At 44.6% G+C, this 68526-nt stretch overlaps 3 protein-coding genes across 4 annotated transcripts; 1 reads left to right on the forward strand and 2 right to left on the reverse strand.

Annotated features, from left to right (window-relative positions):
- Positions 1-31136: 31136 nt before the first annotated feature.
- LOC124688184 (aspartyl protease family protein At5g10770-like) lies at positions 31137-32581 on the forward strand. The gene is made up of 2 exons (XM_047221899.1): positions 31137-31266; positions 31359-32581. Exons 1-2 carry the CDS (start codon positions 31137-31139, stop codon positions 32579-32581), a joined length of 1353 nt encoding a protein of 450 aa, XP_047077855.1.
- A 9532-nt stretch (positions 32582-42113) lies between these two features.
- LOC124688185 (aspartyl protease family protein At5g10770-like) lies at positions 42114-43866 on the reverse strand. The gene is made up of 2 exons (XM_047221900.1): positions 43605-43866; positions 42114-43496 (listed from the first exon to the last, which is right to left on the reverse strand). The coding sequence occupies exons 1-2, from the start codon at positions 43738-43740 to the stop codon at positions 42277-42279; spliced, it is 1356 nt and encodes a 451-aa protein (XP_047077856.1). The 5' UTR covers positions 43741-43866; the 3' UTR covers positions 42114-42276.
- Positions 43867-55139: 11273 nt separating this feature from the next.
- LOC124688186 (chloride channel protein CLC-f-like) lies at positions 55140-60407 on the reverse strand. Of its 2 annotated transcripts, XM_047221902.1 has the most exons (9): positions 59979-60407; positions 58827-59229; positions 58264-58458; positions 57418-57872; positions 57241-57345; positions 56865-57098; positions 56505-56720; positions 55784-56007; positions 55140-55643 (listed from the first exon to the last, which is right to left on the reverse strand). In XM_047221902.1, the coding sequence occupies exons 1-9, from the start codon at positions 60405-60407 to the stop codon at positions 55562-55564; spliced, it is 2343 nt and encodes a 780-aa protein (XP_047077858.1). In that variant the 3' UTR covers positions 55140-55561. The 2 variants fall into 2 exon arrangements, with proteins under 2 accessions (XP_047077858.1, XP_047077859.1); XM_047221903.1 differs by lacking the exon at positions 58827-59229 and having other exon boundaries at positions 59979-59985.
- Positions 60408-68526: the final 8119 nt, after the last annotated feature.

Raw genomic sequence — 68526 nt, forward strand, 5'->3', positions numbered from 1 at the left:
TGACAGCAAGATTATGCAGACAAGGACTTCGATACGATAACATCAAATTCTGAAATATCATCATCGTCCGGTAAGGACATTGTTTAAAGAACTGGCAAAGATGCTATAATGCATAGTATGGAATGCAATCACCCTAAGCGTAACCTAACCCCGATGATTTAGGATTAGTGAGTTATAATGACTTCTTTAGGGTGTATTGCACCTTTAGGATGGTTCCACAAACAAGGTTCTTATTAGGGTTTGGTTGTTTTGATATCATATGCAAGTAGTATAATGAATCATAACAATCATACTAACACACAAGGGAATAGTAGTTGGAAGAACCTTAATATAGATGAAGCAGTTGTCAGTTTTAAGTCTTATAGTGCATGGTTGATGATTACTTATTATATACTTCAAAAGAATAACTTTTTAAGAACATGTTATTTAAGAAATAATAAGTATTTCAAGTAAGAACTATTTGCTTCTATGGTTTGCTTGATATTTACTTCAAAATAATAACTTTTGAAGAACATGTTTAATAAAGAAAAAGATCTACTACAAATAGGAGCTATGTGCTTCTAGGGTTTTACTATTGGGTTCATTTTGGTCACTAATAGGGACTAGTCGGGTTTTAGGTAGAATGGGTCCATATGCAGCAAGTACTGGCATGTTTATTACTAGAGTTGATAATAGGATATTTTATCAAAAGATGGTTATCTAGGTGGTGCCATGAGTTAAACATTAGGGTTTACCATACCTTCTCATTGTTTCACAAAGTAATCAATAATGTTTCCTAAACTAGGTTGTTCTATAACCCTAAGTAGAGTTTAGTTGAGTAGGAGCATGTAAAATGAATTACTATACAAGGTTGGTATGGTGGTTGATCACTATGGTTCTACTAAGTTATGGGTTAAGGTTAAGGACATGCAATAAACAAGTTAATTAGGGTTCACCATTATGTTTAATTGAGTCTTCCAAATAAGTACTAGAGGTACTTTATATAGTTGAGTTCATAAGCAGGAAGACTTGTATGATTTGGTTACTGCTTTAGTTGATCATAGTGGTGTTATGCTAATGAATGATGATAAATGGTGTTCACATGAAAGTATCAAATTATTGTTTACCATGAGGTGATACTAGTTGGTCATATAAGGTTTATTAAAAAATAAAGACATGAAATAATAACATCATGTGTATCTGACTTGTTTTATTTTAGTAAATCATGAACATGCATTTATTTATTGCATAGTAAGGATCTATAGGTAAAGGTGAAGTTCATATGATCACATTTTCATAAACCCCTAGGGTTTTAGAGTTGAAAATAATTTTAGGGTTTTCACATAAAATAATGAGATCAAAGTTCTTACTCATATTAGAACTAGGTTTCTAAATGGTGATACAATTCTTAAAATAATAATTGGTAATGGAGTTAACGTTATTAATTACTTTTAAATAAAATTAATAATGGATTTAACATTTATTATTTTAAAAGATTTAATAATTAAGATAAATAGTATTTAGAATTTAATGCAGGAATTATGGTTTTATAGTTGTTATTAAATTTTAAAATAATACTTGTTAACTAAAAAGGTTTAAGTAAATAAATAAACTTTGACTACAAAAAATAATATTAGTTTTTATCATTTTCTTGCTTTATTATTATTTAAAGAAAATGATAAATGGTAATTTGCAAATTACGGTTTTTAAAATACCACTAATATTTAAGTTAGGGATTTCTATTTTTGTGCCCTCAGGTCCTTAGTTGTACTCAGTTTTCCCCAGCTCCTTAGTTTTTCCTCAATTTTCCCCAAGCCCTTGTTTGAAACCCGCAGAAGGAGCTCAGACGGGAGGATTCCTGTTTAGTTGACCGTTGCGTGCTGACGTGTGGGGCCACGTGGTGTGGGGCCACGTCGTGTGGGGCTGTGATACGTCTCAAACGTATCTATAACTTCTTATGTTCCATGCTACTTTTATTACAATACTTGAGTGTTTTACACATACTTTACAGCATTATTTTACATTTTCCGGCACTAACCTATTAACAAGATGCCGAAGTGCCGATTCTTCATTTTTCTGCTGTTTTTGGTTTCAGAAATCCTAGTAAGGAAATATTCTCGGAATTGGACGAAATCAACGCCCAGGGTCCTATTTTTGCACGAAGCTTCCAGAAGACCGAAGAGGAGACGAAGTGGGGCCACGAGGTGGCGACACACTAGGGCGGCGCGGCCCAAGCCCTGGCCGCGCCGGCCTGTAGTGTGGGCCACTCGTGACGCCCTTTGACCTACCCTTCCGCCTACTTAAAGCCTCCGTCGCGAAACCCCCTGTACCGAGAGCCACGATACGGAAAACATTACTGAGAGGCCGCCGCCGCGAATCCCATCTCGGGGGATTCAGGAGATCGCCTCCGCCACCCTGCCGGAGAGGGGAATCATCACCGGAGGGGCTCTACATCATCATGCTCGCCTCCGGATTGATGCGTGAGTAGTTCATCCTTGGACTATGGGTCCATAGAAGTAGCAAGATGGTTGTATTCTCCGCTTGTGCTTTCATTGTTTTAGATCTTGTGAGCTGCCTAACATGATCAAGATCATCTATCTGTAATGCTACATGTTGTGTTTGGTGAGATCCGATGAATATAGAATACTATGTTAAGTTGATTATCAATCTATCATATATGTGTTGTTTATGTTCTTGCATGCTCTCCGTTGCTAGTAGAGGCTCGGCCAAGTTGATACTTGTAACTCCAAGAGGGAGTAATTATGCTCGATAGTGGGTTCATGCCTCCATTAAATGCGGGACGAGTGACGAGAAAGTTCTAAGGTTGTGGATGTGCTATTGCTACTAGGGATAAAACATTGATGCTTTGTCTAAGGATATTTGTGTTGATTACATTACGCACCATACTTAATGCAATTATCTGTTGTTCGCAACTTAATACTGGAATGGGTTCGGATGATAACCTGAAGGTGGATTATTTAGGCATAGATGCATGCTGGATAGCGGTCTATGTACTTTGTCGTAATGCCTCGATTAAATCACATAGTAATCATCGTTGATATGTATTGAATCTTTATTTGTCAATTGCTCACCTGTAATTTGTTCACCCAGCATGTTAGTTATCTTATTGGAGAGACACCACTAGTGAACTGTGGACCCCGGTCCATTCTTTTACATCTGAATACATTCTACTCGCTTTTACTATTCTTTGCAAACAAACACCATCTTCCACTCGATACGTTTAATCCTTTGTTTTCAGCAAGCCGGTGAGATTGACAACCTCATCTGTTACGTTGGGGCAAAGTACTTTGATTGTGTTGTGCGGGTTCCACGTTGGCGCCGGTTTTACCTGGTGTTGCGCCGCACTACATTCCTCCACCAACAACCTTCACGTGCTTCTTGGCTCCCTACTGGTTCGATAACCTTGGTTTCTTACGAGGGAAAACTTACTCGCTGTGCGCATCACACCTTCCTCTTGGGGTTCCCAACGGACGTGTTGACTACACGCCGAGCAAGACTTTTTCTGGCGCCGTTGCCGGGGAGATCAAGACACGCTGCAAGGGGAGTCTCCACTTCCAATCTCTTTACTTTGTTTTTGTCTTGCTTTATTTTATTTACTACTTTGTTTCCTGCACTTAAACAAAACACAAAAAAATTAGTTGCTAGCTTTACTTTATTTACTGTCTTGTTCTCTATATCAAAAACACAAAAAAATTAGTTACTTGTCTTTACTTTATTTGCTTAGTTTACTTTATTACTGTTATAATGGGTACTCCTGAAAATACTAAGTTGTGTGATTTCACTAGCACAAATAATAATGATTTTATATGTACTCCTATTGCTCCACCTGCTACTACAGCAGAATTCTATGAAATTAAACCTGCTTTACTTGAACCTTGTTATGAGAGAGCAATTTTCTGGTGTTAGTACTCGATGATGCTGCTGCCCATCTTAATAATTTTGTTGAACTTTGTGAAATGCAAAAGTATAAGGATATACATGGTGATATTATAAAACTGAAATTGTTTCCTTTCTCATTAAGAGGAAGAGCTAAAGATTGGTTGCTTTCTTTGCCTAAGAATAGTATTGATTCATGGACTAAATACAAAGATGCTTTTATTAGTAAATATTATCCTCCTGCTAAGATTATATCTTTGAGAAGTAGCATAATGAATTTTAAACAATTTGATAATGAACATGTTGCTCAAGCATGGGAGAGAATGAAATCTTTGGTAAAGAATTGCCCAACCCATGGACTGACTACTTGGATGATCATCCAAACCTTTTATGCAGGATTGAATTTTTCCTCAAGGAACCTATTGGATTCAGCTGCTGGAGGTACTTTTATGTCCATCACTCTGGGCGCCGCAACTAAATTACTTGATGATATGATGATCAATTACTCTGAATGGCACACTGGAAAGAACTCCTCAAGGTAAGAAGGTAAATTCTATTGAAGAAACCTCTTCTTTGGGTGATAAGATTGATGCTATTATGTCTATGCTTGCAAATGGTAGATCTCATATTGATCCTAATAATGTTCCTTTAGCTTCATTGGTTGCTCAAGAAGAAAATGTTGATGTGAATTTCATTAAGAACAATAATTTCAACAACAATGCTTATAGGAATAATTATGGTAACAACAACTTTAGGCCATATCCTTCTAATAGTAATGGTTATGGTAATTCTTATGGTAATTCTTACAATAATAATAAGAGTGTACCTTCTGGTCTTGAAGTGATGCTTAAAGAATTTATTAGTACACAAACTGCTTTCAATAAAACTGTTGAAGAAAAGCTTAGTAAAATTGATATTCTTGCTTCTAAGGTTGATAGTCTTGCTCTTGATGTTGATCTTTTAAAATTGAAAGTTATGCCTGAGAAAGTTGAAGATGCTAGGTTTTCTAAAACAAATGCCATCCAAGTTCGAATTAATGATAATATTAGAATGTTGGCTGAATTGCATGCTAGGTGGGATAGAGAAGAAAAAGAAAAACTTGCTAAAGAAAATAATGTAGCTAAAGTATGGACTATTACCACCACTAGTAATGTTGATTCTTCATATGTTGCTGCACCTCCTACTATTAATGGTAAAATAAGTGGTGTTGGCAATGTTTCTACTCCTAGTGCAAAGCGTACAAAACTGCCCGAAACTGCTGAAACTGCTGTTTGTGATAAAACTGCTGAAATTTTTCAAAATATTGGTGACAATGATTCCATTGCTGTAGAACATAATGGTTTAGACTTTGATGATTGTCATATTACTGAAGTTATAAAGTTCTTACAAAAACTTGCTAGAAGTTCCAATGCTAGTGCTATAAATTTAGCCTTTACAAAACACATTACAAATGCTCTAATTAAAGCTAGGGAAGAGAAATTAAGACTTGAAGCTTCTATTCCTAGGAAGTTAGAAGATGGTTGGGAGCCCATCATTAAAATGAAATTCAATGACTTTGAATGTAATGCTTTATGTGATCTTGGTGCAAGTATTTCTGTTATGCCTAAGAAGATTTATGATATGCTTGACTTGCCACCATTGAAGAATTGTTATTTGGATGTTAATCTTGCCGATAATGTTAAAAAGAAACCTTTGGGGAGGATTGATAATGTGCGCATTACGGTTAACAATAACCTTGTCCCCGTTGATTTTGTTGTCTTGGATATCGAATGCAATGCATCTTGTCCTATTGTGTTGGGAAGACCTTTTCTTCGAACCGTTGGTGCTCGTTATTGATATGAGGGAAGGTAATATTAAATATCAATTTCCTCTCAAGAAAGGTATGGAACACTTCCCTAGAAAGAGAATGAAGTTGCCTTTTGATTCTATTATTAGAACAAGCTATGATGTTGATGCTTCTACTCTTGATGTTACTTGATTTGCACTTTCTGCGCCTAGCTGAAAGGCGTTAAAAAAAAGCACTTCTTGGGAGATAACCCATGTGTTTATTTTACTACAGCAATTTTTGTTTTGTTGAGTCTTGGAAGTTGTTTACTACTGTAGCAACCTAGCCTTATCATGTTTTTGTGCCAAGTAAAGTTTCTATGCTAAAGTTGATGTTATATTTGGGATCGCTGCGCAGAAACAGCATTGCTGTCTGTCACGAATTCTGGCATAAGTCTCTATAAAAAATTCGAAAAAATCTGAAAAATTACGAGCGTAATCCCCAGATATGTACGCAACTTTCATTAGTTTTGAGTTTTTCCATTTGAGCAAGTTAAGTGCCCAGTCCAGATGCATCTTTACGGACTGTTCTGTTTTTGACAGATTCTGTCTTTTATTTCGCATTGCCGCTTTTGCTATGTTGAATGAGTTTATTTGTTCCATTAACTTTCAGAAGCTTTGTGCAATGTCCAGAAGTGTTAAGAATGATTGTGTCACCTCTGAATATATGAATTTGTGGTTATGCACTAACCCTCTCATGAGTTTGCTTGAAGTTTGTGTGAAGGAAGTTTTCAAGGGTCAAGAGAAGAGGATGATATACTATGATCAAGAAGAGTGAAAGGTCTAAGCTTGGGGATGCCCCGGTGGTTCGTCCCTGCATATTTTAAGAAGACTCAAGCATCTAAGCTTGGGGATGCCCAAGGCATCCCCTTCTTCATCGACGACATTATCAGGTCACTTCTAGTGAAACTATATTTTTATTCCGTCACATCCTTATGTTCTTTACTTGGAGCGTCGGTTTGTTTTTGTTTTTGTTTGAATAAAGTTGGATCTCGCCATTCTTATATTGGAGATATTACGCTCCGCTTTTTCATATGGAACACGTGTGTTCTTAATTGTGTTTTAATGTTCATGGCGAAAGCTTATTGCTTCGTTAAATTGCTATATGGTTGGAATTGGAAAATGATGCATATGGTTTGACAATTTGGCAATTGTTTGAGCTCTCATAGATCATGTTTAAGCTCTTGCATCATGTAGTTTAATCTATTAATGAAGAACTACTGTAGAGCTTGTTTAATTTGGTTTGCATGATTGATCTCTCTAAGTCTAGATATTTTTGGGTAAAGTGTTTGAACAACAAGGAAGACAGTGTAGAGCCTTATAATACTTGCAATATGTTCTTGTGTGAGTTTTGATGTACCTGTTCATACTTGTGTTTGCTTCAAACAACCTTGCTAGCCCAAACCTTGTACTGAGAGGAAATGCTTCTCGTGCATCCAAACACCTTGAGCCAAACACCATGCTATTTGTGTCCACCATATCTACCTACTATGTGGTATTTCCTGCCATTCCAAAGTAAATTACTTGAGTGCTACCTTTAAATTTTATTCCTCTACCTTTACAATATATAGCTCATGGGACAAATAGCTTAAAAACTATTGTGGTGATGAATATGTAGTTATGTGTCTTAATTCTTATAAGTTGCTTGTTGAGCGGTAACCATGTTTTACGGGGACGCCATCAACTTTACCTTTGTTGGATATCATGTGAGATGCTATGCATGCTCGTCTTGTCTGAAGTAGTGGATTTCATGATCAAATGGTTTGAGTATGCATATGTTAGAGAAGAACATTGGGCCGCTAACTAAAGCCATATATCATGGTGGAAGTTTCAGTTTGGGCATACAACCTCAATCTCTTATGAGAATATTAACTATTGTTGAATGCTTAAGCATGTAAAAGAGGAGTCTATTATCTGTTGTCTATGTTGTCCCGGTATGGATGTCTAAGTTGAGAATAATCAAAAGCGAGAAATCCAATGCGTGCTTTCTCCTTAGACCTTTGTACAGGCGGCATAGAGGTACCCCTTTGTGACACTTGGTTGAAGCATATGTTATGCGATGAGAATCCGTGTTTTCCGAGATAGTAGGACAAGGTGCGAGCACTATTGGTACTCTATGCATGAGACATGCAACTTGTAGGAAGTATTATGCATAGCACATATGAATTATTACTACCGTTGACAAAATTGTTTCTATGTTTTCAAAACAAAAAGCTCTAGCACAAAAATAGTAATCAATGCTTCCCTCTGCGAAGGGCCAATCTTTTACTTTATTGTTGAGTCGGTTTACCCATTCCCTTCTATCTTAGAAGCAAACACTTGTGTTAACTGTGTGCATTGATTCTTACATGTTTACTTATTGCACTCGTTATATTACTCTATGTTGACAAATATCCATGAGATATACATGTTACAAGTTGAAAGCAATCGCTGAAACTTAATCATCCTTTGTGTTGCTTCAATTCATTCTACTTTGAATTTATTGCTTATGAGTTATCTCTTATTCAAGTCTTATTGATACTTGTCTTGAAAGTACTATTCATGAAAAGTTTTGCTATATGATTCATTTGTTTAGTCATTATCTTTGTTAGCAATCTTTTGTTCAGATCACTCCATTCATCTCATATGTTTTACAATAATGTTGATCAAGACTATGTTGGTAGCATGTCACTTCAGAAATTATTTGTGTTATCGTTTACCTACTCGAGGACGAGTAGGAACTAAGCTTGGGGATGCTTGACACGTCTCAAACGTATCTATAATTTCTTATGTTCCATGCTACTTTTATTACAATACTTGAGTGTTTTACACATACTTTACAGCATTATTTTATATTTTCCGGCACTAACCTATTAACAAGATGCCGAAGTGCCAGTTGCTTCGTTTTTCTACTGTTTTTGGTTTCAGAAATCCTAGTAAGGAAATATTCTCGGAATTGGACGAAATCAACGCCCAGGGTCCTATTTTTGCACGAAGCTTCCAGAAGACCGAAGAGGAGACGAAGTGGGGCCACGAGGTGGCGACACACTAGGGCGGCGCGGCCCAAGCCCTGGCCGCGCCGGCCTGTAGTGTGGGCCCCTCGTGACGCCCTTTGACCTACCCTTCCGCCTACTTAAAGCCTCCGTCGCGAAACCCCCTGTACCGAGAGCCACGATACGGAAAACATTACTGAGAGGCCGCCGCCGCGAATCCCATCTCGGGGGATTCAGGAGATCGCCTCCGGCACCCTGCCGGAGAGGGGAATCATCACCGGAGGGGCTCTACATCATCATGCTCGCCTCCGGATTGATGCGTGAGTAGTTCATCCTTGGACTATGGGTCCATAGCAGTAGCAAGATGGTTGTCTTCTCCGCTTGTGCTTTCATTGTTATAGATCTTGTGAGCTGCCTAACATGATCAAGATCATCTATCTGTAATGCTACATGTTGTATTTGGTGAGATCCGATGAATATAGAATACTATGTTAAGTTGATTATCAATCTATCATATATGTGTTGTTTATGTTCTTGCATGCTCTCCGTTGCTAGTAGAGGCTCTGGCCAAGTTGATACTTGTAACTCCAAGAGGGAGTAATTATGCTCGATAGTGGGTTCATACCTCCATTTAATGCGGGACGAGTGACGGAAAGTTCTAAGGTTGTGGATGTGCTTGTTGCTACTAGGGATAAAACATTGATGCTTTGTCTAAGGATATTTGTGTTGATTACATTACGCACCATACTTAATGCAATTATCTGTTGTTCGCAACTTAATACTGGAAGGGGTTCGGATGATAACCTCGAAGGTGGATTATCTAGGCATAGATGCATGCTTGGATAGCGGTCTATGTACTTTGTCGTAATGCCCTGATTAAATCACATAGTAATCATCGTTGATATGTATTGAATCTTTATTTGTCAATTGCTCACCTGTAATTTGTTCACCCAGCATGTTAGTTATCTTATTGGAGAGACACCACTAGTGAACTGTGGACCCCGGTCCATTCTTTTACATCTGAATACATTCTATTGCTTTTACTGTTCTTTGCAACCAAACACCATCTTCCACTCGATACGTTTAATCCTTTGTTTCCAGCAAGCCGGTGAGATTGACAACCTCACTGTTATGTTGGGGCAAAGTACTTTGATTGTGTTGTGCAGGTTCCACGTTGGCGCCGGTTTCATCGGTGTTGCGCCGCACTACATTCCTCCACCAACAACCTTCACGTGCTTCTTGGCTCCTACTGGTTCGATAACCTTGGTTTCTTACTGAGGGAAAACTTACTGCTGTGCGCATCACACCTTCCTCTTGGGGTTCCCAATGGACGTGTTGACTACACGCCAGCAGGCTGCGTCGCGTGGGGCTGGTAGAATGGGACCGCGTGGGACAGGACGAGACCGCGTTTGATTGTACGTGAGCAGGAGCTGGGTTTTGTCTCTCTCGGCCCAAATTGGCATTTTTAACAGCGCCTTTTCCCCTCTATCTCTCTCTGTCTTTTTCACCAAATTAGTATCAAATCTAGAGAAGCTTCTATTTCTGCCTTTCTTTAATTATTTGTTCCTTTTGGCCCTCGTTTTTTGCCCAATATGGCAGCAAATCTAGAAGGTAGTATATGATAAATTCACAGCAGCATAATAAATCTAGAAAACTAAGTATAATACATAAACTGCATACAGGCCAAAAGCAGCCAATAACGTTGTTAATGTTCACGACAAAGTAAGCTCAAAAAAATACAAGACGCACGCAGTGTATGTCCAACATGAAGATTAGAATACCCCAGGATGAATGAATCTATTCTTCATTCCTCATATATTTCTTCGTCGCTCCATTCGTGCATCATCCCAAGGATATATTCATTGAACTCATTCCGTCTGCAGTGTGCAGCCAATACATCGTCCAAACGGTAGGGCCTTTGTTCATTTCTCAGACCGTAGTTTCCTATTCTATCCACACGTAGTGGCCACTCATCCCAGTCCTTTGTATCATGAAAGTATTCTCTGATATAACCCAAATCCGCGTAGTAGATGCAGCCAGGTCGAAGTGTCGGGTGCACTCTGGTGTTGACGGAGATACACCGGATATAATGCACGAAGAAGGCACGACTGCCAATGTTACTGACCGCATGGAGAGAGTGGCTCTGAGTGTCCACACGGTACACCAATGGTTGGTCTTCCTCCAAAAGCATGTTGTCCAACAACACAAGCAGCAGACCACCATCCGACTTCACAAGGTAGAACTTATCATTTCCAAGTTCTGGAAATGAAATTAGTGTCTCCATCTTGACAGTGCTCGCGCGCTACTCCAATTGTACATTGGTGCACACTAATTGTCCGACCCCAGAATTCTCCAAAGCTATTTCATACAATTCACCATTGAACGGGGTAATGCAACGCATAGAATGGTGCTCGATCGAAATCTTCCTTCTCCCCAATCTTCATCTATATCCTTAGTTGGAGTGCTCTCATTGATCCAAGCAATTCCCTCCGGGTAATGTGCGGAAACGAAGACCATAGTCGGGGATTTCATTACAGCGACTGAATCCAGAAAATCAGATGGCATATGCGCCTCAAACATAGTGTTTGATGTCTTTGTGAGTGGGATCAGAAGTCGTATCTTGTGCGGCTGGTTCTTCTGGGCAAGCATGATGACACCACGGCAAAAGCCGACGAAGTAGTATCTAAAATATATTGATGAAGATAACATTCAGCACTAAGATGTTTACGATTGAAAATAAAATGGAATAGATTAACCCTATAGATATGGAAGAATTTGAACCTTGCATGAACTTCCGATAGATCTATGGTGACGTAGCAGGATGTGCCGAGTTGGAGGAAGGTGAACTCAGCGGCGCGTGGAAGGGCGTGGTCTACCATGATCCATTCGTGCAGGTGCACGTCGGGCTCAGGTAAATCCGAGCGCCAATTTCTACAGACTTGCTTCATAGCAGAGTTGGTGTCCACGTACTCCTCGTTCGCCAGTAAGCATTCGCCGATCTTGTGAAGTGGTCCATCAGCCATGAGAGAGGCCCAGTTCACGGAGGCGCCGCGCTTGGATGCGCCGCCCTCGGAGGCGACGGGCTCGGCGGCGACGGCCTCGGATGCGATGGGCTCGGAGGCGACGGCTCGGAGGCGACATGCTCGGAGGCGACGGGCTCGGGGGCGATGGCCGCCGGTGCATTCTTCTTCTCCATCACCGGCAGGGGAGCGCGCGTACGGCGGTTGGGGTTTTTTCCTTCGATTTGGATAAGTTGATGGGACGTGAGAATCGTGGTTTCGTGTGTGAGCGACAATGAGAAGTACAGTGTGCAGAGGGAGGGAGAGAGGGGCTTACGCGTCCTAAATGCGACCCGTGTCCTACGGGTCCACTATTGCACGTATGCACGTCTTCGACTTCTGCACCGCGACACGCGTCAACAATTGCACGTCTTCCACTTCTGCACCGCAACACGCGTCCTCGAGTCTAACCATGGAAATTTAGATATACTCAGGTATACCCTCGAGTCTCATACTAGCATTTTTTGTGTGCTCAGTTTTCTCTTTGAGTGCTAATACTGGCTAGTGCAATATACTCAGTTTTACCCTCAAGTGGCTGGTCAACAGAGAGCCAACAAATGATATTAACTAGTTAAATGAGTCATTTAGTGTGCAAAAATTTCTAAAAAAGAGTGACACTTACTCATGGAGTCTTCTTACGCGACCTGCCACGTTGGGAACCATAAGAATCATAGATAAATCAACTTTTACCACAAATTGCCACTTCTCAAATCACCTAGTAGCTATGAAGATGCATGGCTTTCCACAATAAGCCCTTCCCAAAACAGATTTCCCCAAAACATACTTTGTCTGAATGAGGCCACAATTCTCACACTCATGTATATTTCTATTGAAAATATTTTGAGGTAGGCCAAGATGGGTATCATTGTACAAAACACGCATTTTCCATTGTTTAAATCTCATATTTGAATCCCTTAGTCTGTTTACTACACAGGTGCCCTTGGTTTCTTGATACTACTCAGTTTTGCCCTCTCCCTTCACAAATTCTCACAGACGTCCAACATTGTCTTAATTGGTCTAGCCCATGTCACGTGGATCGTGCCCGCCCACCGTTGATCGGATGATCTAACGGGCAGGATAACCCCTCTCTCTCTGGTCGGGGCCACCACCCTCTCTCTCTCTGTCGGCGGTTAGCTTCCACCCTCTATATATGCTAAAGGGCGGTTACCCAGTATGCTAAAGTTTGGTTTTCTGCATTATTTTTCACGCGCTAAATTATAAACTCTTTTGGCCATTATTTTTCACGCAAAAAATGATAAACCATCACCGATTTGTTGTAGCCATTACTTTTCACGCAAAAAATGCTAAACCATCACCGATTTGTTGTAGCCATTACTTTTCACGCAAAAAAAATGATAAACCATCACCGATTTGTTGTAGCCATTACTTTTCACGCAAAAAATGATAAACCATCACCGATTTGTTGTAGCCATTAATTTTCACGCAAAAAATGATAAACCATCACCGATTTGTTGTAGCCATTACTTTTCACGCAAAAAATGATAAACCATCACCCATTTCTTGTAGCCATTACTTTTCACGCAAAAAATGTTAAACCATCACCGGTTTGTTGTAGCCATTACTTTTCACGCAAAAAATGATAAACCATCACCGATTTCTTGTAGTCATCCCTCCGGTCTTATTTAATTGACTCAACTTTAGTATAAAGTTGTACTGAATCCGAGTCAATTAAAAGAGACCGGAGGGAGTACTTTTCATGCTAAAAATGATAAACAATCACCGATTTCTTGTAGCCATTACGGTAAAATGATAAACTATCACGAATTACCATTTCTTTTAGGCATTACTTTTCACGGTAAAATGATAAACTATATCACGAAGTTCCATTTCCGTCAAGATAGTCCGCATTACTATTTTGTTGAGATATAAACCCCCACAACGGTCATCTCCTCCTTAATTTATTGTGTAAACCCCCACAACGGTCACCTCCTCCTTAATTTATTGTGTAAACCCCCACAACGGTCATCTCTCCCTTATAAACCCCCACAACGGCCATCCCTTGTGTCAATAGGTTCTGCCCCTCTCTTCTTCATTCACATACACTTGATCCATTGCCATGGCTTCCACGTCTCGGACGCCGACCGGAAGGGGAAGGGGAAGGGGCGGCCGGGGTGGTGGATCATCATCATTGCCACCACCACCGTCAACACTACCATTGATCATAGAGGAGTTCTTCATCGTCGTCTATGAAGACCCTTTGGTCAAGAAGGTACGTACGCGTTCCCACATATATGATGCATGTGATTAATTATGGGCACGTTCTAAAAAACCTTTAATTTCAAACGACCGCCGCTCGATCTCTTTACAGGCTCTCCCAAAAAAAATTGCGAACTATCTTGACAGCCAGGAGCCAGCTAAGGTGTATCTGCGAGCAGCTGACTGCGGTCCTCGTCTCTGGACCGTGGAGGTCCTATTTGACGGACTAGGCCGGATGTACCTCGACAAGGGCTGGGAGAATTTCGCCATCGCGCACGGTGTGGATTTCGGCTGCTTCATACACTTCAAATATGAAGGCGATGATGTGCTCACAGTGAAGGTGTTCGACGAAACAATGTGCAGGAAGTACTACTACTCGGATGACGAAGATATCGACGATGAAAGCGACGATGACGTGAAGCCATGCATCCATCCCCTTTAGATAAGGGGATTATTACCAAGAATATATATGTAGCTTCATATGCATCGATTTAGAGATCTAGCTATTTTCTATATATTATGCATGTAAAAATAATACCGCAATTTCCACCATGATTAGAGCACCATAGCCTCCAAACGATGTCGATGCCGATATCGGCATGGTCAAAACGGCTATGCTAGCGGCCACTGCTAGGTCACCATCGGGATGCACCATGTTTAGCATAAGATTCACTTTAGATTAAGCTGCGAAAATAGTCACCTGTCATTGGCTGAGGCGGCCCCACAGAGCGGCTCTATATGATATTCTCTAAATAAATAGACGACCCCAGCGGTCATTGGCTGCGGAGGCCCCACATAGCAGCAATATATGATTTTATCTAAATAAATAGACGACCCCACTGGTCATTGGCTGCGGCAGCCCCACAGAGTGGCAATATATGTCTTTTCCTGAAAATAGACGACCCCACTGGTCATTGGCTGCGGCAGCCCTATAGAGCGGCCCTATTTGTCATTGGCAGCACCGCGTATACAATTAGGAAATAAAACGGCCCACACGTCAGCGATAGATGGATGGCTACCCATCAGCACGAGACGGTCAGAGAGGACCTACCCTCTGTGCAGCCCCACCTGTCAGATTAACGGTAATGGTAAGGACTCTGACCTGACGTCAACTCTCCCGTCCGAGCGTCTGCGAGGGGTTTCAAACTAGAGGGAGGGAAAACTGAGCAAAAGTTAAGAGGCTGGGGAAAACTGAGCACAACCAGGGGCACGGAAATAGAAATCCCTTTAAGTTAATGAAAATATGATAAAGAAAATTAATCTTAATATTTTATTCACTTACTGAATAGCTATTATTTATTTTTGAAACTTAACCAATTATTGAATTCAGAGTTTATTTTGGATAAAAGAAAAGGCATAATTGATAAAGGTTAAATAATTTAATTTTTTGACAAATATTTTAATTTTATATTTGTATTGGATAGAGTTTATTTTTGTGAGCATTTTGATATCTTATTTGTATTTTTCTGAGTTGAAATGAATTGTATAAATTTTTGCAAAGTTTCAGTATTTTTCTAGATTTTGAATTAAGTGGAAATACCAAACATACTTGTTCATACTCTAGCCACTGCTACTGACGAGTGGGGTCGCTGACTAGGTCAATTGCCACGATGGCAGCGACCAGTCAACATGCACTTGGGACCCCACCGCCACATCAGCCTTGCTTCCGGCGACCAGGAGACGACATTGTCGCCGCTACAGAGCATCCCCAGACCTATCGTTGGTCTCATTTGAATGAGAAGAGGATGGCGAACACTATGGCAGCGTTGGAATGAGCTATAGGTCGCCGGAGCCTCATCAGAATTCATGTCCCGTGGCGGTGCACTGCGGCCAACTATCAATGCGAGCAACAGACGATTCTAGGATGCAAGAATAGGCTCTAAAGATGCACTTGCTCACCCTGAGGCTGTTGGTGTGGTCGGCGATGTCGATTGTCGACGGAGATGGCCTGGAAATCAACGATTCCAGCGAGGTACTAAGGAAGGGACCGCCAAAATGCACGTTGCACCGGGCTCCCCTTAATGATTGCTTGCGCCGAGATGCTTCTCTCGACGAGGCGTGTCTCCTCGACCACTCGCCGGAGGCTGGGGTGGCTCCTATCACCGGGTTCTTCCTCGACGCCAGCGACAAGTAGTGGATGATCATGAGAGATAGAGAGGGTTAGAGTGGGAATGGAGTGGTGGTGAAGATCAAGGAGATCACGGCGATTCTCCTCTCCTAATTATAGCTCACGGCGAGGTCTATATCGACAACGAGCGTTGGCGACTAGCGGCCAGGATGTGGCGGTCATGCGGGTTAGGGTTTGGGGCGCGAATCGTGACATTTTTGGATAAGCTCGTACGCGAGATGGATTGGGCGTGGTTCTGGAATGACTGACAACGTCCGGGACGAGCTTATCATCGACGAGGACATGGCCGGCGAACTCACGTCAGCGCTGTCCACCACGGAGAAGAAGACGACTTTGTTTTTCTTCTGTTTAATTGAAGAGGTACATGGGCTGGGCTGGGCTCGCATGTAGCAATGGTGTTGGGCTGCTTCGTGGGTTGCTGATGGGCTGCTGCGGTGGCAAGGTAAGCCCCTCCTCTCCTTTTCTATTTCTGTTTTATTTTCTGTTTTAAATTTCTGCTCTGAATTTGTTGTTTGAATTCAAACTTTGAATTCACTTTTGTTTTGTAGATTTTTGTACGGGGCTTAATTCTACTAAAAGGTCACAAGTAATAAATACTTGGTTGTTTTATTTAATATACTCTGTTTGATGTTTTTATATATATCCATAAACAATATTGGGAAAGAGATGAAATATCCTTCATAAGTAGGATTCAATATTTTAAATTTGGGGAGTGTTCAAATTACTTTTCAGGAAATACTCCATTAACCAAGTTTTAGTTGTATTTTGTATTTCCTTGTAAATAACACTTTCTAATTTTAATACTACATTGGTTTCTCAATTTGGTGATGACATCATGAGCATTATTTCATGTGCCCAAATGTTGCTAAGCGCATGGAAATTTATTTAGGTTTATTTTAAAATCCTAGCTATTGATTGATCAATTAATTATTTACTAGTACTTGAGTTTAGGGTATGGTCTTAGGGTTTACTTTTGATGCACAAGTTAGGGTTTAGGCATAGGTTCTATGTGGGTATGAACTAGGGTTTCTCTTATACTTATCAATTGAGGCAGTAAGGAAATAGGAAATGTAGGATAACGTAGCATAGAAAACAAAAAATTTCCTACGGCGAACACGCAATCTAAGCCAAGATGCAATCTAGAAGACGGTAGCAACGAGGGGATTATCGAGTCTCACCCTTGAAGAGATTCCAAAGCCTACAAGAGGAGGCTCTTGTTGCTGCGGTAGACGTTCACTTGCCGCTTGCAAAAGCGCGTAGAAGATCTTGATCACGATCGGTTCCGGCGCCACGAACGGGCAGCACCTCCGTACTCGGTCACACGTTCGGTTGTTGATGAAGACGACGTCCACCTCCCCGTTCCAGCGGGCAGCGGAAGTAGTAGCTCCTCTTGAATCCGACAGCACGACGGCGTGGTGTCGGTGGCGGTGGAGAAATCCGGCGGAGCTTCGCTAAGCGTGCGGGATATGGTGGAGGAGCGGGGCGCTAGGGTTTGGGGAGAGGGGTGGCCGGCCACTATAGGGGGCGGCCAAGCTTGTGGCTTTGGTGTGGCCGGCCCCCTCCCCTTGGCCCTCTATATATAGGTGGAAGCCCCAAGTGTTGGACTACAAGTCTTCGAATAAGACCCGAACCCAAAACCTTCCATATGGTGGGAAACCTTCCCAAGCTAGGATTCCCACTAGAGGTGGGAATTCCACCTACCATAAGGGGGTGGCCGGCCCCTTATGGGGGAGTCCACTTGGGACTCCACCCCACTAGGGTTGGCCGGCCATGGTGGTGGAGTCCCATGTGGACTCCACCTTCCTAGGTGGGTTCTTCCGGACTTTTCTAGAACCTTCTAGAACCTTCCATAGAACCTTCCGCATCATTTTAATTCACATAAAATGACATCCTATATATGAATCTTATTCTCCGGACCATTCCGGAACTCCTCGTGATGTCCGGGATCTCATCCGGGACTCCGAACAAATATTCGAACTCCATTCCATATTCAAGTTCTACCATTTCAACATCCAACTTTAAGTGTGTCACCCTACGGTTCGCGAACTATGCGGACATGGTTGAGTACTTACTCCGACCAATAACCAATAGCGAGATCTGGAGATCCATAATGGCTCCCACATATTCAACGATGACTTTAGTGATCGAATGAACCATTCACATACGATACCAATTCCCTTTGTCACGCGATATTTTACTTGTCCGAGGTTTGATCATCGGTATCACACTATACCTTGTTCAACCTCGTCTCCTGACAAGTACTCTTTACTCGTACCGTGGTATGTGGTCTCTTATGAACTTATTCATATGCTTGCAAGACATTAGACGACATTCCACCGAGAGGGCCCAGAGTATATCTATCCGTCATCGGGATGGACAAATCCCACTCGTTGATCCATATGCCTCAACTCATACTTTCCGGATACTTAATCCCACCTTTATAACCACCCATTTACGCGAGTGGCGTTTGATGTAATCAAAGTACCTTTCCGGTATAAGTGATTTACATGATCTCATGGTCATAAGGACTAGGTAACTATGTAACGAAAGCTTATAGCAAATAACTTAATGACGTGATCTTATGCTACGCTTAATTGGGTGTGTCCATTACATCATTCATATAATGATATAATCTTGTTATTAATAACATCCAATGTTCATGATTATGAAACTAATCATCTATTAATCAACAAGCTAGTTAAGAGGCTTACTAGGGACTCTTTGTTGTTTACATATCACACATGTATCAATGTTTCGGTTAATACAATTATAGCATGGTATATAAACATTTATCATAAACATAAAGATATTTAATAATCACTTTTATTATTGCCTCTTGGGCATATCTCCAACAGTCTCCCACTTGCACTAGAGTCAATAATCTAGATTACATTGTAAGGTACCTAACACCCATGGCATTCTGGTGTTGGTCATGCTTTGCCCTAGGGAGAGCTTTAGTCAACGGATCTGCTACATTCGGATCGGTGTGTACTTTGCAAATCTTTACTTCTCCATCTTCGATGTACTCGCGAATCGAATGATAACGCAGCTTGATATGCTTCAGCCTCTTGTGTGACCTTGGTTCATGTGCATTGGCGATGGCACCCATGTTGTCACAATATATGACTAGTGGGTCCAATGCACTAGGAACCACACCGAGCTCTACAATGAACCTCTTCATCCATACCGCTTCTGGTGAAGCCTCTGAAGCCGCTATGTACTCCGATTCTGTTGAGGATTTCGCCACCGTGCACTGCTTCGAGCTTGCCCGACTCATCGCAGCACCATTCAATATAAACACGTACCCGGACCGTGACTTAGAGTCATCGGGATCGGTGTTCCAACTTGCATCGGTGTAACTTGTTACAACGAGCTCTTGGTCACCTCCATAACAAAGAAACATATCCTTAGTTCTTTTCAAGTACTTCAGGATATTCTTGACCGCTGTCCAGATGTTCCATTCCTGGATCACTTTGATATCTCGCTAGTCAAACTAACAAGCATGTGCTATATCCGGTCTTGTACATAGCATGGCATACATGATAGAGCCTACTGCCGAGGCATAGGGGATCTTACTCATCCTTTCTCTTTCTTCTGCCGTAGCCGGTCCTTGAGTCTTACTCAAGACCTTGCCTGGTAACATAGGTAAGAATCCTTTCTTACTTTCGTCCATTCTAAATTTCTTTAGAATCTTGTCCAGGTATGTACTATGTGATAGCCCTATTAGACGTCTTGATCTATCTCTATAAATCTTGATGCCTAATATATATGATGCTTCACCAAGGTCTTTCATTGAAAAACTATTATTCAAATAACCCTTTACACTCGCTTAATAGTTCTATATCATTCCCAATCAACAATATGTCATCTACATATAATATCGGGAATGCTACGGAGCTCCCACTCACTTTCTTGTAAATACAGGCCTCTCCATGACACTCGTATAAACCCGAAGTCTTTGATCACCTTATCAAAGCGTCGGTTCCAACTTCTTGATGCTTGCTTCAGTCCATAGATTGAACGCTGAAGTTTGCATACTTTGTCAGCATTTTTAGGATCGACAAAACCTTTGGGTTGTACCATATACAACTCTTCCTCAATGTCTCCATTAAGGAACGCCGTTTTGACATCCATCTGCCAAATCTCATAATCGAAAAATGCAGCTATTGCTAACAAAATCCTCACAGATTTTAGCTTCGCCATAGGTGAGAAAGTCTCATCGTAGTCAACACCTTGAATTTGTCGGAAACCCTTTGCGACAAGTCGAGCTTTATAGACAGTAATATTACCATCAGCATCTGTTTTTCTCTTGAAGATCCATTTATTCTAGACAGCCTTACGGCTATCAGGTAAGTCTACCAAAGTCCATACTTTGTTATCATACATGGATCCCATTTCGGATTTCATGGCTTCTTGCCATTTGTTGGAATCTGGCTCATCATCGCTTCTTCATACGTCGCAGGGTCTTCATCATTGTTATCCACAATCATGACATTTAGACAAGGATCATACCAATCAGGAGTGACACGTTCCCTTGTCGATCTGCGAGGTTCAGTAGCTATCTCATTTGAAGTTTCATGATCATTATCATTAGCTTCCTCTGTTGCCGGTGTAGGCGGCGCAGGAACATCTTCCGGTACTGCGCTACTCTGATCAACGAGTAGAGATTCTTCAATCTCATCGATTTCTACTTTTCTTCCAGTCACTTCTTTAGTGAGAAATTCTTTCTCAAGAAAGGTTCCGTTCTTAGCAACAAAGATCTTGCCTTCGGATCTGTGATAGAAAGTGTACCCTATAGTTTCCTTAGGGTATCCTATGAAGATGCATTTCTCCGCTTTGGGTTCTAGCTTGTCCGGTTGTAACTTTTTTACATAGGCTTCGCAACCCCAAACTTTAAGGAACGACAGCTTAGGTTTCTTATTAAACCATAATTCATACGGTGTCGTTTCAACGGATTTTGATGGTGCTCTATTTAAAGTGAATGCGGCTGTCTCTAATGCATAACTCCAAAATGATAACGGTAAATCAGTAAGAGACATCATAGAACGAACCCAATCTAAGAGAGTTCGATTACGACGTTCGGACACACCGTTTCGTTGTGGTGTTCCCGGCGGTGTCAATTGTGAAAGTATTCCACATTTCTTTAAATGCATGCCAAACTCATAACTCAGATATTCACCTCCGCGATCAGATCGTAGAAATTTAATCTTCTTGTTACGTTGATTTTCTACTTCACTTTGGAACTCCTTAAACTTCTCGAAAGTTTCGGATTTATGTTTCATTAAATAGATATACCCATATCTACTTAAATCATCTGTGAAGGTTAGAACATAACGATAACCACCGCGCGATGCTACACTCATTGGTCCGCACACATCTGTATGTATGATTTCCAATAAGTCGAGTAGCTCGCTCCATCATACCCGAGAATGGAGTCTTAGTCATTTTTCCCATCGGACATGCTTCACATCTATCAAGTGACTCAAAGTCAAGTGATTCAAGTAATCCATCGGTATGGAGTTTCTTCATGCGTTTCACTCCAATATGACCAAGACGACAGTGCCACATATAAGTAGAATTATCATTCAATTTAATTCGCTGAGCATCAATGTTATGTATATGTGTATCACTACTATCGAGATCTAACAGAAATAAGCCATTCTTTTCTGGTGCTCGACCATAAAAGATATTATTCATAAAAATAGAACAACCATTATTCTCTGACTTGAATGAATAACCGTCTTGCATTAAACAAGATCCAGATATAATGTTCATGCTCAACGCGGGTACAAAATAGCAATTATTTAGGCTTAAAACTAATCCCGAAGGTAGATGTAGAGGAAGTGTGCCGACAGCGATCACATCGACTTTGGATCCATTTCCAACGCGCATCGTCACTTCATCCTTCGGTAGTCTTCGTTTATTCTTTAGTTCCTGTTTCGAGTTACAAATATGAGCAACCGAACCAGTATCAAATACCCGTGTACTAGTACGAGAACCAAGTGAGATAAACATCTATAACATGTATATCGGATATACCTTCTTTCTTCTTCTTGACAAGGCCGCTCTTCGGATCCGCCAAATACTTGGAGCAATTACGCTTCCAGGTGTCCCTTCTCCTTGCAGTAATAGCACTCAAGCATCGGGCTTAGGGCCAGCCTTAGGTTTCACAGGAGGCGTGGCAGCTTTCTTGCCACTCTTCTTGTTCTTGCCTTTAGACTTGCCCTGTTTCTTGAAGCCGGTGGTCTTGTTGACCATCAACACTTGGTGCTCTTTCTTAATTTCAATCTCAGCAGATTTTAGCATGGCGAAGAGTTCAGGTAACTCTTTGTTCATTTTCTCGCATATTGTAATTCATCACAAAGTTCTTATAACTAGGTGGCGATGATTGAAGGACACGATTAATCCCCGATCCGTTAGGAATCACTATTCCCAAGTCACCGAGTTTCTTCGCATGCCCGGTCATGGCGAGCATGTGCTCACTAACGGAGCTGCCTTCTTCCATCATGCAGTCGAAGAAGTGTTTCGATGCTTCATAGCATTCCATGGCCGCATGAGTCTCAAAGATAGTCTTTAACTCATTGATTAACTCATGTGGATCGTGGTGCTCAAAACGTTTTTGAAGATCGGCTTCCGGATCGCACAGGATGGCACACTGAACTTGAGAGTACCGAGTTTTCCGAGTCGCGTAAACATTCTTTACTTCATCGGTTTCAGTTTCTGCAGGAGGGTCACCTAGCGGTGCATCAAGCACATATTGCAGGTTTCCGCCATTGAGGAAGATCCTCACATGACGGAACCAGTCGGTGAAGTTGCTACCGTTGCTCTTAAGTTTTTCTTTCTCTAGGAACTGGTTAAAATTGATTGAGGACGCCATATCTACAACATATTTGCAATAGTTTAGACTAATGTTTATGACAAATTGAGTTCAAATTTTAATTTAACAAAATTAAAAACTAGGTGAACTCCCACTCAAAACAATATCCCTCGCATTGTTTTAGTGATCACACGAACCAAATCCATCACACCTATGCCCGATCATCACGAGACAAGATGTAATTTCAATGGCGAACACTCAAAGTGTTCATCATATCAATCATATGATTCATGCTCTACCTTTCGGTATCACGTGTTCCGAGACCATGTCTGTACATGCTAGGCTCGTCAAGGCCACCTTAGTATCCGCATGTGCAAAACTGTCTTGCACCCGTTGTATGCACTTGTTGATTCTATCACACCCGATCATCACGAGATGCTTCGAAACGACAAGTCTTGGCAAAGGTGCTACTAAGGATGAACACTTTATTATCTTGATATTTTAGTGAGAGGGATCATCTTATAATGCTACCGTCGCGATCTAAGCAAAATAAGATGCATAAAAGGATTAACATCACATGCAGTTCATATGTGATATGATATGGCCCTTTTGTCTTTGCGCCTTTGATCTTCATCTTCAAAGCACGAACATGATCTCCATCATCAACGGGCATGATCTTCATCATCGTCGGCGAAGCACCAAGGTCAATGGCACCGTCTTCATGATCGTCCTCCATGTAGCAACTATTACAACTACTTTGAAATACTACTCAACATGAAATTTAAAGACAACCATAAGGCTCTCGCCGGTTGCCACAATACAATAATGATCATCTCATACATAGTCATCATCACATTATGGCCATATCACATCACCAAACCCTGCAAAAACAAGTTAGACGTTCTCTAATTTGGTTTGCATATTTTACGTGGTTTAGGGTTTTCGAGTAAGATCCAATCTACCTACGAACATCAACCACAACGGTGATACTAGTGTTGTCAATAGAAGAGTAAATTGAATCTTCACTATAGTAGGAGAGACGAGACACCCGCAAAGCCACTTATGCAATACAAGTTGCATGTCAAGCGTGGAGCAAATCTCATGAACGCGGTCATGTAAAGTTAGCCCGAGCCGCTTCATCCCACTATGCCACAAAGATGCAAAGTACTCAACTAAAGATAACAAGAGCATCAACGCCCACAAACCATTGTGTTCTACTCGTGCAACCATCTATGCATAGACACGGCTCTGATACCACTGTAGGATAACGTAGCATAGAAAACAAAAAATTTCCTACGGCGAACACGCAATCCAAGCCAAGATGCAATCTAGAAGACGGTAGCAACGAGGGGATTATCGAGTCTCACCCTTGAAGAGATTCCAAAGCCTACAAGAGGAGGCTCTTGTTGCTGCGGTAGACGTTCACTTGCCGCTTGCAAAAGCGCGTAGAAGATCTTGATCACGATCGGTTCCGGCGCCACGAACGGGCAGCACCTCCGTACTCGGTCACACGTTCGGTTGTTGATGAAGACGACGTCCACCTCCCCGTTCCAGCGGGCAGCGGAAGTAGTAGCTCCTCTTGAATCCGACAGCACGACGGCGTGGTGTCGGTGGCGGTGGAGAAATCCGGCGGAGCTTCGCTAAGCGTGCGGGATATGGTGGAGGAGCGGGGCGCTAGGGTTTGGGGAGAGGGGTGGCCGGCCACTATAGGGGGCGGCCAAGCTTGTGGCTTTGGTGTGGCCGGCCCCCTCCCCTTGGCCCTCTATATATAGGTGGAAGCCCCAAGTGTTGGACTACAAGTCTTCGAATAAGACCCGAACCCAAAACCTTCCATATGGTGGGAAACCTTCCCAAGCTAGGATTCCCACTAGAGGTGGGAATTCCACCTACCATAAGGGGGTGGCCGGCCCCTTATGGGGGAGTCCACTTGGGACTCCACCCCACTAGGGTTGGCCGGCCATGGTGGTGGAGTCCCATGTGGACTCCACCTTCCTAGGTGGGTTCTTCCGGACTTTTCTAGAACCTTCTAGAACCTTCCATAGAACCTTCCGCATCATTTTAATTCACATAAAATGACATCCTATATATGAATCTTATTCTCCGGACCATTCCGGAACTCCTCGTGATGTCCGGGATCTCATCCAGGACTCCGAACAAATATTCGAACTCCATTCCATATTCAAGTTCTACCATTTCAACATCCAACTTTAAGTGTGTCACCCTACGGTTCGCGAACTATGCGGACATGGTTGAGTACTTACTCCGACCAATAACCAATAGCGGGATCTGGAGATCCATAATGGCTCCCACATATTCAACGATGACTTTAGTGATCGAATGAACCATTCACATACGATACCAATTCCCTTTGTCACGCGATATTTTACTTGTCCGAGGTTTGATCATCGGTATCACACTATACCTTGTTCAACCTCGTCTCCCGACAAGTACTCTTTACTCGTACCGTGGTATGTGGTCTCTTATGAACTTATTCATATGCTTGCAAGACATTAGACGACATTCCACCGAGAGGGCCCGGAGTATATCTATCCGTCATCGGGATGGACAAATCCCACTCGTTGATCCATATGCCTCAACTCATACTTTCCGGATACTTAATCCCACCTTTATAACCACCCATTTACGCGAGTGGCGTTTGATGTAATCAAAGTACCTTTCCGGTATAAGTGATTTACATGATCTCATGGTCATAAGGACTAGGTAACTATGTAACGAAAGCTTATAGCAAATAACTTAATGACGTGATCTTATGCTACGCTTAATTGGGTGTGTCCATTACATCATTCATATAATGATATAATCTTGTTATTAATAACATCCAATGTTCATGATTATGAAACTAATCATCTATTAATCAACAAGCTAGTTAAGAGGCTTACTAGGGACTCTTTGTTGTTTACATATCACACATGTATCAATGTTTCGGTTAATACAATTATAGCATGGTATATAAACATTTATCATAAACATAAAGATATTTAATAATCACTTTTATTATTGCCTCTTGGGCATATCTCCAACAGGAAAGTGGTCTAGGGTTTTGGTTATGTTTCACTAATTGAAGTATAAGTGGACATGAGGTGTGGTAGGGTTCTACTTATTATCCCAAGTTATACATGGATTGGGACTCAAATATGTTCTAGGTTTTAGTTGTGATCACCCAAGTGATGCACAAACTAAGATTGGGATATGGGCATTAGCTATGGTTATGTTTTATTGGGCTAGGGTTACTCTTCCTCACCTTGATAGGATTCTTGTATTAAGACAATACTAGGGTTGTCTCAAGTGTTTGGATAATCAAAGTTTAATAATAATGCCATTACTCCTCCACGCAAGATATGGGGAATGATCTAAGGTTGACTACTAATGACCTACCTATCATTTCATGTGATGGATGATATCTGATTATCACATAGGTTTATCTTATCATCTAAATCTACAAGTTATGGTCTTGCATTGGATATGATCAACTTATTCCTCACTAATCTCTCTTTATTATTCCTCTCATCACACTCATCTAGATTCCTAGGGTTAATGATCATTACCAAGGTGTGATGATCATAACATTGCTCTCCTAACTAATCACTAGTGAAATAGATTCTCACTTACCATCAAGTGTTGGCTAGGTTAAATAGTGTTAAGTTCTTAGCTTGTATTTCTCATAGCCTTAGTTAATCTCCATAACTTACCTCACTTGAATATGGCTTGAATGATAACCTAAGGTTCTACTCAAGAGATAATATAAATACATATGGATGGTCCTCTCCTTTCTCCGAGGTTTAGTAGCAATAGGTTTGAATATACAAGATTGGAATAGTCAAGGTTTGATAAAGAACTAATGTGAATGTCCTTGACGAGAGTTCAAGATTATAATTGAAAATATACCATGTGAATCATAGTAGAAATATTGATTTAGTGGAAAGGACATGGAAAAGATAAGTAAAGAATAGTTTCTTAATTATTTATGTTCTTTGGTTTATAGTGTAATAAACATTCATGTGTTGTTGTTGTAAGAAATACCATGTTGAGATCTTTTGTAAAATCTTATAGTTGATCCTCACTTAAGGTGTTGTTATAGTAAAGGTAATCCCATTTGATCTAGCCCAAAGATCAAATCATCTCTACCCAAAACAAGGTTTTAGCAAAGATCACAGTGAAGTTTATAGCGCTTGACTTGGTGATCTACTTCAATTCCACCAAGTCAAGTGAAACTTCAGTTACTGTGACAAGTTTCATTTGAAAGCGCAAAAATTTCACAGATTTTCTATGCATGAATGCAATACATACATCTCTATTCTCTCTTTTTGTAGACTCTAAACCTGGAATATTACAACCGCCCACATGTTTGTGGATTGTGATTGCGAGGTAAGGGAGGGACATGAAGGGCTCGTTTGGGTAGAATTAGAGTGCATCCAAACAAGCTCTAGGTGGACCAAAAGTTTGTCAACTACTACATGTTGACGTTGGGTTGTTTTGTGACAACAACATATGCTTATGTGTTGCTGGTCAGCTGTTCTAAACTTATACTGCCTCTCTTATAATATAAGATTAAGAAGTATATTAGTTGTAGTAACATCTTACATATGTGATGGAGGTAGTAGTCGTCGATAAGGCATGTTGCTTGCTTGTGTGGCTTGTAATAAGATGGTGTGTAAATGGTCAGGTTTCAAGGTTAAGAGGTGGTTCTCTCAACCTTGATTGTAGTAACAAATTCAACCCATCGCCCCTCTCTGGGCAGAGTGAGAGTGGAACACGCGCAAAAGATACCCATGAAATAGGCAGCAACTATTTGTTATGGCTCTTGCGTATGTTGTTCGAATTTTCGAAAAATAATTGTCTATAATTGTACAGTTTAGGCCTTGATTATACTTTGTTAGAAAAGGGGACACAAACACCAGGCTCTCTATCAAAGAGATGAATACAACCTTTATTTCTAGTAGATGGACAAACGACCTTCGTCCACTGCCTATATAGCGGTCTGACATGCCGTGACCTGTGTTGTAGAATTGCAGGCATTTTCAGCATTTTCCAGTGCAGGTAACAGATGATAAGAAGTAAATTTGGAAATACCGCATCACACATATCATAGCCAGGGATATTTTATGATTCCTTGGATTACCGAAGTTTCACCAACCTACATCAGGTACTATACAATCTCATCTTTCTGAATCTCAAAGTACCACATAATTTTTGGCCAATGAGAAATTGTTCCTCTCTAATTTGTGAGGAACACTAACCTCATAAAATAAGTACAACCAGGTTCGTAATTGGCTTTTGTACCGGTTGTGCAACCGGTGCAAAGCAATCAGCACTAAAGGCTCCCTCCTTTAGCACCGGTTGTACTGTGAACCAGTGCTAAAGGGGTACCACGTGGTGGCGACAGAGCGCCCAGACAAGATGACCTTTAGCACCAGCTGCTACGGCAGAAAAAATGCCACAAAATGTTGCCGCGGCAAAACCCGCTACTAGTGCCATTTTTATCCAATTTTGTTTCTAATTATTTTCCACTCCCTATTTTTTCTATTTTTGCAGAATTTCTAATATTTTAGTTATTTGACAAGTTTAGTCTCTAAATACACTTAATCTCTAGTTAAATTACTTACTCGTGGTAAAATTTTCCGCTCGGTCGCGATATCACACTTATTTATTTTTTGAATTCCAAATAATTCTTTTAATAAACAAAAGTAATCTTGAATAATTAAATAAATAAACAATAATTTTTTGTGTTTAAAATTTCAATTTATTTTTGCAAAAACCTGAAAATTTGTAAATCTAAAAATTGGCTAACCTTTATGGTTAAGTAATAGTAATGTTTATGCAGGAAGGAATTATTAATTTAGTTTTTTAAAAATAAAAATATATAAAATCCTGAATTTCTAGCAAAAACTAAAATCTTCCTTATTTCATATTTTCATTTGGAATTTTGAGAATCTAAAAATTGGCTCACCAGGTAATCCTGGGTGAATTCGGATGTAACTTACTCCCATGATCATTTTGATATATTATACATTTTTTCCCGACGTCGTATGCAAAAGTTAATGCCATTTTACCTTTTTCAAATTTTTTTTGCAAAAAAGTTGAAATTCAAATTTGTTAATTTCCCCTAATAGTAGGTTGCCTAACATACATGAATCTCTAAAGATTTTATTTTTTTAATTTTCTATCATTTTCTTTGTATTTTACAAAGCTAAAAAAGCGATCCACATGGGGATGCGTGGGGAGCAAAAAAACCTAGAAAGCTTTTTACACCGGTTCGTGGCACGAACCGGTGCTAAAGGTCCCGCACGAACCAGTGCTAAAGCCCTACGGGTTCCCGCGACGTCAAAGATCTCGCTCGAACCGGTGCTAATGCACCCTTTAGTCTGGATTCGTAGCCCAACCGGTGCTAAAGCTCCGGGCAGCTCCAAACATAAGCTTTTTTTCTACTAGTGTTGCGTGATAATTGAAAGTTCACTTAAAAGCAAAAAACTGGTTGTAGTAGCCTTACAAACCTAAAATGCATTAAGTTAACAAAACTCTAGTCATTAGTTTTCGCTCTTCAAAACCTACACAACCAAAACATGTCAAATGACCTGTCACCTACAGATTCTGCCCTGACACGGGTATTCATCCAGACAAATGTTGAGAATGCGGTTGCAGATGCTTTATGAACAATCTTATCAACCGGACATCTGAAAATCTTCCGGTGCTCTTCTCTAGCAATTGCCAAACAACATTGGAAATTTAAAGATCAAGCAATACTTTAAAACCTTGAACAGTTGGGAAGACCCCTATTGCTTTCTATAGTACTTATATAAAAGGGCTAATTACATAATGTGGAATAGGGGATGTACATGTAGCTTGGTTGTCCCTAGCAGCCGCACTCAGGAGCAGCTCGTGCTCTCTCTCTATTCCTCAATTAGGTCAGGCAGACCACATGCCTTATATACATGGATTGTATGGGCTTGGGTCACACATACAACACTCTCCCTCAAGAGGTGTGATAGATATCTATCATTTCTATCAATATGCATTTCTTAGTCCACAATCCTTTAGTCAAGCAGGCTGCAATTTGTTAGCCTAACTCACATACTTTATTTTGATAGTCCCATCATCTAGTTTTTCTTTGATGAAAAACCTCACTATCTTCACAATATTGGTTCTATCATGTTGCACATGTTGCACTGGATTGTTTGGTATGTTGATTATTGATTTGCTACCACACCACATATTTAGACAACTAGTTTTCAATATCTACAATTCTTCATGTAAATTTCTTGTCCAAAACATCTCACTTAGCCCTTGAGCCATAGCTCTATATTCTGCCTCAGCAGTCGACTTAGACACAACATCCTGCTTTTTGCTTCTCCACAATACCAAGTTCCCACCCACAAAGACACAAAACCTGAGGTGGATCTATGATTATCTAGGCAACCTTGCCCAATCTACATCATAGTACCCATCTATCATGAGATGCTTGTTACTCTCAAATAACAGTCCCCTTTCTGGAGTCCCTTCAAGTACCTCAAAATTATATACACTACTTCAAGATGTGTTGTTCGCGTAACTTCGCCAACATGGTTCTAGTTAAATCAAAATTCCAATGTGATGCCATGTGGACCATTTCAGTGTATACTCGTATGACATCACACTTATAAATGGATTTTACCTTTCTATGCATACGAAAGATGCATAGCATAATTGCTCGGAAGAATTCAAGAAATAAAACAGTAGGAATGTATAGAGCATACACATATGGAAAGACAGCGATATATATCTTGACAACGAAGATGCTACCTGCACGGGTACGCACGGAAAGAAATACTTACTAATTTGACTCTTAACTGTAAGTTTGGTTAAAGATCAGCTGATACATGAATATCCCCTCTCCATGGATACCGTGTCGACTTGGTTTCGGCCGCGACCTTCTAATTAAGTTATCGTAGCAGACAGTGACACCAAATTTTAAAATCTCGTGTAAACCAACCTATCAATACCATCACAGATCAGCATCGAAGAAAAATACTTGAACACTAAGCAGTGCGTTTGTCTGCAATCTGCATACGCTTTAGCAGGGTGTAAATTGCGAGGGGTTGCGTTCCTGCACTCTTATCCACTCCTCTAGTATCTACTGTATTTAAGTTGGGATTTCAGTTCAGGGCTGCAAACCAACATTGGCTTTGAGAAAGAAGCTAGCATAGCAAGGTTCAGTTTAAAAAGAAGCTAGCAAGGATCGAACAGTCATGGTGTCGGTTAAGAGGCTGCTGCTTCTCGTGCTTTGCGGCTACCATTCTCTCCCTGCTCGTGCAGGGGATTATAAGGTTCTCGCCACCGGCTCACAGAAGGCTGAGGCCATCTGCGGCGAGCCACTCGGTACGTACGTGCAGTCGTGCACACATGATTAACTGGCATGCCCATATTCAATTTTTGAAACTGCAATTGTAGTTAATCACTATCGTTTGCAGTGACTCCATCGTCGTCCAGTGGAGCCACGGTGCAGCTAAGCCACCGGTATGGCCCGTGCTCACCGGTGGCATCCACCGACGGGCCAAGCATCGGGGAGCTGCTCCGGCGAGACCAGCTCCGAGCTGAATACATCGAACGGAAGTTCAGCAGGGGCAACGATGAGCTGGAGCAATCGGCGGCGGTTACCGTGCCGATCAACCTTGGGGAAGCACTGGACACGCTGGAGTACGTGATCACCGTCGGCATCGGCTCCCCGGCCGTGAAGCAGACCATGATCATCGACACCGGCAGCGACGTGTCATGGGTGCAGTGCAAACCTTGCCCGGTCCCGCCGTGCCACGCCCCGAACGGCTCGCTGTTCGACCCCGCCAAGTCCACCACCTACGTGCCGTTCTCCTGCAGCTCCGCGCCGTGCGCGCAGCTTGGCGGGGATGGCAACGGCTGCTCGAGATCGCAGTGCCAGTACATCGTCAGGTACGGCGACGGCTCCAACACCACGGGGACGTACGGCTCCGACACGCTGGCGCTGGCCGCCACCAGCACGGTCAGCAAGTTCCAGTTCGGGTGCAGCCACAATGAGGACGGGTTCGATGACCAGACCGACGGGCTCATGGGGCTGGGCGGTGACGTGGAGTCTCTGGTGTCGCAGACGGCGGCGACCTACGGCAAGGCCTTCTCGTACTGCCTCCCGGCGACCACGAGCACGCCGGGGTTCCTCACACTGGGCGCGCCCAACAGCACGTCGGGCTTCGTGACGACGCCGATGCTCCGGAGCAAGACGGCGCCGACGTTCTACCGCTTTCTCCTCGAAGACATCCGCGTGGACGGGAGCCCGCTCGGGATCTCGCCCACCGTCTTCGCCGCCGGGTCGGTGATGGACTCGGGCACGGTCATCACGCGGCTGCCGACGAGGGCGTACTCGGCGCTCAGGTCGGCGTTCAGGGCGCGCATGACCAAGTACCCGAAGGCGCCGCCGCTCAGCCCCTTCGACACGTGCTACGACTTCACGGGGCTGGACAACGTCACCATACCCACCGTCGCTCTGGTGCTCGGAGGCGGCGCCGTCGTGGACCTCGACGCCAGCGGGATCATCCTCGAGGACTGCCTTGCCTTCGCTGGCACCAGCGGCCTCAGCCTCATCGGCAACGTGCAACAGCGGACGTTGGAGGTGCTGCACAACGTCGGCCAGAGCGTCTTCGGGTTCCGTTCGGCCGGGTGCTAAAATGGTCCTTGTCAGCAAACCACATCGTCTGATTGTGAAACGTGATTGCAATTGGCTTAAATCCTTTTGGGTTTACCCGCAAAAAAAAATCCTTTGGGATTGACGACATTAGTACAGAACAGGCTTTCGCACACCGTTGAAATAGTTGTCAGACACGGTAAACCTTACTGTCGCACAGTCGAAAGGTGAACGATACACGTTTACTAACGGCTAAAAAAAACCATGTGCTTAAATCACACACGGTCTGTTGATACAAAACATGTGGGATGTCCTATTACTATACAAATGGTTTTTGAGAGCCAAACCGTGTATGATGCCATTTTGTAGAATTTATTTAAAAAAAAGACGTGAGAGCTGGCGGTCGCCGACCGGAGAGAGCTGGCGGTCGCCGCAACAACATCTAGTAGCACGACGCCCATCGTGTTCGCTTGGAGCTAGTGCAACGCTTCTATTTTTTTTCGAGAACCCGCAACAACTCGTGCGCGTTATTGTATTTAGCTGATAAGAAACGTCAAGAATGGCTACAACACCACACATGCCTTTTGGCTTACAACACCGACGTCAGGCACACCTTGCCCAACCTCAACCCAAGAATGGCGAGGCGGCGGGGCACAGAGTCTCCAAACCGCGTCACATCCAACTCTCCAACAACACGACCAACTTCCCAAGCTGTCCAGACCAACGTACCACATCATGCGCCTAGAAGATGAAGCGCGCGATTGGCAGGGTGTGGCCAAATTTGGGAATGGATCGACAAGCATGTTGGCGATGGTGTACATTGCGCTCCAGAGACTCACACCTTGAGCAGTAGCAGACACCGGCGAGGCTACCATCACCGAGAGCCATCCCTCGCAGCCAAAACAACGCCTTCAAGAAGGGGACGACGTTGCTGCGCCGCCGCTGCCCGGTCCGGCAAGTCAGACCTAGGGTTCCCCAAAACCGGCCAGAAACGAGACCGAGATGGTCTGCTCCTGGTAGTTTGGTCGCTGCTGCCGCCGGAGCACTTTGGCCACAACCGCCGCCGGAGGGCCACCAAGGGGACAGCCCTCCGTAGACGCAGATACAGAGCTGAGCCAGCCCTGCCAAGGAGGGGGAGTCGCCCGCTCGAGCCCATCTGGGCCCGTGCAAGCCCATCTAGGCCCGCAAACCGCAACGCCGCCGGCACACCAGGCCTCCATGGGCGGACGAGCACAGCACGACGCGTCGGGTCAGCGGCGACCCCATCACCCTCCACCAGCCCGCCGACACAAGCCCACGCCGCCCGCCGCCACGACTGCACCTGGGGATGCCGCCGCCACGAGGAAGCCGCCTGGAACGCGGAGCCGTAGCGCCTTCGCCAAGACGACCGCGCCGTCGCGCCCTCCGTCAGCGGGACGCCCACAACAACCGCAGAGACATGCGCCTCCACCGCCGCGCGTGGGAGAAGAAAAGGCCCCGCCGCCGGCCCCGCACGGGCTTTGCCCGGCGACGTCCTCTGGCAGCAGCGAGGAGAAGGGGGGCTGGGGAGGGCCGAGGGGAGGCGCTGCCATAGATCTCCCGGTCGCTCGCGGGAGCTAGGGTTTTCACTCGTATACGCTTATCTAGATGCCACCTTATAGGAGGCCATCTGGGTTGTCACTGGAGCAGCTTCTTCTCTTCTTCTCCCTCTCATCCACAATGCACCAGAGCAACGATGACATGGTGTCCACTGTCCAGTAACGCTGCATTATTGTTGTTATCATAGAGGTGATGCTCTTGCGAGAGACCTGATAGTTGATCCGCAACCACCAGAGCTCTCCCCGCTACACTTGTTGACATCGTCGACGTTGTTCGCCACCGTGCATGCAATACTTGTATTCGATGTGATTACAACTGATCCAACAGTAAGGCTGTTGCACCTTTTATTTCGCCTTGAGTTAGTCACTACACTACAAGAAAACGGTACTATGTCGATGGCCTGGAGCTATGCTGATGGCCAAAGGTTGAGACCGTCGGTATTATCGTTGGATGCCTACGTCTGAAACCTGGTTGTTGGCACAAAATAATCGCCGGCATACATGCACCTAGACCGACGGTGGCCATCGGCATATCAACCTTCGTTTTTTATGTCCTGACACGTGGCAATATGGAGTACCGACTAATGTCAAATGACGGCGCTGACCTATGCTGATGGTATAACCTCGGGATAGCTGTCTTGCCATTAGAGCCGTTGTGCCCTAACAAGTCAGAAGTATGCCGCATAGATTTTTTTTTTTTGCTTCATTTCATGTGTAACTTAGTAATGTTTGCATCATATTTTTTTGTATTTAATAATACATCACATAGAAGGGGTAGACCGCGTGGTCAACGGGTTAGTGTTTCATTGAAAAACACCATAGGGAATCTTAAGATATGATATAGAAATAGGGCTATAACATCCGGAGTTCTATGACTTTTTGGGCTAATGACGTAGGAAATAGCCTCCAGCATGTCATAATTTGCCGGAACGAGGTCATATTGGGCATGTGTGTGGGCCCTGCGATAGGATGTAAGGCCCCGGGTAGGGATTTCCAATCTGACCCACGGACAAACCGTTTCCCATTTTTGGAGTGCCGAAACGGGGTTTATTTTGTGAAGCAGCTACTGGGGCGCATTTAAGGTTTGGGCGAAACCTCTGCGCCGCAATTATAGGAGACAGCCTACGCACCATCTATCACATGCCATGTGTGGTTATAAGGAAGCGGGGACGTGGGATGGGCCGCGTGAGGACACTAGGAACAGGGCACAGGTTCTCGGCAACAACCATTCCATTCAAGTGGCAACAGCCACGTTAATGATGTGGATTAACGTGGTATCTCTATTTTAAACCTATGTAATTTGCTTTTCGTATATAATAGATAGATAGATTTTTGTTGGTTCGTGGCTAGCTAGATATTCGACATCTTATTTTTTCTGTGCCCGCCTATCCCTTTGCTTTTTTACATGCCAAATCACGTTTTTTACTAACTCAACATACGTGACAGTTCCCTTAAAAAAACTTCCCATAGGTGACATCCTTGACCGCCGCTGTTAGTACCAACCACGGTTTTATGTAACCTTTGTTATCTTTAAATTTATACCGTAAATTATAGATCTAATAATCACAATAATTAGAGTGATGTGAATTAGCATGGTATCTATATTCTAATTTAAAACTCATGCAATGCAATGCGAAAAGAAAATTTTCCCCTAGCGAAAAACCTAGGGTTAGTCTCCTCTGGTGACGTCAAACCCGTCGTGAGTTTTTTCCGAGAATCCTCAAGGATCCGAAGCTATCTATCCGGCGATCGAGTCAGATCATCAAGACCAGGAGGGTTCCCCTGTTCACGGGACCGGAGTGGACTCCATGGCGGACAATGCGGAGTCGAGCAAAGGGAAGGAGAAGAAGGGCAAAAACATGGACGATCTGTTGGGCATATTGCATATAGAGGATGATGAGGTAGAAGACTTCGTCTGGGAGGATGAAGTGACTGAATCTGAGGTAAAATCGAAGTGGCTTGCTATTGCCCGTGTTCATACATTGAAGCTAGGGTTTAGTCACAGTGCACTTTTCTCGGATATGAGATCTGCCTGGAACCCAGCAAGGGATGTTACGTGGAGAAGAATTGAGGATAACCTATTTACTATACAATTCAACTGTCTGGCGGATTTGAACAAAGCAATGCACCAGGGGCCATGGCTTCCGTGATCAAGCTCTGATCATTGAGGAGTATGACGGGTTTACAAACCCGCTGTCTATTAAGTTGGATAGAATTACAGTGTGGGCTCAGATACACAAGCTACCTGATATCTATTTGAAGGAGCATGTGATAAGAGGAATTTCAAGGGGAGTATGAGAAGTTACGGAAGTACAGATTAAATTACCTGCAGGATTTATAGGTAGCTTGGTGAGATTGAAGGTGAAGCTTGATGTCCATAAGAAGCTGAGCAGATTTGTTTCAATGACAAGAGAGAAAAAGGAGTATTATCAAGTCAAGTATGAGAAAATGCCTGATTTCTGTGCTCATTGTGGTATGGTTGGACACTAGTATGAGGAGTGCGGTACCGGGGAGCATGATCCAGAGTCTTTTGAATGGGGAGACTTCATCATGGCTGATGGCGGACGTGGGCGTGGTAGAGGTCGAGGACAAGGAAGAGGGCGTGGGGGTAGAGGTGAAGACATACATTCTTGCGGACGTGGTAGAGGAAGAGGTGGTTTTGCAGCAGGAGCTGTTTCTGATCCAAGAACTACGGTGCTCTCAGATGATATGGATTATGAGGAATTCTCTTTACAAAATCCAAATGCTCGAAAGAGGTTGGCACTAAACTCGAATCTCTCTGAAGGTGCTATGGTAGAAGGTGCAGCAAGTGCGGGTGTTCTGAAGAAGGTGGCTGAATTTGAGGACCATAAACCTAGGTCTTCTAGGGAAAAGCTATTATTCTACATCCGTAAATCCGGATCGAAGGTATCAACGTTTTTTTTCTAGCGTCGTTGATGGGAAGCAATTCGCTATCCTCATGAGGTTATTAGAGACCTTGTCAGTTTTTTTTATTTTTTTATTTTTTTTATTCATTGTTATTAATTTACTTTTTGTTATCTATTGAAAACACAAAAAATAGTACTTTTTTATTATTCACCTTATTCCAAACAACCATAAAAATTGTCACTATGTCATAAAAGAAGCTTGGGAATATGATACCCCTAATGACGATTTTATGCGTGCACCTATCATTCAGCCCGCTGTCACAAGAAGAACTATGAAATTAAGCCTAACGTTTTAAGCTTGGTTCAACAAAATCAATTTAGAGGCTCAACTGCTGAGGATTCAGGTTTATACTTAAGTATATTTACTGAGATATTTGATCATGCATATAAAAGATGTTGACCCCAGTGCGATCAAGCTGTGTTTATTTTCTTTCACACTTAGAGGAAAGGTAAAATATTGGTTGCTAGCTTTTCCTAAGGTCACTAGTATTGCATGAGAGGAATGCACTAATATTTTTATGACTTCAGTTTTTCCCTACAGCTCATACTATGCAACATGCAACTTCGATTTAACATTACAGGCTTTACGATGGCGAGCCACTAGCGTTTGCATGGCAGAGGTTGAAGGAATCCATAATGAGCCCAGCCATGTGATGGAAGAATGATTACTTGTTCATCTATTTTATAATGGTCTTAATCTTACTTTAATTATATGCTTGATACTGTAGTTCGAGGCACATTCATCGGCTAGCCATAAGATGTGGCCAAACAGCTTCTTGGTGATATGCACAGCAACCATGCCTAATGTCATGTAGGAAGATCCTACTCATGAAGGTGAACTTAATCATCGAGACAAAGAATGAAAAGCTTACTGCAAAGGTAGATCAACTATTAAAAATTATTAAGGATAAGAAAGATACCCAAGTAAATGTCATCACCAATACTACAGTTGAAGAAGTAGATTTACCAAAGTTGAGGGACCGAAGTAACATTGAAGCTTCATATTGTTAAAAATAAAACTTGATGATAGATTACCATTAGAATTCATCAAGCTTGCCTGTAGCAACTACACTACGATCTCTGAATCTTTCTTGCTTGGAGTCCGCTTGCTCCTTTTTAATTTTCTTGATTCTGCATGACATCTTGTTTGCTTGCCTAGTGTTTGATGGAAGTCTGATTGAGAAGTACAGTGTCTTGACGCAGTGAAGTGTTCACATCGGACATTCATTATTGATTGATGTTCTTAGGTTCTGCACTGATCGCTGATCGGTTCTAACCATCTTGGGCTCAATTAATCATTTATAGTTTTACCTAGAAACTGCACTAAACAGCTGCCCCTGCTTTCCTTCTTCGAAATAGGCTTTCGCCCCGCTATATTAATATAGCAACCGACCGATACATCAAGCTCGCTGGGGCTGCAGCACAACCAAGCCCAAAAAGAAAAACAAGAGAAAACAAAGCCGACACCGGCAGCTTGACAAGAACAAGAACAACTCGCAACCGCTGCGCCCTCCGAAAAATGCCACCACACTCCTAGCACGCCGAAGCGCCGCGTATCAAGCAACACCTTCAACAAGGTAAGTGACGACGACGCCACTGCCGCCCGGACTAGTCCTAGGGTTTCCCCCGATACGCGGAAGGGATTGGGGAGGAGGGACTACCGCCGCCCTTCAGGAAGGCAAGGCGACACCCGCAGGCGTCACCGCGACAGTGTCGGGCCTGCCGACAAGATTTCTCCCGTCCACCAACCCACAAAACCGGACGATTCGACGTGCTCCACCAAACTTGCCGCCCACCAGCACGCGCCACCGCGATCTTGAAGCCATCCTTGCTGTCGCGCTGTGGTCGTCAGAGCAGGGCCTAGACGTAGAGACGAGAGACAGCCGGGTTGGGGGTAGCAGCACCTCAGCCGAGCGGGAGGGAACTACCTCCACCGCCTTCGCGGTAGCCGACCGGACATGGCAGCGAGGTCAAACCCGCCAGGCCGGGCCCAAACGGGCCCGCAAAGACCCCACTACCACGTTGCAGCAGGCCGGCCGGAGCGCCGCCGCCACCCAACCACCGCTGTCGCACCTACTCCACCTCCAGGGAGCACCACCGGCGTGCCATGCGCAGCCCGCCCGCCCAGCCCCTCCGGGCCCCGAACTGGGCCCAGATCTGGGCCGAGCAGGCCCTGCCATGGCCGTCCGCCTGCGCAGCTCCGCCGCCAACGGCCGCGCCGCCGCTCCTCCACACCACCTGACGCACGGGTTCCACCCCGCCGCGCCAAACCGCTGGCCGCCGAAGTTCACCGCCGCCCGCCAAGGTCCCCACACCCCCAGCGCCGCCACGGGTAAGGTCGACCCCGCCGCCGCCGGCACCGCCCAGGCAAGGCCCGGCGGCTCCCACCGACGGCGGCGGCAAGGGGGGAGCGCGAGGGGGAGGGGAGCGCCGGCCGGGAGAGGACGCGGCCCGGCCGCCGCGGGGGGGCGGCGCAGGTCGCGGGAGAGAGAGAGGAAAAGAGGGATCCCTCGCTGCCCCTGCTTTCCATGCTTCCTTTCAGTAAAGTTTCCGAAACATCTTAACTAACCTCACTGTAGTTTGTTCTCCTGTACTTCTGTTAATTACCAAATTAAGTAATCACGTTTCTGCACATTCAATTTAATGATCAGATGAGGGATAGAATACCATGGGGAGCAGCCTAGTCTAGTATGCTTTGCAATAAAAAGTTTATCATCAAAATTTGGTGCCATAGATTGTGCATCTACTACCATCACATAGGAACATGGAAGAGTGACCTTAAGTTTACACCCAGAGCCCTAACCAAAACCAATCCGGATTAAAAGAGCTCAGAGGACGTTACTGTTTTCTGTTGGTAGGAAGCTTTGATGCTCATCTATGATGTATTTTTGGTTGCTGCTCATCTATGCTGTTTTCTTTATTTTTGGTTGCTGCTCATCTATGCTGTTTTCTTTATTTTGGTTGCTCCTCATCTATGCTGTTTAACGACTGTTTTTTAAGGGAACAAAGCTGTCGATAGGTTCTGGCAGAAGAGGCAGGCTGAGGTCAAGCAGATGTACTCGTCTTGTTTTCAGTCTTACCTAAAAACTTGTTTCATGGCTGATACTCAAGACAACACCATGAAAGTGAAACTATGTTAGTTCAGTCATTTGGTCTGTGATTTCAGTTGGTACTATGATATGTAATAGGGTGTATCTATGTCTCAGTTGACTAAGATTTTCTTAAGTGTCAGCTACTTCAGAAAAGTGCAACTGCAATTTACAGAAAAGTGCAACTCGGTCTAGTTGCACATTTCTGACAGAAAAGTGTTGTTTACATTGCTGGATCGACTAGGTGCAGATATAATCGAGTAGAGACTATCTCTATGACGAATTGTGTTGATGTACTGTGAGAGGGAGACAGATACTGCGAATGCTGTGATGTTTATCTACTGCAAGAGACAAAGAAATTCTTGTCCTCAAATTTTGATATGAAAGATCTTGGTGAAGCGTCATATGTTTTGAGCATAGAAATTCATCGAGATAGAAATAATGGAGTGTTAGGACTATCGCAAAAGGCTTATTTAGAAAAGATTCTAAGTAAGTATAATATGCATAAGTGCAGTGCCACACCTGCCCCTATAGTCAAGGGCGACAGTTTTGGGAAACATCAAAGTCCCCAAAATCAATACGAGCTCGATCAAATGAAAGCGGTTCCATATGCTTCGGCTATTGGAAGCCTACAGTATGCACAAGTGTGCACTCGCCCTGACTTAGCATTTATCACCGGAGTACTCGGTAGATATCAAGAAAATCCAGGTTTTGAACACTGGAAAATGGTAAAGAAGGCATTGCGTTATGTGAAAGGCACAAAGAGTTACATGCTAACATACAGAAGATCTGATTCCCTAGAAATAAGAGGGTATTCAGATGCAGATTTTGTGGGGGATAAAGATGATAGAAAATCCACATCTGGATATGTATTCACCCTTGCAGGGGGAGCTATTTCGTGGAGAAGCTCCAAACGAGACGATAGTTGCATCATCCACGATGTATGCAGAATTTATAGCATGTTATGAAGCCACGGGGCAGGCATTATGGTTAAAGAAATTTATACCCGACTTGAAAGTGGTAGATTGTATTGACAAACCACTAAAAATGTACTGCGACAATGAGTCTGCAGTATTTTATGCTCACAAAAACAAGTCGAGTATAGCTACGAAACCAATTGAGGTTAAGTATTATGTTGTGAAACACAAGGTCCAGGATCAAACAATAAGTCTCGAGCATATAAGGACAAAAGATATGCTTGCGGATCCGCTAACGAAAGGCTTACCACCCAGCGTGTTCAAGGAACACGTAGACGGCATGGGTTTAAGGGAAAGTCTACCTATCCTGGATCATAAGAGGCCCAAAAGTAAAAGAATTTTTTTTCAAAACAGAGAAGTGTATTGTGGCTGTCTGATTCTATCGACAATAGAGCTGTGACGATGAAACATGCCCTATGGACTGATCCAAAATGAAACGAATAATGTGAAAGTATAAAGTTAAAAGAAAAGTTGAGATCAAGGGGGAGAATGTTAGTATTGATCTCCACCGCACCAGAGCCCAACGGCCTGGCACGACCCCTTGACCTCGTCCGCGCCCTGATCGGGGGCGCCCAACCGTTCACTGGTTGGTGGGCCCCTGTCGCCCTGTGCTATATATAGAGTGGTGGGGGCGGTGGCACAGATCACTAGGTTGACCAGAGTGCCACTCGCCCCACCGATAGACCCACCGATTAGGGTTCGCACAGTGCCGACGGGAAGCTCCGCCGCCACCTCTCGCTCGACCTCACGCCATCGACACCACAACAACTTCGACGGGTTCGTCCTCCTCGCAGGGACAAGGTAAACCTCACAGTATCAGTACATTCTTTACAGGGATTGAGGCCCCTAGCATCTCTCTCCCGGCTAAGATCTGCACCTAGTCGATCTAGCAATCTTCACAAGTGCAACTCAAGCCCTCTTTTGTAAGTGACTTAGACTTAAGAAAATCTCAATTGACTGAAACATAGCAAAACCTTATGTAATACTTGATGCCACTTGCTCGGTTCCTTGTGAACCTGCTTTGATTTCAATTCATGTTGACATTGCAACTACCAAGATAAACACCAACACACAGCACATGAGAGTAGCATAGCTAGCTAGACTTGGCCATTCATACAGTGTGCCGTGTGCCGTGTCATATATACCACGCGAGCGCTGCGCATCTGATCAGCACGCGTTGGCCCGGAAGCCCAAGACGCTCTTTCCAACGTCATACAGCACCTCCAGCGTCCTCTGCTGCACGTTGCCGATGATGCCGATGGTGCCGTCGTCGTCCGTGGCCGTGAACGCCAGGCAGCTGCCATATATGATCCCGTTCGCGTCCAGGTCCACCACCGCGCCGCCGTCGAACACCAGCGCCACGGACGGTATCGTGACGTTGTCCTGGCCGTCGAAGTCGAAGCACGTGTCCAGGAAGCCCCTGGCCGGCGCCGGCGGGTACTGCTTCATGCCTTCCTTGAACGCCGACGAGAACGCCTTGTACGCCGTCGGAGGCAACCGGGTGATGATCGTGCCGGAGTCCATCACCGACCCGGCGGAGAAGACCGAGGGCGACACGCCGACCAGCTTCCCGCCCACGCTGATGCCCTGGAGGAGCGCGCCGTAGAACGTCCGGGTCTGCTGGCTCCTGAGCATCCCCGTCGTCGCGAACCCCGACGTGCCGCCGCTGGGCGCGCCGAGCGTGAGGAACCCCGACGAGCTCGTGGTCGGCGGGAGGCAGTAGGAGAACGCCTTGCCGTAGGTCGCCGCCGTCTGCGACACCAGCGACGGCGTGTCGCCGCCCAGCCCCATCAGCCCGTCCGTCTTGTCCCTGAACCCCTCCTCCACCTGGCTGCTCCCGAACTGGAATCTGTCCACGGTTTCGGAGGCCGTGAGCGCCAGCTTGTCGGAGCCGTACCCTCCCGTGGTGTTGGACCCGTCGCCGTACATGACCATGTACTGGCACTGCCCGTTTTTGGCGCACCCGTTGCCTTCCCCTCCCAGCTGCGTGCACGCCGGGGCGCCACAAGAGAGGGGCACGTACGTGCTCGACTTGGCTGGATCGAAGGGCGATCCGGACGAGGAGTGCACCCACGACACATCGCTGCCGGTGTCGATGATCATCGTCTGCTTTACTGCCGGCGAGCCCAGCTCGACGGTGATGACATACTCCAGCGTATCCAGGGAAGACCCCAATGTTGTCGGCACGGTAACCTCCGATGATTGGAGCCCACTGTTGGCGCGGTGCTTGTCGTTGGAGAACTTCCGTTGGACATAGCCGGCTCGGAGCTGGTCACGGCGGAGCAGCTCCCCCAAGGTAGGCTTCTTTTCGGACGACACCACCGGCGAGCATGGGCCTTGCCGGTGGTTCAGTGCCACCGTGGCTCCGCTCGTCGAAGGTGGGCTCACTGCAGAATTGACGCGAGAGGATGATTACAATTTACAACACCGCAAAGCCAGGTTTCCCCAACTGCATACGACTAGTGGTGATAGTTAGATTAACTACATGCATGTACCTGTAGGCTCGGAGCAGACGGCTTGAGGCTTCTGGGAGCTGGTTGCGAGAATCTTGTGGCTCTGCACGTCTGCACTAGCAATCAGAGCATGGTAGCTGCACAGGAGGAGTAGCAACAGCTGTGGGACGGCCGCCATGGCTGTTCCTTGTTTCTCAGGGAATGTTGTGGTAGGCTATCATCTAAGGGTATCTTCATTTATAGATAAGAATCTAGGAGCGCAACCACGGAAACTTGGAATTAATTGGACTCGTAGTTGACTCAGTATATGCCAAGTTAACGTAGGATGACCAAATGGAAGGCTTGCAGTCTTCTCCAAATTAAACGAAATACTCCCACCTTGATCACGACGGGAAGTCTCCTCCAAAAGGAAAATGGAAAACATGGCACAAACTGCCAGTTCAGAATTCGGCCGTCCATGTGGACAGAGGCATGATTGGATGTTGTCTTTTTTTTTTTTACCTGGACTACGGCGGGCTTAAGCCAGCCTGAACCATAAGCTGCCCCCAAAGGGGATAACAAGAGCATTACAAAAGTTTTAGAGGGAGGGAGAGAAAACAGAAAAAAAGGAGTTCAGGGAGGGTTATAGTTATTACACCAAGAATTAAGAGCAGAGGAATAGGCGGGAGTAGAACAGCAAAAAGCCTAGAGTCTAACATCCTCTATACATCGCCTGATGGCAGAGGGAAGATCCTCAACAGTTCCATTGAAGGTAAGAGCATTCCTTCTTTTCCAGATAGTCCAAGTGATGGCAGTGTTGATTGTAGCTTCCACGTAGGCTTGGTCATGTGTGAGCCAGATATCAGCAAAACATCTTAGACTGCGGGAGCCAAAGTCTCGGTGGAAGAAGTTCCAGACCTCCTGAGCACGGGGACAGAGGAGGAGCATGTGATCGAGGTCTTCGTCTTCAGGGCAGGAGAGGCAGGTGGCCGAGGATGACAGGTTGTGTCTAAAACGCCGCTCATTGGTTGGGAGACGCCATCTTCGAGCAAGCCAGCAGAAAACTTTACACTTTAAGGGGGCAGCATTTCTCCATATCCCCGAAGCAAGATCATCAGTCTGCAGATGCATGAAAGAGTTGACATAGAAACTTTTGTTTGAAAGCTTTTTGTTAGTGAGGCGGCTGTTTCTAAAGTCCGTGGCATCGTTAAGGTCTACGGCACTTAACTCGGAGGTGAGGGTTCGAAGCTCAGCCGTAGCAGCAACTGAAAGACGAGGTCCGAGGGCGGTCGGAAGGCCATACTGCACGATGAAGGAGACGTTGACTTGAGGTCTAGAGGTATGAGAGAACAAGCAGGGGAAGCGAGTGTGAAGTGTGGAGTCCTCGAGCCACAGGTCGAACCAGAAGGAAGTGGAGGCTCCATTACCGACAACCACTTTGGAGGCAAGGCGAAAAGCATCAAGCCCAGCAATGATATCTTTCCAGACCGGGTTGTCGAGATGATGGCGGTCCCCAAGGTCTTTAGTTGGGCTCCAACCATAGAAACGTCGGAACCAGCAGGCCCACGGGGCGGAGGAGTCAGAGTGGAGTTTGGAAAGAAATTTAGCAAGAAGCGCGGAATTTTGTGCAGGGAGAGAGAGGACGCCCAACCCTCCCAGGTGCTTAGGGGTGCAAACGATAGGCCAGGCCACCTTGTATTGACCGCCGTGGCAAGTTTCTTCCCCTGTCCAAAGAAAATCTCGACGTCGCTTATCGATTGCCTCGACAACTCCAGCAGGAAGGATGCCAGCGCTCATGGCATGGGAGAGCATGGCGGTGAGGATGGAGATGTTGTCTTTTTTAAAGAGTTGTCCTTTCAAACAATGAATATTCATGGGAAAACGATATGATTTTGCAAACATTTTGTCTGGCAACCTCGCAGGAGAGATGAGTAGGAAACTCATACCATATTTAGAATCAAGGAAAAACACACAAAATATGGCAGATTGAATCAACAGTATCTTGAAAAAAAAACCTAGAAACACTTATCATAACATTTATTTTGAAATGGGGAGCTCCCGGCCTCTACATCATGATGCAGACGGGCTTGTTTATTATAAAGCTTACAGTAGTTATTACAACTCAAAGGCCGAAGTCAATACAAAAAATACCATCTGAAAAAAATAGCCAGACATGTCTCAATCTAGTAATAAGGCCACCAATGAGCCCAGCTCTATACTACCTCCATCCCAAAGCTTAAGGATTATATTTTTTTGAAAAGTCAAACCAAGTAAAGTTTGATCAAACCTTTAGAAGAATCTATCAGCAAATATAATATTTTGTAGATACCAAGCAAAAAAATTATTTCATTATCTATCTGATGATATTGATTTGTATTTTGCATGTTACCGACTTTTGGTAAAGCTTAGTCAAACTTGACATAGTTTAAATTTCTAAAAATAATATAAGCATTAAGCTTTGTGATGGATGCAATATATCCTAAGTGACCATCAGCACATAGTTGCAACCAGCAACCTAAGTTCCCACTAGTCCTCAGATGCCCTATTGATAACATGCACAACAAACTGAAAGTCCAAGCTTGTAAAAAATGATACTACTTCTACAGTTCCATATCGACCAACATAAAGCAAAAAAAACTATAATATATGAGAGAAACAATTTTGTTTTCTTATCTGCAGTTCTAGCTTTAGTTTTCTTATCATTTTTTCATTTAACCAATTCGATCCCAAACATATTTTTAAGAATGGTAGGTGGTGGTACATTATATGTAAAAACAACAATGCGTGAAACAATTTTGGCAAATGGGTATGAGAGAAGCAAATGCTCAATTGTCTCCACGGAGTCACGGATACCTTTCTATGTTCTCTTTACTTGACTATATGTCGTGAGTAAAAAATTTCTATTAAGGAACCACATTAAAAATCCTTTATGGGATCATTAGGTTCCATAAATGTCTTGTAGGAAAGATGATTATTCCCATTTAGTAAGTCTTCATACATTGATTTGACTGAAACAAAACTAATGTAGTTAGCCTTCCAAACAAAATTACCATGTTCATTAGATAAGTTTACCAACACTAGTCGTTAGCATAAATGAAGCCAAGCACCACAGTTTGCTTGCATTAGTTTCATACTAAAACCTATGTTTAGAGGTTAGTATGGTCGGACAGAAACATTTTTTTATTGTACAATATATTGTATAAAAAAGACACTGGAAAGAGACGTCTTCCCTAGCCAAACGTCTTTCTAAAATATAGTATTCTTGCAATTACCAGTTTTTAAAATCATATGCAAAAGAATTTCCTTAACTCTCATAAAGCTTTTACAAAATAGGTGAAAGGATAGAGATGGTAATCTAGAAGGAGGGTGAATAGGTTCTGCAAAATTCGTTGAAAAATTCTTGAAATTTTAGGATAATCTAGTTGAATCTCCCTTGGATTCTACTTCAAACTGATGATAATCATAACAAGTCGTGCAAAAGTTAGAGATACGAAACTATGATCTAAATTCCATGTCGTGATCTTAATTCTCACTCTGAATTATTATGCCCTATATTAAGTGTGTCAATTTATATTTCTAAAAACTCTCATGTGGAATCCATGCCACTGATTAGATTAGTTTTTTCTAGACAAAAATCTGTGCCTAACCAAAATTTTGAAGTAATAACCACTTGTTTAGTGGGCAAAACAAAAATAGAACAAATTTTCTCACTTATTTATACAAAAATTATTGTATTGTTTAATTATTTTTGTCGAAGACATAAATGTTTATTTCACATACAATTCATTTGTTAACAACATATTATGCCACCAAATACTTAGATGTAACGGTCAATGTTGCAAAAGTTATACGCGAAATAATATAAATACATTAGTGATTATTTAAAATTGTACAATATAACAATTGTGATTCAGTATTTTATTTTAGTTTGAAAAATTCATGAGAAACCCTATAATTTTATTGAATGTCCAATAGATTGATGTAAATATATAAAGATAAAATGATATTATCTTGTATATTGTTTACGGGTCATTAGTGCATTTGCCCCATATTAGTATTTTCCATAAAATGGATTGGTAGAGTACTCTAAAGCCATACATGCGTATAATTACCTTAATAAGTGTTTCTAGAGTTTGTTTTGTCTAAAAATTAAAACATTTTGAAAGCCACACTTATATTTTTACTACTAAAAGAGAGTTGGTATGTCCGAAAATTTGTTTGACACCAAACATCACAAGCATCTGAACGATCTGATTTGACCTCAACATCCCCCGCACCATGTGATTGCTTTTTTTTTTTTGCACGTAAGCAAACAATTAAGATTGGGGCAGAAGAAAATATGAGAATGGGACAACATAACGTGCACATACACTATTGGTGTACTGTGAATTTGTTCATTTGTCGCATCGGTCTGCAAAGAATTATTGTTTAGAGCAAATATTGTACTTATAGCACTTAATTTATAACCAGAATCGCCTTTAAATGATACCAAAAGGTGAAGAAATGGTGCCACAAATGATGCAAATATGATGCCTATCAATCATCTCATCATGGTTCTGAATAAGTAGCTTAACACGGTTAATAGGAGCTGGAACAGTATTTGAAACTGGAGCTGACACTCCTCCCATGAGAAAATCAATCGCGAAGTTCTTGGCGCCTTTCTTCTTAGCTGGTGCAATGGCAGAAAATTTATAAGACGCCATGTACCCACCATTGAAAGACATTGCTAGATCATGAAGGGTATGGACATATTCAGAGAAGTTTTTTTTTTGAACAGTTGAAGGATCCCGAAGGATCCCGAAGGACCCCGACACCACAATATATTACTATTACAACCTATCCGATTACATCCAGGGAGCAAAGAGTAACCAAAATTACAGGCTTGGATTTTGCAAAGAGGACCCTAACAGAAAATTTGAAAACACGATCAAGTCCTTCATACAGACACAACTCGAAGCTAGCAACCTCACCGCCGGGGACACAATCACTTGGGGCAACGCCACTGCCGCACCTCCTCCTCCAGCACCACGCGGATGAAGACGACAAGATGTCGAACCAGCACTACTATGCCTCTACCTCTCTTCTTGCCAGCAAAGGGCTGGGAGGAAATCTTCTATTGGCCACCCTTCGGTTCGAAAATACGACAGCATGCAGACCTCCGCCGTCGGAGCTTTCACCATTCATCCATGCCGTGGTGGAGCTCTGGATCTGTCGAAAGGATGAAGCCCTCCACCAATCCCTTATTCTTCTCCCATCTCACCAAGAAGGAAGCAAGAAAGACAGGGAAAGAAGAGGCCATTTCCCTCTGTGAGACTGACATTTAAGAATTAGGCCATCCTAGGAATGATTAGATGTTGTTTTACTTTAAGAGTTGTCCTTTCAAACAATGAATTTCCATGGGAAAAATGATGTGATTTTGCAATGGCCCGATGATGTTATAAGATATTATGAAGGTATATCTAGTTCTATTGTTAATACGGTTCAAGAAATCAATAGTTTTATGAAAATCTATTTGTTGTGGCCTCCTGGCTGAATTTATTCTTCACCACAATATTTTGTAGACCAATCCTCTACTTTTCATGATCATCATATTTGCTTTAATTTGATAACTAATGTTATATTATGAACACGTAGGAGGATGCATTCAAATGGAGAAAATGGAAAATACAACACTTAATATCATGTGATAGTTTATCGTGTGCTTGTATTACCATTAAAACATTTGGATAACTTTGTAATGGACTAACAAAAATATTTTGCTAGAAAAATAAAATAAATCCTATGGAGCAGAAGGTAAATTACATAATACAAATTATCATTTTACCTTGTCATAATATATTTATTTTTTGTTTTACCCCCTCGATTACTAAATACTTGTCGTTTGAAAGGACGAGATGTCGCCTAGAACGGGGGTGAATAGGCGTTTTTTAAACTATTACGGTTTAACTTGTAAGAATGTGGAATCAAACTAACATTTATTTTACAAGCACAAAACTTAAATATGCTAGGATCAACTAAGAGAAACAACAAAAATTCAAGCTAAGCAAGATAGACACAAGATATATGTAGCACAAGTGATAGCAAGATATATGTATGAAAACTGCAAATGTAGGCTGAGCTACATGTAGCCTTTTATTTTAAAAAAAATCGGAAATCATAGTTAAGTTTCAAATAAATCTGAAAAAAAATCACTAGATGTAGATAATGATGAAATCTACAAACGTGCAAAATTTCAATGTGAAATTCTTTGTCTTGTAGACTACACAAAAATGAAGAAATCCGGCAGGTTTTATAGTTTTGGTAATTAATGATAATTCCTATGGACTAATGTTTGCATTGAGTTATATTTATAGAAGTTGTCCATAGGCAATGCTTTAACCATATGTTGGCTTCAAGGTTGCAATAAGAAAAAATTGATGAAGAATATCAAGTGTTAAGTATGTCTTGAAGATGAAAATGAAGTGAGCCCTCAAGTTTAACTTTAAGACATCAACATGATGAAGAATGAAAAAACGAAGTGCAAGTTGAAGATGAGCCATCTCGAAGAGATCATTTGCTTGAATCTTACTATCCATATGGTGATCATGAATATGTGAAGATGCGCCGAAGAAAAAGCTCTCCCATGGTGGATTATGGGGGAGCAATCCACAAGACTTCGTCAAGCAATCACAATCAAGAAAGGTGTTTCATATTATTGCGGTCAAGATCGTCATCATCGAGCTCAAGAGGAACACGCAAGGTTAAGATTTGCTCTTGATAGGGTTTATTTCTTATCGGTCTCATGGTGTAGTTGGAGACCGGTTTATAGTTTAGTTGACGTACTATCAAGAGGTTACTCGGGCGAGTAACTCGATCATATCCTTTGGAGAGCTCATACCTTGCATCATCTATCTTGGTTGTTATTTTGATCTTATCCATGTGATGTTTTGAATCCTACGCTTATTCTCATAACAAGCTCTAGTTATTTGAAAACGGTTTTTGCATGGAAAACTTGTTGCGTTTTCAAGGTCGGAGGTTTTACCGGTTTGTATTTATAGATGGGTCAAAACTTTTATCATTTGTTTATATCCTCCCTTGTTGGACTATGATGGTTCCCCGCATGATCTTGTAGAGCTTGTTACTAGCTTCAAAACTAGCCCAAAATCATCAAAATCGGAATCTGAATGCTCAAGTTATGGTCATTCTCGTTTTGATGTTTTTTGCACTTTTTCGGGGGGGGGGGGGTGCGGAAATTCCGACCCGAATACAAAATTTCCGGCCAAATTTCCATGCCCCTTACTGCGAGCAGTTCTCTTAAGTCCTTAGCCCTTTTTCAAAGCCGGGGTCGGAAATTCCGGCCCGGGAGGTCCCAAACGGTCATATTCCATTGGGAGGGGGTATATAAGACCCCCTTCTTCCTCCTTGGGCTGGTTGTTTCTTCTACTCTCTCTCTACTACATTGTTGACCTTGATAAGCTTCCTCTCCCTCTAATCCCTCCATGATTCTTGCACCTATTTGAGGAAAAAGAGAGAGGAGATCTAAATCCACATCTTGACCAATCAAATCCCTTTCTTTGTGAGGGGAATCCACTAGATCTAGATCTTGGTGAAATTTGGTGTTACTCCTCTTATTTGTTATTCCTCTCTTATTTCTCTAATAGCTTTTGTAGCTTTGTTGGAATGTGAGAGAGAATGACTTGAGCATCTTAGTGGTGTTCTCGACATTGCATTTGGTGCATCAGTTTGTGCTTTCTACGGTGATTCGTGGAAGTGAAAGAAAGAAAGTTATTACTATTGGGTTCTTGGAACCCTAGACGGATTTGGCGATTTCTTGGGAGTCTCCAATTAAGTTGTGGATGAGTGCCCCAAGCTTTGTGTAAGGCTAGGTTCCAGCCTCGAAGGAAATCCCTTAGTGGAACCGTGACCTAGGCCTTTGTGGCAAGGGTCACCGGAGAATCAGGTGATGCCTTTCGTGGCACTCGGTGTGTGGTGTGACTACCGCATCTTGAGGTGAGGTCTTTGTGGCGTTGTTGTGCATCGAGAAACCACGCCTCAAGGTGAGGCTTCTTGTGGTGTTTGGAACCACTAATCCACCGCACCTCTCCAAGGGAGATTAGCACTCGCAAGAGTGTGAACTTCAGGATAAATCATCTTCTCCCGCATGCTTCGGTTATCTCTATACGCGAGCTCTTTACTTATACAGGTTACTTTGTGATAGCCATCGTGCTTAAAGCTATATATCTTGCTATCACATAGTTGCTTGTATTGTTAGCATAAGTTATTAGTGCACATAGGTGAACCATAGTGTATAGGCTTTGGGCTTGACAAAGTAAACGCTAGTTTTATTCCGCATTTGTTAAGCCCACCTCGTAATAGTTTTAAACCGCCTATTCACCCCCCCCTCTAGGCGACATCTGTGTCCTTTCAACCCCTCCAAGAGTAACAAGCTCACGGTCTCACTCGAACAAATCGTAATGGCGAGCTCAACACTTATGCAGGGATGTAAAAGTAAGAACACCAAATGTGCTCAAATCCCCCACACTCAAATCCCACCAAAGCAATAAGTGCTAGGGACGAATTAGAGATGAAGAAATGACGAGGAAATTAACAAATGACTCCAAGATCTAGATCTCAAGAGTTCCTCTCACTTAAAGGAGAAATTGATTGGTGCAAATTGTAGATCTAGATCTCCTCTTTCAAATCCCTCAAGAATATGCAAGAACCATGGGAGGAAAGAAAGAGGAAGAAAGCACAAGAGGTCCAAGAATGGTGGTAAAAAACGTGCTCAAGAACTCTAAGGAACAATGGGGAATAAGGTCCCTTTTATAGCCCTTCAAGAAAAATGACCGTTTGAGCTAAAATCGAGCCACCCGGCGCTAAGCTCGGCAGGACCGGCCAGGGTGCCGACCTACCTGGCATAGTAACTCGGCAGCAGCACCCGGCATGCCGACCCAGGTGCCGGCGGTCCAGCAGCAGCACTCGGCATGCCAACCTAGGCGCCGAAATATTGAGACTCCTCACAGAATGATTTATATGATTTTAGAGAGGGAGCCTCTCAAACGCCAAGAAACGGTAAAGACGTCCAAACTCGAAAATGCAATAGAAGATGCATACGGGTTCCGTTTTCGATGAACTTAGGCTTATTGAAAGGTTAGCAACAATCTCAAGAACTCCACATAGAGAAACACCAAGAAGCAACAAGAATATAGGGATGCAAAGTGTGCAAAGGATTGAGCTCCCTAATACGATGCGATCAAGTTACCCAACCGAAAGCCCCTCTTGATAGTGCGGCTATCTATCCTATAACCTGGTCTCCCAACGACCACCTTGAGATCGGTAAAAAGAAAACCTAGCAAGGCCATACCTTTGCCTTGCGCATTCCGTTTGATCTTGACGACAACGCTTCAAGTTCCACTCAAGTCAGAATGCCTTACTTGATCGTTGTTGCTTCATGAAGACTCACAATTGCTCCCCCATACACCATTATGGGATAGCTCCATTGGGGCACATCTTCACATTTCTATTATCACCAAATGGACGGTAAGCTTGAAGCATGATATCTTCGATATGCTCATCTTGAACTTACTCTTCTCAGCCTTGATGACATCCAAGCTTGATGCCCATGGCAAGATACCTAACCCACATACACAACAAAAATCACAACAAAAATGCACCCCATATATAGTGGGTTAGCTCATGAAGCATAATTGACAAGGCTTACCGCCCACAAGATCACATGATCCAAAGTGGTACAATCTTTATGCTTCATGTGTTGGCCAACTTGAATTCAATATTCACTCTTAGTTTTGGTCAACCTTGTATCTCTTCATGCTCTATCAAAAATATCTTGATCATTCATTGCTTAACACATAAGCTAGAGCATGGCTAACTTGAGTTCCATACAAGAAATCCATTTTCATTTTTTCTTCTTGATCGTATTATATTATTCTCTTCAAATTGATGATATTGATGCCAATACCAAAGGTATAACATTATGTTCATGGCATCCACACTTGAATCTAACATATGGACTTCAAGTAATACATATGAAATATTCCTTCGTATAAACACAATAAAACATTAGTCCATGGAAAATTGTCATTAATTACTAAAAACACACCTAGGAGCAATGTACCCTTACACCGTTAGCTCTTGGTTCTAAATATGTCGTAGTTTAGAACCGACACCAATGATAGTTCCATAATTTTCTATCTTTTAGGATTTCATCTGCAAAATTTTCAAGACAACTAACTTGTACTAGTTTGTTAGTTTTCACGTTTGTTTGTTTGTCTAGCTTGATTTTCAATTAACGAAATATGCTCAAAAGAAAAACTCGTGAGACGGTGGAGAGATTACAATCAGTACATGAAGCTACAACGACAAGGCATTCCAACTGAACCAGTTAACATTGGAGCCTACTCATGTTGGAGAAAGACCTACGCAGACAAGTCGTGACCACTATTTTCTTCCCTTGCTTATAGCTAGCTGGACCAGTGCACACTAGCGACGCGCACAGTTGCCTTCGCCTATGGTCGGCAATTTCCGCCACTAGTCCTTCTGCCAGTGTAGTGCGCTTGACGACGCGTCCCCAGCGTTACCCGCCAACGGAGTCGGCCGAACTCGTCCCGGGTACGTACAAGCCCGACATAACGACCTGATGTTCTCCTGCCTTTGGCTTCTTGCTGCGCCAGTGAACGCACCGAGCTTTCGCCTGAGCTGCCTCTTTTGTCTTGGCCGAGCTTTCCCACCAAGGGCTTGGCCGTGCTGTTGGGCGCCGCGGCGGCTTTGTCTCGCCCCACGCTGCTGCTGTGGCGCGTACATACCAGCAAAAGCGACGTCGCGTGGCGTGTCTCGTGGGGAAGAAGACGCTTCCACGATGCTTCCTGCCTCGTCGTTTCCCAGTTGTGATTTGTGTGGACGTGCAATTGACTTGGATAATCAGATTTGTGAGTCGCGGCTTGCTGCCTTGCTGGGGCATAGGTGGAATGGAACTGTACCGCACTCCGACACCCGGTATCACCAAGAATTCCACGGCCAATGCGTTGGGGTAGTGGCGTCCGGCCGAACCAACTCGAGCTTGCCGGGACACTGCGCCGGCGCAAACCGCGGACCTGCGAGATTGACACGGCGAGGTGACCGGGGTTTAAACACTCCACCCTACCTCTGTATAGTTAAGATGCGCATGACTACACAAGTCCAAGCAAACAAAGAGGTAAATTAAAAAGGCATGATACAACTAATCATCAGAAACTGGAAACACGGCAATGTGATGAATGGGTCAATCTAAACATCACGTTATCATCCATATTGGATGGGCGACTAGGATGGAACGAAGGCAACGTCACGTCAGGACCTCTTCTTTTCCATGCCCGGCTACAGAGGGCGCCGATGTGTGTCGACTTAAGCCCCGTGAGGCAGCAGAGTGCTGCCATCCTGATCATTCCTAGCACACACATCTTTGGGCAAATGAGATAATGATATGTAAAGCTTGAAATTTTGACAGATTTCTGTTCCAGACATGCTCCAGCTCCATAAAGTGGAGACAATGAAGGCGCCAATACATTTCTTTTCTTTTCAAAAAAGGAGGCTTAAACCCAGGCCTCACATAACCTCTTTATTATATTATTCAACAAAGCCTTACAAAGGACTACATCGATCAACCGGAAACCACCTTCGTAGAGACAAAAGTGTCGCTACACCTAATGTTACAAACCATGTGATGCTACAAAACCGCCTTCCCAAAAAATTTACACTTCACATTTTGCGCAAGTTCTCCGTGTGATCACCCCACCCAGTGCAACTGTGCACTCTAGTATCACCTTCCTACTCTACATGCATACTACACCCCTTTTTTCTGTGACGTAACAAGTTTCCCCGCAACAACAAGAAATGACTGGTTCGAACACATCCAGCGAATGCAAGGTTGTTGATAAACCACCAATTGCAAAATTTGTCAGGCTTCGCCTGCGTCGATCGCCTCAGATGACAATTCGTGTTCAAATAATGGAGGATAGCCTCCAAGCTGTACAGGTTCACTTAGGTCACTGTAATGTGTGCCCGTTCGCTAAAACATGAAAATCTTCTTTCCTTTGGTATATCGTTTTCCAATTCTCAATCTCCTCCCTAGACAAGCAAATGAACCAGCATATTAGCATGCATTAAAACCAATTACCTTGGATACAACAAATACCAAGAAAAATACAGCTGGTGAGACAAGACATGTAAGATTTGGCTAGAAGAGAATATTGTATGAGCTTACTAACCGTAAGCAGTGACCAATTGAGTCATAATAGAGAAGGGCAACAAGCTTGCGCTTTCCTTCAGTTCTATGCCCAACGCCACGCTTAACAACAGGCAGCTGCTTTATTCCTCTGGCCTCCATAAGGTTTTTTGCAGTGGTCAAATCAGTATCTGGAAAGCATGTAAGCAATCCACGCTCACTCCCCTGGTACTCGAATCCTCGAGTGAGACACGACGAACAGGCTTCCTGCAAAACTCCTTTTGATTAGCATATGTTTCATAGCAGATGAAAAATCGTTCTCTATCTTGAACTTCTATAAATCAAGTGCATGCACATTAAAATTGTACTTCCTCCGTCCCAAAATATAAGGCCACCATGCATTTTGAGGTAGAACTTTGACTAACAATTTGACCAACAAAATAAGAGCTATATGTCACCAAAAGTATATCATTGGATTCATATTTGAAAGATTTTTTCAACAATATATTTTTGGTGTCATATAACTTATATTTTATTGGGTAAATTGCTGATCAAAGTTTTTGGCTCGAAATACGAAGTGGTCTTACATATAAAAACGGAGGGAGTAAATAGATTTAAAATTTTAAGTTTCTTTTAAGCTAGCGCCCAAAACTGGAATTGTTTGGGTAGTATCCAACCTAAATCATGTAAAAATTGCATTCTAACTACTTGTTGCATGTATGCAATGTTATTGGAAAGATAGGTTCTTCAACATGTAGACGTACATCAGACTTGAGCTGGTCCCCACTTATGCAAGTTTCCCCGGGTAATTCAAGACCCATACGTCGAATATCCCCTAATGTAATAAGGCCCTCAAGAAAATCTTCATGGTCCACAACAAGGGCACACATTTGCTGCTTATCATTCAACAGGTTGAGAGCTTCCATCACTGTGGCAGAAGGTGGAACTTTAACGTATCCCTTTGACATGGCCTGGGAGACCTAGTAAAAAAGTGGCAAACAAAGATAAATAACAAGGAAAATACAATTAAAATGTGGTCCTATTGAATTAAGAGCTACATATGCTAAGTAGAATCAAAGAACCCTCGCGAAAAAAATAACTAGAATAAAAATAGGCCACCGAACCTTCAAATCATCTAGAAGCATTTCCTCTTTGTAGGTACCACAGTTACGAAGATCACTTTGTGAGACAGTGAGCTCAAGTTCATCCACACCATCACTTCGCGTCAAGGTACTACTTCTTTTATCTTGTGCTGAAACTAAAGAATAACCACGCATGGGTGTTCTAAACCCAGAAGATTCACCGTCATTTGGCTGGTTCACCACAGAAGGAACCCATATTGCCAGTCCAACTGCTCCCTGTTAGAGAGAACAATATATGTGCATTAGGTTAGAAAATACAATATAGCAAGAGAGAAAACAAACATGAACTCTGTGTAAAATGGAGAAATACGACTAGATCCAAACAAATAATAGGGAGAAGAATAACAATCATACTTACCATGAGGGGTAGCAAAATCCTGTAATCCTTTGTCAGTTCAAAGAGAAGCAACACTGAAGTCAACGGGACTGAACAGACTGAAGCCAATGTAGCAGCCATCCCAACCTACAGTCCAGACAGTTAGTTCCACGTGACACTTGCTTCAAGCTAATGAGCATAGATTCCAGAGCAACTTACTAGAGCATAAGCTTGTGGCTGCGCAACAGCAGCACTACCAGGTATAGCTGCATTTATTAAGTATGCAGCTGACCCTCCAAAAACAGCTCCAACAGCAGCACCGATCATCAGGCTTGGAGCATATAGCCCACCCACAAGACCAGACCCCTTGCAAAGGGCAGTAGCCACTACCTTGGCAGCTGCAAGTTGAGTTAACAACCAGATACCAGGAGCAGAAGCACTTTTCCCGGTATGCAAGATTTCTTCAACATTCGTAAAACCCCAATATAAAATCCCTGGATATTTCAGAGCTATGAGGCCAGCTCCAAGCCCACCCAAAGCAGGGTACACTACAATAGGAAAATCAAACCTTTCTTTCATGTATGCAAAAAATCTTGAAAACCATACTACCAACCGTCCAAATACCACACTGACGGCTCCACAAAGCATCCCTAAGATGAGATAAAGAGGTAGCTCTGCAAAACAAAAATGGGAGACAATAATAACCTTCAGAACCACTTGTGCTCAGAGATGGCAATACAAAAGAAGTGAAAACATTACCAAGTGAAGAACTCATGCAACATATTAAATATATGAGACTTCTGTGAGGAACTCGAAATCCATATAGAATAGGCCAAGCTAAAGTTTTTTCTTAAAGTTGGATCTCGACTTTGTAACCAAAATCTCGACATAAGGGCAAAATTCTGTATTTGGGTTTAACAGATTGCAATAAATGGCAGACTCAATTATTTGAGATGTGTCCCACAACATGATAAAGAGATGGTTATTGTAAATATATCCATACTGTAATCAATAGATGAATCTCTACTCTAACAGTTAAATGTAAAAAAGAATCAAGACATGTACCAGCAGCAGATTTTAGCTCATATGCTGGCACTATAAAAGCCGGTCTTTCTCCCAGCAAAACATGTGATACAGTAGATGATATAACTGATGCCAATATTATCATAGCAGTCGTGAAAGGAGGTGCATTTTCTGCTTTCAGGGGCCTCAATACAGTTTCAATGGCAAAGAAACACCCAGCAACTGCTGCATTAAATCCTGAAAATCGACACATACAAAGTGCTTTATTAGCAAAAGCAGCATCAAAAGGGTAACAACATAGCTTAGAAATTATAACTAGGGCCACAGAGGCAGCATCGAGATAGTCATTAATTAGGACATTTCAGGTTATTCTAGAAAGATATGGAGATTAATTCTTCAGATACTAAACAGTATACCCTGTTATATAAAGTAGTGATGTAGACATGTCAACAAAATCTGACTTAATCCCATATTGAACTAAAATGGTGTTGTCATTTTGTGAGTTCATACGGAATAAATATGTTCAGTGCTTTTTTCGAATAAATGAGATCATTGCCCGAACATCATTTGACAAACAGAAGGATATATAATGCTCAATATAAAACCTGAAGCAATTCCAGCAGCAGCCCCCGCAGCTACAAGAGCGATCCGCCTTTCTCGGTTATTCTCCATCATTTCTGAGCACCCAAGTGCACATGATTTACCAATATCCACACTAGGACCTTCAGGCCCCAATGAACAACCAGTCCCCAGAGTTACGGCAGCTTGCACAGCCTTTACGGTTGGAAAGATGGCTGCAACTAAACTGATTCCTTCGCTCTGTGGTGGCTTTGCAAGTTTTAGCTGCTCAACAATCTCGAGCAATCCATGCATCATTCCTACGATTACACCCCCTGTGACAGGGATCAGCAGTATCCTGTGCCAAGTATCAGATAGCCTCTGCAGGCGGAGCCAAGCTGCGCCTTCATTGGGTGTACCTGACCATGCCCAATCATGGATGACATGAACCTAGCAAATCAATAACATGAGCATCATATAGGATCAGTCATATGCAGGATGCAAGCACAGTATTTTTGCTTTTATTTCAAATTAGTGTTAGAGTTACCCGGTAACAAAGCAACCAATAAAACTCTACATTATGTCCATTTAAAAAACTGCATTGGTAATAATGTGGCACGTTTTAGCGAAATTTGTTGAGATTTGGCATCATCATTTCATCTCATATGATACGCCCATTTAATTTTAGAGCTACCTATGATTTTCATAAATAGTCACCCTAAATTGCACAGTACTAAGCCTAAAATTGCAGTCAAAGAAGCGCCCAATAGCAATTTTGGTAAGTCTTTACCACAATCGTTAGTCTAGGTTGTCATATGGAGTGGACTGTGGATGGTCGGATGATCATCCAAAGGCTTAGAAAGGTGACTGAGATTTAAGAAAACCTCAGGAAATTTAGGAATAGACTATTAACAGTTCCCGGATACTATGCAATAGCCAGTAACCCAATGTAGTGAGATGTCTGCGAGGTAATGCTGTGATGCAGAAAATGGAACCAAAAATCTGCAGCATATAGAGCATGAAATTCATCTGCCGTGTTCCGTTCTTTCCGTAGGATTCGTGTAGGCTTTTGAATTTACGTTTCCCAGAGAGGGGTTACACGTTCCAACACATGCTTGCATCGAATAGAAGGATTGCACGTCTTAACATCAATGCCAGTCAGCTCAGATAGAACACAATGCAGGAGCAAGCACACTCACCCCGCGGTTGAAGGCCGCGACGCAGATGCCTGTGGCGAGCCCGAGGAGGCATCCGATGAGCAGGAGCGCCCACTCGGGTGGCGCCCCGTCCGCGAGCTCCTCCCCCGCCCTCTCCCTCTGCGACGGCGCCGCGGACGGCTGCTCCGGAGCGCGATCAAGCTGCTGCGGCTGGTGGTGGAGGCGGCGCGCAGATCCGCGGGAGGAGATGCGGCGGTCGAGGTGGCGCAGGAAGCCGCGCACTCCCCCGGCGCGCCTCGGGGAGGCGGCGACGGGGGGCTCGTCCGGCGCCTCGACGTCGGCGTGGCGGTGGCTGGCGGACGCGCGCGGCGAGGGGCAGGACAGCGAGGGCGAGGCGCCCGCGACGGCGACGGCGACGACCGCGGGGTGGGATCTGGGGAGCGAGGCGCGGTCGTCGTCGGAGGAGGACATGGCGGCGCGGCGGCGGGCGTCAGGGAGGCGGCCGCATCGAGATCTGGAGGGGCGGAATGCGAGCGGGGGGACGGCAGAGCGGCGAGGTTGACGAGCGGGGACGGCAGGAGGTGACGCGGGAAGCAGAAAGGGAGACCGGGAGCACGACAACACACGAGACAGGACACGACAGTGGGAGGAGCGAGTCGGGGCGACAGGTTTGCGCGCTCGCGGAGCAGTGCGGATCTTGTGATGGCGAGTGGAGGCGATTTACACAAAAATAACCCAAAAGTGGAAGAAAAGCACAGACTGACCCTCCGGCGAAACTATTTCACCAATCTAACCCTTTTGTGTGGCGCCCCTCCCACGGGCGCCACACATGCCCATGTGGCTCCCCTCCTGCCGGCGCCACACACCCAGCCGACGTGGCGCCATCGACGCTGAGCTGGTGCGCCCATCCGACGTGGCAGCATGTGTGGCGCCGCTCCCAACGGCGCCACACATGCACTTGTAATCCCCCCAAAACATACTGTGAGACAATTCCTCTGGGACTTAGCCGTTTTGCGAGGCTCGATGTGTGGCGCCGATGCCACGGGCGCCACACATCCACTTAAGTGTGGCGCCCGCGCCCGCGCCCAGCCCGACCCTCTCTTTCTCTTCTTTCTCTCCTCTCTTTCTCTCCTCCAACCGCCGCCGCCGGCCGCCTCTCCGCCGCCCCCCACCAAATCCTCCACGGATTGGACAGATCCGGCCGGCCAAATCCATCCCCATACAATCCTCAAGGTATTCCCCTTCGTTCCCCTTCGATTCATCCAAGATTTGCTCCGGTTTAATTCGTTCCCCTTCGATTCATCCTAGATTGGAAATGTTGGTTGTGTTTGAACCATAGATTTGTATGCATGTGTGTTGAACCATAGATTTGAACCATAGATTTGTTGAAACCATAGATTGTATGCATGTGTTTGAACCATAGATGTTAAATTTTGTTAGATTGTATGCATTGTATCCAAAGATGTTTGGAATGGCTATGTATGTGTTGAAATGGGTATGTAAGTGTTGAATGTATGTATCCTAGATTTGTGGAGGAACCCTAGGCATCAAATTTCATGAATGTGTATTTGTAGGAATAACTCATATGGTGTTCTATCCCTAGATATGAATGTATGTGTGTATGGAACCTTATGTATGTATGTGGTGAAAGACAAAATTGGAGCTTAGCAAATGCATTCTATTGTCTTACATATGTCTATTATGTGCCTAGGAATGGTATGTCTTACGAAATTCATATGTGTGATGTATTTGGATATGAACTCTCGTGTATTTGGATATTCTCATGTATGTGTTGCTCATTTTTGTTAGTGGAATGACTCATAACATGGTTGTGTAAACATGTAGGATGGTGTGGCTTCTGGATGAAGAGTACGACAGGGAGCACCGGGCTGTTCATATGACGGAGAGGGAAACGGATCTTCACCCTTTGAAGATTCGTTACCATGGCACATCGGATATACCTTATGACGAGAGGTACACGGAGTTCATCCGGCCTACCGGTCTTATGCCGTTCATATCCCTTGTAAGCCGTGGGGGCCACACATGAACCCCTCGGCACTCACCGCCCTTGTCGACCGGTGGAGGCCGGAGACTCACACCTTCCACTTGAGGGCCGGCGAGATGGCCCCTACTCTCCAGGATGTTTCCATGATCCTTGCACTACCTATTCAAGGCGAGCCACTGTGTATAAACACAGCTTCTGATGGGTGGCGCCAGCAGATGGAGGGGCTTATTGGCAGGGCTCCTCCGGCGCCAGAAAATCCAAAGCAGAGAGTTCCCGCCGGCGCGTCTTTCGAATGGATCAGGACTAACTTTGGAGAATGCCCGATACATGCCGACGAGGACACTCGGAGGACGTACGCCCGCGTGTACTTATGGTACATGATTTCCAGGACTCTCTTTCCTGACAGTGGGGGTAAGCTGGCCCATTGGTGTTGGCTGAAGGCGCTTACGGTGTTGGACGACCGGTGGAGTTGGGGAACAGCGGCACTTGCCTACCTCTACCGGCAGGTGATGATTTGTTCTATGTACTATTTTCCTATAGTAGTGCGCTACACAAAGTAGTAACCAAATATCTTATGTACGCAGTTGGACGAAGCTTGTCGCAGGACTGGGAGCAAAACTGGGAGCGGCGGTATTGGTGGATGCATGCTCCTACTTTCCGTATGGAGCTGGGACCGCCTATCGCTTGGGCGTCCCGGGGTACTCAAGGAGACGCCATGGCCTCATTTCCCTCACTTTCCCGATCGGGAGCCCACTTGGGCATACCTTTGGGACAATGTCTCGGAGATGACGAGCGATCCAATGGTCATGTACGGGCAGTACACTCGCGGAGTTGGACACTCTTACCGCTGAGCAGGTAACCGATCACCGCGGAGTTGCAATCCTAGTTTTGATTGATTCTATCGGCATGTACTAAATAATTGTATGCTGCAGGTGGAATGGCAGCCATATGGTAGCTACTACCGTATTGGCGCGGGGATGGCTGACCTCAACCATAAGTGCACGGAGGAGGCGCGGTTCTGGCGTATGCGCTGCCCACTCATATGCATGTGGCTTGTTGAACACCACCAGCCGCAAAGAGTGATGAGACAGCTTTGGGCTGTATCGGAGTGCCCACCAATGTGGCAAGACACGGACAAGGCGCTTCACAGGTAAACTTCTGGAATCATGCGATGGAAGATTCTTGATAGAAGAGGTACAAACTAACTTGTTGATTCTTGCAGGCTTGATAGGCAGCGGCAGAGGAAGATCACAAATTGGCCAGTCCATCATAGCGGCCACATCGCAGCGTTCCAACACCGCTTGGAAGCGGCACGGAATGTCGGCCTCGAGCAGATTGTGCCTCATGACTTCACCGCTTTCAACAACTACCTCGAGTGGTTCCATCAGAACACGCGTATCGAGTTAGTGAAGCGCGCGTATCGTGAGGAGATCTTGGACGACCCCATCCAGTTCGATGAGGTTGGGCAAAGCCAGCACGACGCTTTTGCTCGCGAGAGGAAGATCGACTTCTATTGCTTCCGAGCTGAACTTCGTGGTAATGGATTCTCTCACTAACTAGTACATCATCTAGATTGCCATGTGCTCGCTTAAATTGTGTATGCTATGTTTGTCACAGCGGGAGGAGATCCGGAAAACAGTCGAGGAGTGCGAGGTTGTGTGGGAGCAGAGCCACGGAGATGAAAAGCTCTGTCGGACCGTTGCGGAATTTCATTAAGGTATGATCACCAACTTTGAATGTACGCAATTATGTTCGGTGGCTTTGTAACCGTGAGTTCCATGACGCAGAACACTGCACGAAAGATGCGGCGGTTAGCGAACTTGCTAGGTTGCCGCGAAGGCGAAATCCCTACATCCTCCTCTTCTGAAGAACATGTATGGACTATTTTGTTGCTGTGAAACATGTTCTAACTAATTTCAACTTTTGTAATCTCATGTGTTCATTTTTGTGAAGATTCCTCCTGAGGACGACCTAATTCTGAGTCAAGGCATACTTCCGAAGCGTACCTCCAAGCAACGGTCAGCTTACCAGTTGAAGCCAAGGGGCAAGGCTCCAAACCGGTACACTCCGGAAGATTATGTCAACCGAGGAAAGAAGGTTGTCACTGAGGAGGATGACGAGCGGCCGCGGAGATCAGCTATGTCGAGGATGAGGAACGACGAGCCGTTCTCTTCAGATGAGGAGGAGGAGGAGGAGGAGGAGCAGGAGCAGCAGCAGGAGCAGCAGCAACAACAGCCAAGGCAGCGGACGAAGAGGATGGCCGTCCGGAAGCAGCCCACGAGGACGGCACGTCGAGGACGCTACTAGGATGTGCTACGTGTTGTTCTGAACTCTATATTCATAAGTATCGATTTGTGAACCCTATGTCATTTCGAACCATGGTCTGTAATGCTACTTGTTGTTTGAATCTACGTGGTACAATGTGACCTATGAAGTGTTATATGTGTATGTCATGAAATTGCTACTTGTTGTGTCCAATGTTGTACTCGTAACTGTTGGACTTTGGTAGGATTTTTCATGTTTTCAACACAAGTCCATGTGTGGCGCCCTTCACACTGGCGCCACAAGTGCTAGTGTGGCGCCCGTGGCGTCGGCGCCACACATGCCAACTTATATTACCTATTGGGACCAAAACATCCAGGGGCTCCGGACGATAAGTCCTTAGCCGTTTTCGCGAGCCTCTATGTGTGGCGCCCGTGGCATCGGCGCCACAGGTGGTAGTGCGGCGCCCGTGGAATCGGCGCCACACATCGAGCCTCGCAAAACGGCTAAGTCCCAGAGGGGGGATTACAAGTGCATGTGTGGCGCCGTTGGGAGCGGCGCCACACATGCTGCCACGTCGGATGGGCGCACCAGCTCAGCGTCGATGGCGCCACGTCGGCTGGGTGTGTGGCGCCGGCAGGAGGGGAGCCACATGGGCATGTGTGGCGCCTGTGGGAGGGGCACCACACAAAAGGGTTAGATTGGTGAAATAGTTTCGCCGGAGGGTCAGTCTGTGCTTTTCTTCCACTTTTGGGTTATTTTTGTGTAAATCGCCGCGAGTGGACCGGATCTCCTGAGCTTCCGGACGAGTTGTACAGGTACGAGTGCGACGACCGACGGAACGAGGGGGTTTTCCAGGTACGACGACCGTGAAATGAGGGGTGTGTCACGCCATCTCCGACGCATTTCAGGTTCGAAAATGTCCGAGTGCGTTCGTTTCGTTTGCGTCGGCGAAATGATTGAAATCGAGGTGGGTTTGTTTGCGTCGGGCGACTTCAGCGGCACGACGCATTTTTTTCTCGAATTATTTTTTTTATAACATGAAAACATAATTTACATAGTTTAACACATGAAAATAAACCCTAAATGTCTGCGCCTACTGCTTCTTCTCGTCGTTGTCGAGCACAATGAGCTCCGGTACCGTCCACGGCCAGTTGAGAACCGGCGGAACGTACGCCGGGCGCGCCGACGGTGCTGGAGGTGGATGCGCCCAGGGTTGTGGCTGTGGCGGAGGTGGAGGCGCCCAGGGCTGTGGCTATGGCGGAGGTGGAGGCGCCCAGGGCTGTGGCTGTGGCGGAGGTGGAGGCGCCCAGGGCTGTGGCTGTGGCGGAGGTGGAGGCGCCCAGGGATGTGGCGGCGGTGGAGGAGCCCAAGGGTTGTACGGCGGCGGTTGTGGCGCGGCCGAGTCCTGTAGCGCCAGTCGTGGGGCTTCATCCTCCGATAGGCCCGGCGGCATGAAGCCGGTGTCTTACCGGAGCAGCGGCGGCTGCACAGCTCGGTCGTTCTCGGAGATGAGGACGCCGAGCTTCGTCATCTCGTCGTTCGTCATGTTGTCCGGGAACTCAAACTTGCGGCCCTCCGCCATGGCCAGCTGCCAATCCTGGAAGATGACCGCGACGTAGTCGTCGCTGTCGTCCTTGACCTCCTTGTTGTAGTACGCCAGCGCCTCGATGTAGTCGTCGGTGTCGTCGTATTCGTCGTCGTTGTCGCCGTACTGCGAAGGCATCGGGGCCTGCTGTGCACGCGTCGGTGCGTGCTGTCTTCGAGGACGAGGCGCCGGTGGACGGTCGAAGGAAAAGTCCCTGTCGCCCATGAAGCCCGCCCTCCTCCTCCGACCCCTCTCGAACACGAGATGCGTGTGTCAGCTATCGGAGTCGATGGCGTACGCCGGAACGGCGCGCAGGTCCGGCGGAAGGTACTGCCTCCTTCGCCGGATCTCGGCGGTCCTATCTGGCTCGCGCGCAGGCACCGGAGGGACGGGCACCCGGCGGTAGCTGAGCCACCAGGCATGTGCACGTCCCTCCACGAGTCGCACGGCGTCCAGTGCGCGTGCATCAGCCTCCCCACGCTGACGGGCAGCGCCACCCTGCCCGGCCGCTCCTCCTTCTTGGTGCCGCTGTCGGACGCCTCGAAGTCGTTTTTCTTCTTCCCCATGGTGATGCGGTGGTGGTGGGGCAAGTGGAGGTGTGGGCGATGGAGGAATGGTGCCGGTGGACTTTTAAGGCCGGCCGCGTGCGGGAAACGATGCCATTGAAGGCGGCGCAGAAGCCCAGCCGCCGCCCGCCAGTGCGCGCGCAGAAGAGGCAGCCGCAACATTGATGGCGAAGGCTGCGGCGCAGACGCGGAAGCGCTGACCGCGGAAGCGATGCCCTCGATACAGGCTCGCTGATAGGCGGGCCCGGTGGAGACGCGAGCAGACACTTTGCGCATCCGCGCAATGTCCGCCGCGACGCATTCCAGGCGCAAATATGCGCCGGGTTTCCATCGCAGCGGACGACCCGGTCAAGATGCGTCGCGCCGCTGGAGGTGGTTCCAGACGCATTTTTTGGCCCGGCGGACGCAAACGGTCGCTCGGCGTCCGTTTACGTCGCGCCGGATGCCCTTACTTTCTCGTTTTTTTGCCTCGTGGACACGTTTGATTTTAAGGGTCGAATTTCATGGTGATTCTGAAAGAACATCTCTCACAATGTGTTTTGTGTGTTTGATGTCAATGCATGTGATACACTAACGTTTGATGAAGTGGTGCAGGAATTATATAGATACATGTATATGAGTGACTTGTGTGGAAAAACGAGTCAAAAGAAAGCAGAAAAAGATTCACCAGGCCGAATATTTGCAAAATATCCGCCCCCTAAAATTTGGCTAAGGACTAGAGGCGATGTGGCTCAGTACATGGGCCGGATTATTGGCCTGACATTTGGCCGGAATTTCCCCAAGGCCGGATAATTCGGACCGGATATTTTCCAAATATCCGTCGCCCCAAAATTCGGCTAAGGACCAGAAGCAACGCGGCTCAGTACATCCCTGGACATGGGCCGGACATTTGGCCGGATTTTCCCCAGGGCCGGATTTTTGGTGGGGCGCGGATTATCCGGCCCCAACTTAGGCCAGATTATCCGGCCCCCCAAAGTCTCCAACGGCTGGATTTTTTTTTTGGGGGGGGTATTTATACCCCCTTCTTCTACCTTGATCCTTGCTCAATCATTGACCAAAAATCTGCCAAGCCTCACCACCATTAGAGCCACTCCAAGAACACAAGATTTGCAAGATCTCCTCCCTCACCCAACCAAAGCTCTTGATCTTTGGAGATTCGAAGGAGAAGACACCGATCTACATCCTCACCGAAGAGTTTTTCATTTCCCCCTCATATGCTTGAGGGACCCTTTGCTAGTGTTCCTATTTGGATCCCTAGTTGTTTGTTGTTGATGTATTGTTGTTGATTGTTGTGTTGTTACAGATTTGAGAGCCTCCAATTTGGTTGTGGATGTGTGCCCCAAGAACTTTGTAAAGGCCCGGTTTCCGCCTCGAGGAAATCCCTTAGTGGAAGTGGGCTAGGCCTTCGTGGCGTTGCTCACGGGAGACCCGAGTGAAGTCTTCGTGACTGTTGGTCTGGCTTTCGTAGCGACCACACTCCTCCAAACGTAGACGTACCTTCTTGCAAAGGAAGGGAACTACAGAAATCAACTCCGTGTCTCCGTGTGCTCCACTCTCGGTTACCTCTATCCTTTATCTCCTCTATATATTGCATAGCCATATCTTGCATTGTTGTTGACCTTGTCATATAGGTAAATTCATATAGTTGCATATCTAGATAATTTACCTTTGTGTCAAGCTTAAATTGAAAAAGAACTAAAAAATTGGTTAGCACCTATTCACCCCCCCTCTAGGTGAGGCATACGATCCTTTCAATTGGTATCAGAGCCTCGGCTCTTATTTCGGGCTTAACCGCATAAGTGTATGCCGAATGACGAGGGTACGGAAGGGGCCGCAAAGATGGTCACATGGATGAATTCAAGGCAATGAAAACATCCTTGAGGTCCGCCATGGATGCTCAAGTGGAAACCATGAGAAAAATGATTTTCGAGCTTTTGACTCCGGTTCCCCCCGTTGCTCTCGTCATAGAGGGAAAGGACAAGGATTTGTTAGAAGAGGGAGATGCGTCGTCATTACCCTCCTCTACCAAACCCTTGAATGGTGATAACTTAACCATTATTAAATCCCCCGGTACTTCTACTAGTGGAGGTATTGGATACAATCAAGTGCCTCCGCCTATCCTATCTCCCGATATCCCGGTTCCTCATCCTCATATAAACATTAGGGGTG

Source organism: Lolium rigidum, chromosome 2 (genome assembly GCF_022539505.1).
Source record: "Lolium rigidum isolate FL_2022 chromosome 2, APGP_CSIRO_Lrig_0.1, whole genome shotgun sequence".
NCBI classification, from domain to species: Eukaryota; Viridiplantae; Streptophyta; class Magnoliopsida; order Poales; family Poaceae; genus Lolium; species Lolium rigidum.

Coding starts and splice junctions, on each gene's coding strand:
- LOC124688184 (XM_047221899.1), top strand. CDS start 31,137: ATGGTGTCGGTTAAGAGGCTGCTGCTTCTCGTGCTTTGCGGCTACCAT. Junction 31,267..31,358: donor CATCTGCGGCGAGCCACTCG/GTACGTACGTGC, acceptor TATCGTTTGCAG/TGACTCCATCGTCGTCCAGT.
- LOC124688186 (XM_047221902.1), bottom strand. CDS start 60,407: ATGTCCTCCTCCGACGACGACCGCGCCTCGCTCCCCAGATCCCACCCC. Junction 58,459..58,826: donor TGCTGCTGGAATTGCTTCAG/GTTTTATATTGA, acceptor GTCGATTTTCAG/GATTTAATGCAGCAGTTGCT. Junction 57,873..58,263: donor TGAGCTAAAATCTGCTGCTG/GTACATGTCTTG, acceptor TTTGTTTTGCAG/AGCTACCTCTTTATCTCATC.
- LOC124688185 (XM_047221900.1), bottom strand. CDS start 43,740: ATGGCGGCCGTCCCACAGCTGTTGCTACTCCTCCTGTGCAGCTACCAT. Junction 43,497..43,604: donor CGTCTGCTCCGAGCCTACAG/GTACATGCATGT, acceptor TCAATTCTGCAG/TGAGCCCACCTTCGACGAGC.